The sequence below is a fragment of the Ammospiza nelsoni genome, chromosome 13, assembly GCF_027579445.1.
Source record: "Ammospiza nelsoni isolate bAmmNel1 chromosome 13, bAmmNel1.pri, whole genome shotgun sequence".
In the NCBI taxonomy this organism is placed as follows: Eukaryota; Metazoa; Chordata; class Aves; order Passeriformes; family Passerellidae; genus Ammospiza; species Ammospiza nelsoni.
Window position 1 is genome coordinate 19,082,930 of NC_080645.1, and position 71,031 is coordinate 19,153,960.

The following is a 71,031-nucleotide window of genomic DNA, read 5'->3' on the forward strand; positions in this document are numbered from 1 at the left end:
TCAAAAAGGGTTTGTTGGGGATAATACCAAAGCCAGAGGCTGTGAGTGAGGGTGGGACATGTCCTGTGTCACTAGAGGTCACTGGGGGATCCTACCTGTTGCTGCCAGAAGCATTTTCCCATTACTAAAGGAACAAGTGATCCCCATTTGCACCTCCAAACCATGGCAGGGAGCACTCCTAAAGGCAAGGTCTGGCCCATGCCCCTGGATTTGGGGTGTTTTCAGTCCAGATGTGGCTGATCACCCCTCAGTTTGGGATATTGTGGATCCAAGTGTGCCTGATCACCCTCGATTTGGGATATTGTGGGTCCAGATGTGGCTGATCACCCCTCAGTTTGGGATATTGTGGATCCAGATGTGGCTGATCACCCCTGGATTTGGGATGTTGTGGATCCAGACATGGCTGATCACCCCTGGATTTGGGATGTTGTGGATCCAGACATGGCTGATAACCCCTGGATTTGGGATGTTGTGAGTCCAGGTGTGGCTGATCACCCTGGATTTGGGATGTTGTGGATCCAGATGTGCCTGATCACCCTTGATTTGGGATGTTGTGGATCCAGATGTGGCTGATCACCCTCGATTTGGGATGTTGTGAGTCCAGGTGTGGCTGATCACCCTGGATTTGGGATGTTGTGGATCCAGATGTGGCTGATCACCCTGGATTTGGGATGTTGTGGATCCAGATGTGGCTGATCACCCTGGTTTTGGGATATTGTGGATCCAGATGTGGCTGATCACCCTGGATTTGGGATGTTGTGGATCCAGATGTGGCTGATCACCCTGGATTTGGGATGCTGTGGATCCAAGTGTGCCTGATCACCCTCGATTTGGGATATTGTGGGTCCAGGTGTGGCTGATCACCCTCGATTTGGGATGTTGTGGGTCCAGGTGTGGCTGATCACCCTCGATTTGGGATGTTGTGGATCCAGATGTGCCTGATGACCCCTGGATTTGGGATGCTGTGGATCCAGATGTGGCTGATCACCCCTCAGAAGTGTCAGCAGACATCACAGGGACCTTGGAGCTCACCCTCACTCCCCAGCACTGCTCAGCTTTGGGGAATTGGCGTGCTGGAATTCCTGAAAAATGAAAGAGAGAATTTGTGTGACACCAGTGGATTTCTGCTCTGGTTTTTGAGGTCTGAACATTCCTCTTGGTGAGGAATGAGGGTTGGCAGAGGAAAGGTGCATTCCCTTGCTTCAGCCTGGCTCCTGAACCTGCAGATCCCACTGCCTTCATCCCTAAGCTCTGTGAAGGGTTTCACTCTTGCCAGGAAGCACAGCTCTTTCTTCCTGCCCCAGGGAGAAATAACTACTGCTCTGCCTCATTTCTAAAAAGGCTTCCATTGCCAGATTCTGAGGAAAGCTCATTTTACCTGAAACAAAGCAGCTACCAGAACCCTCAGGTTTGCTCTTCCCACACATCCCTGCCTGCATGGTGGCACTGGCATGCCAAGGAGCTGCTGCTGGAACTCTGATGTTGGATAACAAATCCCTCGAGGTGCCCCGAGGAAAAATCCCAGCCTGGTGTGAGATGCAGTTGTTTTGAGGGCTTGAGAGAGAAGATGGCAATATTTTTGCTCTCAAGTTGATATTTTTAATTGATAAAAATGTGCTGGTGTCTTTGTGTGTAAGAATCTGACTGCTTTCAGGGGTTTCTTTCAAAAACTGCTGATTTTCTGGGCGCTGTTTAGGATTCTGGATTCTTGCGTGACAGCAAAAAAAGGGGTTGTGTGTCTAGGGAATGTAAAGAAATAATTTAACCTCCAGTGCTCTTTCTGAGAGCAATTTAACTTACAGAAAACAAGCCCAGATTTGAATTGTGATTCTTCCCTTGCTGGTATGTCTTAGCAAAGCTCTGACCAGTAAGACAAAAAAAAAAAAAAATCTGGCGTGACAGGCTTTAAATATTATTTTATTTCAGCTTTTGAGCTATTTCAGTTCTCATGAATGTAGTAATGAGAGAAGTGCTAATTATTCCTTCATGAACTTATGGCTCTGGGGTGTCTCAGGGATCAGGTCAGGGCAGATGGAGAGGTTCTGTCACCACTGTGAGAGTCAGAGCTCAGCTACTCACAGCTCAGCTACTCACAGCTTCCTCCTCCTTCCTGGTAACTCCACGCAGGAGGACACAGCACAGGCACGGGGTTGTTGGTGCTACACACAATTTTTAGTTCCTCCTGGAACCTGGAGTAGCTTTGGGAAAAAATATAACTTTGTTTTATGATGGGTTTGGTGACAGAACACGAGGGGAAGGTGAGATGGAGACTTGCTGGTTCTTTTGATGCTCCAGGACTGACAGAGATGATTGAATGAGAAGAGGGAACCTTGTATTTAAGATAAGGATGAATAAGTCACAATGAATTAGCCAGAAGTTCTGCATGGATAATTGAAACACTGAGTCAAGCATCCACATGATCTACTCAAGGCTTGTCCACACTTCAAATGTGTTTCTGCTTGACCTAGTCCATGCTTCAGCTTTTTACATCAGCAAATCTTTTTAGAAATGTCCAGAAAATTTAGGAATTCCCCCTTTTCAATGGAATTTGAAGTCAGGTTTGCATTAACCCATTTTTGGAATTAAATAGCTGCTGTTTGCCCATGTTACTTGTGTAAACTCTTCCACCTGCAGAACCATTCCTGCCCTTCTGCTCTCAGGTTCCCTTTGCCCACTCCCAGTGCCTGCTGCTGGCCTGGGACATTTAGGGCTCAGAAAGTTAAAAAAATATCACCAAGGTTGATAACTGTACAGACTCTGATGGTGACCTAGAGCTGGCTGGTTCTCTGCTGAAAACTTAAATATCCTGGTTTTAATCTGAGCCAACTGACCCTCCCTGAGATCCAGCCAGGGCTTGCAAATACTTCATGTAGGCAAAGCCCTTACTGGACCTAGAAACTGTTGGGATAAAGGTTCTGCATCTCTGGAGAAAAGGTCCTGGGAGCTCCTGAAGCTCTTGACACGAGGATGAAGCTCTACAAGGACAGCACCAAACCTCCTGAAGGGCTACAGCATTCCCTGTGTCTCTGAAAAGGGGGTGTGAGGGTCCTGAGGGCTTCAACTCCCCAAAAGTCACCTTCAGAAGCCGTGTGTACACATCTCCTGGCACTGTCACATGAGCACGGATCCCATGACCTTGTGAAGTCCCACGGAGTCCCCAGCACTTTGCATTTGCAGCAGGATAGGAGCAATTACAGCAGCACCTGGAGCCAGATACCCTGGGAGTGGTTTATCCAGCTCCTGGGCTGCTGGCAGACAATCCTTTATTTCCACAGCCAGGCACCTCGCTTGGTTTTGATAAATCCACATGCTGTCGGGAACATCGCTCCATGAATTTTAAGAATGTGCATATGCAGAAAGAAAAATACAACACTGGTTATTTTTTTTTAATTTGGAAAAGCAACTTGTTGATTTGGAGGGATAATTCACAGCCACTGGCATAAAGAATGTTGGAAAATACAACTGATTTGTGCAATGAAAGCAGTAATGAAATAACAGGCAAAAATTAATAGAATAGAACCGAGGTGGAAACTTTGAGGCAGGTAAGTTTCATAAAAAAAAAACTCCTTAGATTATTAGGGAATTTCATGGTAAAATGTTAACAGACTTTATAATTATGCTAAGATGGGATAAAATCGAACATGTTTAAAATGTTGCTGAATGAGACAGTGACATCCTTTCTTAGTTTTCACCCTCAGCTCTGGGTTTTAGCAGTTTTGGTATTTGAATTTCTGCTTTCCAGGCTGAGGACACTGTGCTCATTTGTATTTTGGAACAGTCAGTTTACTTAGGCAGCATTGTGGGCAGAAGGGAATTTTGCCTTCAACCAGACGAGCCACGTAAGGGTTTTCACTCCATTATTTACCTTGTAAATTAGACTCCCGAGGGGAGAGGGGCTTTCAGACGTTTGAAATGCTGTATGCAAAAAGCCTGAACATTTGTCTCCCTTTTTTGTTTCTCTCCTTTAATATTAACCAGCCATTTTCACTGCTGGTTCTCTGCCTCAGGACAGCACAGCAACACCGGGGAGAGACAAAAGCGAGGGAGCGGCAGCTGGGTGTGTCAGCTGGAAGGGTGAAGGCTGATAGAGAAAATCATTTACTGTCATTAGCACACGGGAAGTGTTGCTCTTCACAAAACAGGAGGGACGTGTCCTTGTCCTGGAGACGGGGAGGAATCTTCTCCCCACTTTCCCAAAGACACAGACTTCTTGTGTGCTCTTCCTTTTATTCTATTCAACTTTCTCACTGATATAAAGTTGTTCCATCACTTGCTCTGGATCCGGAGGCGAATTAGACTTTTGCAGGACTTGGTAGTTTGTTTCAGGGAAAAAAAATATGGAGTAAATTAGCGATTAATTTGATGGATTCTTGCCTGGGGGTTTCAGTATTGTTATGACTCAGTCCTCTCAAAATCATGAGATTGGCTTAGTCATTCCTATTTTTTTCCGAGATAAAGCCCTGAACCCTTTCCCACCCTGGTTATTTGGGACAGAGGTGGGACAGCTTCACTCTGGCATCACCTGGGCACACAGCCTTACCTGTCACCTACCAGAATGACAAATAAGGACATTTGTGCGTGTGCCCTTTTACAGATGAAAACTGGACATTAGGAGGAATTTTTTCACAGAAAGGGTGATTAAACATTGGAACGGGCTGTCCAGGGAGGTGGTGGAATCACCATCCCTGGAGGTGTCCAAGGAATTCCTGGATGTGGCACTCAGTGCTCTGGGCTGGCTGATCAGGTAGGGATTGGCCACAGGTTGGACTCAATGGATGGTCTTGGAAGGTTTTTTCCAATTTAATCAAGGAATCACAGAATTATTTGGGCTCAAAAGGATCTCTGGAGATCACCCAGCCCAACGACATTGCCGAGGTAGGGACGTGTGGAGCAGGAATGTGGCCAGGTGGGGTCGGAATGGCTCCCCTAGAAGAGACTCCACACCCTCCCTGGGCAGCTATTCCAGAGCTCAGCCACCCTTACACGGACAGAAATTCCTTCTCACACTGAGCTGAAACTTCTCGTGGTTTAGTTTATGGCCACCGCTGCTTGTCCTGTTGTTGAGCACCACAGAAAAAGGTCTGGCACTGGGCTGGCACAGGGTGCCCAGAGCAGCTGGGGCTGCCCTTGGATCCCTGGCAATGTCCCAGGCATGGAGCTGGCTGGGACAGTAGAAGGCGTCCCTGATCATGGCAGGGTGGAACTGGATGATCTTTAAGCTCCATCCATGATTCTTTCAGAACCCACCCTGGCGATATTTTACATGCATTAACCAGATCCCCTCTCAGCCTTCTCTCCCCTATGCTAAACCCTCTCCGCTCCCTCAGCCTCCCACAGGCGGGATGCCCGCCGGGCCGTTCCAGAGAAGCTCTCGGGGCTCCTCGCCCCCCTCAGGGAGGCGGAGTCGCCTCCCGCCCTTTTCCCTGGGCGCCCTCAGCTCCCGCCCCGTGCGCGCGCAGCGGGCGGGCGGGGACCGCGCATGCGCGGTGCGGCGCGCGCCCGCCCGCCCGGCCCGGCTGGTGCGTGCGAGGGAGAAGATGGCGGCGGCGGGGGCGGCGGCGTGAGGGGCCGGGACCGCCGAGCTCCCCGGGGACGCGGGGCGCCATGGCCCTGCACGGCGCGCAGGTACCGGCCGGGACCCCGGGCACCACTGCGGCACCGCGCCAGGACCCCGCCGGGCTCCCGGCGGCGGGCGGGCCGCGGGATGGGGGGGGAGCGTGGTGGCCGGGAGTAGGCCCAGGGTGATTGTGCACGTTCATTGAATGTGCTGAGGGCGGTGGGGCGGCCTCGCTGCCCGCGGGGACGGCGGATCCGGCGCTCCCGGGGCGGAATTCCCATCCCGGAGGGGTCCGGAGCGCGGGGGGTCGGCCCCACGCCGGTGTCGGTGTCCCCACGCCGGGGCCCGGGGCGGGGGGAGCCGGTGCTGAGCCCCCGGCCGAGCGTGCCTCGGACAGAGCCCATCGCTCCGGCCGCTCTTTTGAAATTTTTTTTGGACGGGGAGGAGAGGCAGAAACGATTCTATAACGAGAAGGGAATAAGGAGATTTGTAAACTAATCCTCCCCCCTCCCCCCCGCCCAAACACTCGCTAAAGCCCGGCGCATCGGGGTGCAAAGGGCTGAGTGTTGCAAGATCGCCGTGCCCGGGGATGCGTGTGCGGATTCCCCGGATCCCACTGGCTGAACCAGCCCCGGAGATTTGTGCACCGAGTGGAAAAAAAACTGCAGTCGTGGTGGTTTTGCGCTGGAAGTTTACAGCTCGGTTCCTGGGCTAATCCGGTGTGTGCTTAGAGCGAATGATTGAATGGGTTCGCTTCGCTGTTTCTTTCCCTTAAGGTTTTTCTCCCAAAGAGTTTGAAAGCAGGAGTGTCAGGAGAAGCGTGTGGAACTCTGGAGTGTTTTATTTGTAAGACTTAGAGCAGCTTTGTTGTTTAGAGAATAATAAAGTTTAGAAAAGTGTGGTAGCGTTAAAAGTAATTTTGTTAAGGATCTGTGTCTTCTGTCATAGAAAGCACGTTTCATACAAAGTCATTTTGGACAGGATGATGCTTTACTATAAGTTCTATAGATTTTGTCTTTTTTTCTTCTCAATGAACTTAAGTTACACATCAAATGAAGACGTGCACTAGTGGCACTGTTATTTCCATTTTTAAAGTTCGTAATTGGTGAAAACTATACCGACATTTCTTGTCCAGCTTGATTTATTTATGTCTGAGAGACAAACGTGAGAGCTTTTGTTAATGTGGGTGTTCCTAAGGCAGCTGCGGTGTCTGGAGTTTGTTTCAAATTTACGACTCATTTAAAAATTTTGTGTCCTTCAAGTTTTATTTCAAAGTGAAGGAAACTGACTCACTGACCTTTTTTTTTATTGTCCCACTGAATGATTTTTGGAATGCAGATACATCAGAAGGATTCAGCGTCCAGCTCAAGCCTTGTTTCACTGCCTGCTTTCTCCCCCCTCAGCCGTACATGTGGTCAGTTTAACGAGTTTGGTGTTTAAAATGCGACTTTTTAAATGATTTAGAGGAGTTAAGGATTTGGTTTGGTCTGTACATAATTGTGTTGGTGTACTTTAAAACAAAAAAATAAGTTATGCTGATGATTTAGTTTATGGTGAAGTGTTCCATTGCTGAAATTAAAACTGGGCTGTAAATTCATCTTTAGTAGCAATTTGAGCACAGACTACTTTAAATCATCCCCCTCTGTAGGTAAAGGTGGATTTTAGGTCTTGTGAAGTTGCTGCTGAAGTTGTAATATATTATTTGTATTAGATAGTTTGCATATAATGTGGAACATATATATTTTGGAAGCACATTTATAAAATATTGTTTAGCTAATGCTTTGTTCATGTTACTAAACACAACCTGTTTCTGGGTTTTTTTCAAATGTAACCAGTTTATTGAGATGCTGTGTGGGATTTATGTGAGCACATCTTCCAGAGCAGTGCTGAGATGCCGAATTAAAGTAACAATGTCTTGGAGCCTGTGGGATGAAATCCTGAAGATCAGCTCAGGGATGCAGTTTTACATGTGTAAGGTGTTTCCTTTTTGGTTTAGGATGATAGTGTTGCAGATCAGCAGAAAAAATAAGAAAGTTTTGATAAAAGTTGCCTGTTCTGAGTAGAAGATAAATAAGATTATTGAGTTATTATGTTCATGTCATGATGCAGAAGTAGACAGAAGTGTGTTCTTCTTCCATATCTCCAATTTGGCTGTACCATCACTGAGGCATTTTTTGTCACACAGGGGAAAAAACATCTTCAGGAAAATGCTGCTGCTCCTCCAGCCAAAACGCAGAGTCAGATTTCTGCCATGGGTGGATTCATGGAATAGTGGGCAGAAATATTTCATCAGTCAGTTTGCACATGGTGACAAATGACTCCTGAAACCCCATCATATCCATATTCCCATCGATTTTGGGTGCCAGCTCAGCCCAGCCAGCACAGAGGTGTTTGGTAGCGCAGTTCAGCTCTTGCTGCTGTTTGTACCTCTGTGTTCCATGTCACAATTTCATAACCATCTCGTGAGAGGTTTCAGGGTTGTGTGGGTCTGCTGGGTGTGTGCTGACTGCATTCACAATCTGTCCTCTTTCTGAGGTGAGCTACAAGTGAACCTGCTCTATTGCTCCATGACACTAAAGATGTTAAGCTGATCTAGTTAAACCCACTTGTCATCAAGGGCATCTAAAAATCTCTTAAAAAAAAAAATAAAGACAGCTTAAAAACTATTTCCCTGTTTGGAAAGACTAAAACTCTGTAGGAACTGTATAAACGGTTGTTTTAGCCACTTTTTCTATTGTTTTTCATAGAAAGAATTAATACAGAGGCATCATTTGTAAATCCTGTGAAAACAAGTTAGCAGAAGAAAGGATACCATAGCAGAATGAATCATTTATGCTTGTTTTGTTCTTCCTCCATTACTGTGGTGTCAGATGAACTCGGTGCCATTTTAAACGTACCACGTTGGCCCCAAACCCAGCTGAAGTGAAAACCAGGCAGGTTTGAGCTGAGAAAAAAAAGCTGAACAAGCTCCTAAGCTGCTCATCCTCACCCAGGTTGTGTCTGGCCTGGCAACCAGAAGAACTGGAACTCGAACATGGCATGCAACCTGACTCCTGCAACACTGCACTGCAAACTGCCTCTTTTATGGCCTGCTCCCTGCCAGGCTGCAGCTTGATGTTTCCTTAAGCCAGGACTCTTTCTAGAAGACAAGAAAAAAAAAAAAAAGGCAGCAGCCTGCAGGCATTTGTGCTGTGCTGCCTTTGCAGTGTCTTGCCTGATGTTTGTGGTGATTAGGAAATCGATGTCTCAAAAATAATGTCCAAAAAATGGTTGTTATGCAGCTGGATGAGTTTCTTGTGCATATATGTGTAATGTTGGAGTGTCCTCGTGGGCAGAAAGAAACGTTTGGGGATGGGGCAGTTGGATTCTGTCAGGGTTGTGAAATTCACTGAAGACGTGGGGGACACCCTGAACACAAAATAAAAGGTGGTGTGGGAAAGGGCTGCTGGGGGTGGGATTGGGGGGAGGTGTGTGAGTGCCCCATCTCGCTGCTGCTGCTCAGTTGTGTCTGTGTTTAAAGGGCTGAAGAAGCTGCATTTGTCTCTCCCCACTTCTTTTTCATTGCTCAGAAGGGTCTGGGCTCATCTTTTGCCCGTGGAGTGAGCAGTTGTTCCTTCTTGGGAATTCTGTGATCTTGGGAATTCAGGCTGCAGCTGGAGCTGGGAGCTTGGGTAGCCAGAAGGGATCATTTGCCTTTCTAAAATGTGAATGGTGAATCCACACTGAGTGAAGTGGGTGAATGTGGGCTGGTTGACTTAAAAAAAGGAAGTCTGGGAAAACTGACATAGAACTTAAATTTGGAACTATATGGCAGCATGCAAATAGGCTGAAACCCACAGGTTTTGTGAATCACTGCTATTTATTCTGTGCATTCTAGACTATAGCACTGATCTGGAGCCTTCTCAGAATGCATCCAGCCATTTACCTATTAATAAATCCAGTTTCTGTAGGCAGTTGCTCAGACGTACTGGTCTTTGCATTGGTGGAGCTGTTAAAATCCTTGGGAAGTGAAGTGGGGTTTTGTTTGTAGGTGAACTGAGCAGTCTCATTTCACACAACATGCTGTGTCCTACAAAACTGCCAGATCTGTTAGAATAGAACTTGCTGGCCTTGGGCCATTGGATTACAGTCATTTGTCACTCTAATGCCATTTCAGCAATGTAGATGTTCATTTCCAAAGAATTAAACGTGCTGGAACTGCGGTTTTGCTTTTTGATGGAAGTGTTTTATGTGTGATCATTAAACACACAACTGGGGATTAGGGAACAAAGGGTTGTGCTTTGTGGTGAAAAAGTGTGTGTGTGTACATGTGTGTGTTTGTATATTCAGACATTCCATAAGAGAATAGTCTGAGATTTTAAAATTGGGGTTCTGAACCCTGTTTTTGTTTGATGAAATTGTGCCATAGGTATTTAAGACTGTGTTTTAAGTATTTCCAATAATGGGGCTGTGTTGGTTATTTTTGAAACACTTTGAAGGATTCTGTTTTGTTAATGCTCATGTTAATATATTCATTAGTGCTTTAATAGAGTAAAGCTTTGAAGTACATTAGTCTTTTCATTTTGCATTTGACTCTCTAATACCTAATTTATTTCCAGATATTCCTGATATTTTAAATATGTTTAAGAACTTTTCCTCCTTTTTTGACAGCATACAATCTATTGATCTTCAGTGTGTGCTACAAGCTCTGTTTTTCTTCACCTGTAGTTAGGCAGGAGGAAGATTAAATCACAGTAACCCTAACAAAGTGTTTGTGCAGGGCTTCTTTGAATCATACACCTTGTGGGAAAAAATCTGTTCTTCAAATCAAGAAAAGCTTGTTGAGATTCTGTGGTAGCCACCAGTGTCAGTGCTGTAGGAAAGAAATGTGCAGGAGCACTTGGGGGAATTTGCTGTTGGTAGCATTGTGTGTGAATTCAGATCTTGGATGGGAGCTTTAAGGGAAGCACTCTGTGTTGTTTGCATTGGAGTTATGGTAGGAAAAAAAGGAATATAGATGGGCTGCCATCGAGGGTAATGGTAACAAACTGGAAAACCACTTAAGGGATCTGAAATTATTTTACTTTGTTAAAAAAGTAAATACCCCAAGTGGGGCTCAGCTTTGAGGTGGAAGAGAAAAACGCACGATCTGTAAAAGCTGTAAAGAAGAGGATGTCTCTAAAGGTTGTGTGAAAAGATGCATTTTAAAAAAACATGCAGGAAAGTAGGTTTTCTTCAAAGAACTCTGTGTATGAAAGACTTCTTATTTTGTTTGAACTCCACTGAGCAGACCAGCAGAAATAGCTGAGGTATTCCCCCAGTGCACTGGGCATGTTTTTTTATACAACATTAGAACCCTCTTTAGTGATTTACAGATTTCCTGCCTCATTTTTCCCCATGAATGTTGCAGGCTGGCAGTGGATTTGCCACTGTAACTCAAAATACAAAAGTGGTGTATCATTCATACAGAGTAGTGAAGGCTTCTGCTCTGAAAATGTTTTGTCTTGCTGGAGTGGGATGTCTTTGTAGGTACTGTAGCAACCTGTTAAAACAGGTAAAATACTGATAATGCCTTGAATTCTTGATGCAAGCTTTAGGCTGGATGGAGAGGGAAGTGGGAAAGGTTCAGTTAATTTGTTAATGGTAGAGGCAGGCAATTAGATTAGCTGTATTAAAACAATGGATTTGGACCATGTTACTTGGGGAGGGTATTCAGTTCCAAGGGAGGCTGGCACATAGTGTGGGGTGGCCGTGTCATTTTAAATGAGAGTAGATAGGGTAAAAAGGAGAGGGAAGTCAAGCAGAAAGGAAAAGAGTCATTGTCAGCACAGGTAACAGCTGAATTGCAAAAAGAATCAAGTTCACTGGAGCTCCAGTGTACTCAGTCTATCCATTAAATCTTAGGGGTTCTAATAATAGCTAGCTGACCAAAGAAAGTAAGAAATAGCACTCTGGTGTCCTTACAGCATGGAAAACCTCACTTTCTGTTCTGCTGCTGCCTTTGGGATACAAAACCAAAACCACAACTGTTAGAAAATGTCTGTGGAGCGCTGTGTTTAATTGATACAAAGTTGGAAAAAAGTCAGAGACAACTTACTGAGGTAATTTCCACTTGCTTAGGCAGTACTCACTTCTCAGTTAAGGCCTGTGACCATAGACCATTGCCCCTAACAAGAAGTTTGGGCTTCCACGTTTCATCACACAGAGTGAAAACTCTCTAACAGAACTTGAAACAACAAAAATGAAAAAGAGTTTATGCAGTTAGTGTGCTTTCAGAGCAGGCAAGAATGAGATACATAAAATTGTCATCGTGGCATTGCAAGCCACAGAAAATGTAAGTGCAGCAGAGTGAGAGGTGTGAAAGAGGAGCAGTCAGCTTTCAGAGCAGAAGAAATAAAGCTTTGAATTTGTTTCTGTCAACAGGCTCATGGTCTCAGTCTCTTGAACTTCACTGTAGTCCGGACATAGTGCTGAGTTGTGCTGGTCCCTGGGTTGTTGGGGTCAGTGAATTGTGCTGGTCCCTGGGTTGTGCTGGTCACTCTTGTTGCTCAGTGCAGGTGGCAGATGCTGCCGTGGTGTTCCAGGTGTTGCCACAGCTCTGAGTTTCCTGAATTTGAGAGAATAAATGCAGTGGATGTGTGTTACACTTGGCACTAATGATTGTCACATTAAGGCTGATATGATTTTCTGGTTTGATGTGATCACATCCTAGGAATAGAGATGTCCCAAGCTCTGATCAGTGCTGAGCCTGCAGTGCTGTGGGAGGGCAGCTGTGCTCATTTTCCCCCTGGCTTTGTGCTGCTGGCACTGGTGGGTGCCAGGGGCTCTGAGGGTCCCTCCCGCCCAGCTGTGATCCAGTGGGGCTGAGCTGTGCAGTCTGTGTGGCTTCATAATTGATCAAATTTCTCATGGATTTTTTATAGTTAGGAAAGAGATAAACTAAGAGCTGAGGTGGTTTTTAGCTGTTTGGTATGGAAACCAATTTTAAGCATGTGTGCTCTAAATTTATTTCTTTTGTGACAGCTTGAAATAAAAAACCACTTAAAATTAGTGAACAACTGCTTATTGGCAGGTCTGAGTGTCCAGCACATGCAGTGTGTTTGCTGAGTAGCCAGCAGTATTTGATAATGGAGACATCACTAATGTGAAATTTAAATCAGTTTATATGTTCTAGTTCAGTTTCTGTTTTCTGCCTTATTTGCAAAACAACCATTCTGAACAATTGTGTGAGTAATTCATTGCTTTACTGAATGTCATTATGATTTGCAAGATCTCTTAATTAGATTTGGGACCAAAGGAGGCAATGAACAGACCCATGAGAAACATGTTCTTCCAAAAACTGCCTGAATTGGTGTTGTTTGAAAGTGGAAAGTCTCACAGGTTCAGAGTGTGCAGAAGTGTGAGGGTTCTGGGTGTGATTTCATCATCATTTCTCAACCTTGTCTGCACTGTGGGCCTGATGACAATCGGGTGGCACTTCTGTGGGGTCTTCAGACCATGGATGGATGAAGGACAGGAGAGCAGGAGGTGCTGGAGCTGTGCTGAGAGCAGGGACACTGACACAGCTCTGCTGCCTCTGTCCCTGCTCTGAGCAGAGCCGCCTGTGCTCCCGCTGCCGTGGATGTTCCTGTTCTGAGCAGCCAGGGCAGTGGTGCCTCAGCTGCTGCTGCATGAGGGTACCCAGGGAGCTGGGGGTGTGTTACAGCGACCTGTGTGAGTCGCTGCTGGTGATAGAGACGGTGAATCTTGTATCTTGATCAGAAGGCTTGATTTATTAATATATGATATAATACATTATAATTATACTAAATAGAATATAGAGAGAGGTTTGCAGAGCTGCTAGCTAAGCTAAGAAAAGATAGAAAAGAATCCACAACAAAGTTGTGGCTAAGGACTCAGTCCCCTGGCTTGAACTGGTGATTGGCTCTTAATTATAAACATAGAAAATGAGCCAATCAAGGTGAATCCTATTGCATTCCACAGCAGCTGATAATAATTGTTTACCTTCTCTTCTGAGGCCTCTGGCCTCCCGAAGACGCAGAAATCTGAAAGAAAGGATTTCTGTGGAGAAATGTCTGCGACAGGGGTGTGCTCTGCTCTGAGCATCGGGCCTTTATCAGCTTGTCAGCATATTCTGGTTTAACTGCTTTTTTACATCCAGAAAGCAAAAGAATTTCAGTGTCTTCGAGACTAAATGTGTTGGGAAATAGCTGGAGTGTTGTTTTGTGCATTGTGTTCGTTCATATGTGCAGAATAATTCTGAATGCTGACAGAAGATGTTGTACAAGGAAAGACATAAAGTAGCAGCATTGTCAGTGCTGGTCCTTTGAAATGAGCTACTTTGACCATTTAAGACTTGTTTTTTTCTTGCAGTATACCTACTGCCATACTCATACCCAATTTTTAATGCTGTCACTTAAAAATATGAATTTTTAGTGTATTTACTGCTTGGGGTTTGGTGGCAGCAGTGTATTAATCTGTGCATTTCTTTTAACAGCTATGTTGCATCTACATAAAATTGTTTTGCAGATACTTAAGCTCTAAAACTGTCTGGGGAGGCGGTGGCATATGTGTGGTGTCCCAATTTTCATTTTAACTTGCAAACCCCTTGAAAATACAAAGTTGCTGTCACAGGCTTTGCCAGCTCCTTGCAGGTTTCCACCTGCCACGTGTTGGGCTGAGAATGTGCTGGGAATCAGAACATGGGCTGGTGTCCTGATGGGACATCCCACATCCATGTGTGTCACCTGCTGGAGTCCTGGAGGGGCTGCAGTTCCTGCAGAAAACATGGCAAGAACCTCTGCAGAACTGGTACTGAAACCTCAGCTGATAAAGAACATGAACTATTGGAGCCTTTATTCTGTGGTGGTGGTTGTGTTTCATTTCTGTGATCCCCATGAGTCATTTACCAACCATTGTGTTTTTCACGTATTCTCTGGTTTATTTTTGGCTGTTTCTCTATGAGATAACCCATTGTTGGCAGGTCACAACCCACAGAGGGGAAAGTCTCATTCCTCCTTGTTCCTGGCCATTTGTATATTCTGCTTGACACTGGTTCCTCAGTTCCTTAACACTCCTTCCACCAGTGGAAAAAATAAATAAAAAATCATCATTTTTGGATCACTTTTCCTCAGTTTGACAGTAATCACCTTGTTGATCATTCAGCCTGTGGAGAAGAGATAAGATTGTCAATTCAGCAAAATGTTCGAAGCATTCAGCTTTCCAAAAATTTAGGGTTGAGAAGTGAAGTTAGGCCATCAAAAGAGGCACATGAGTCCTGGGCAGGTGGGCTTAGCTGCTTTCCAAAAGTGCTAATCTGTGTTCCTTGTCACGATGGAGTCCTGATAGGTAATTTTTGCCTCACCTAATCTTAGCCACCCTAAATCCTGCCCTGAGTAATTGCTTGTGAAAAGCATTGTGTGGCTGACTCGTTTGCTGAGGTGCTGTTACAGAGATTTTAGTTTTCCACGGTGTTTAGCTGCAGTAATTCAGAGGCTGTACATTCTTTTCCCACTTTCCTTTATATTCCACTGTATTTTCCAGCTTGCTAGACAAATAGGAACAGCAGTCTCCCACTGCCCAGGGTGGAATGGTTCTCTTGGATGGGTCTGTGTGGATACTTTGAGGGATTTGTCCTCTGTGAAGATGAGATTAGTGGAAATAAGCATACACAAACTAGTGGGAATCTAATGAAGATACAAGCAGTCTGAATTTTGCAGCTTTGCTTTTGATTGCTGTGTTTTAAAAGCATAATTTTGAGTGTAATTTCCATATTTAAAATAATAAAGTGCCATCCTGAATAGTGGCTGCTGTATGTGCAAGGGTGGCACCTTCACCTGCATGGAGAGGGCACATGGAGCAGCTCACAGGAGAGGCAGTGTGAGATACAAACTGCTGGAACTGAGTTAGAGATTCCTCACAGCAGTAGAAGGATTTCCTGACTCCACAATCTTGGGTGATAATTCAGCTTTTGGAAAGGAGAGTGGTCTGGGAGGCACAGAACCCATTCTCAATTTCTTTTTTTCTCCTTTGCTTTCTTTACCAATAACTTCAGATCCTCTGTCAGCTCTTCATCTAACTCTTGTTCCTCATCTTTGGCCTCATCAAGCCAATTGTAATATTTTTGAACTACTAACAACCCATATTTAATCTGTGCCCATATTTAATCTGTTTCATTTCTTAAAACTCAGATTCTTGCATGTTTTACTCCTAGAGCTCTACTTCTGATTTTTTCTTTTTAATAACCTCCTCCAAGTCTATATCTGTTGGTTTTACTTTTTAAACCGTGGATTTGGAGGATAAAAGCAGCCTGTGAGGTAAATTCAGACACAGCAAGAGAAGAAGAAAGGCTTTGCAGTGGCAGGGCAGTGCCAGGCTGCAGTTTGTGAGCTGGAAGCCGTTCCAGGAGAGCCAGGCTTTGTTCCTGCCTGGCCAGGGCAGGAATGTGCTGCCTCCTGGAGCTGCAGGGAAGATGCTGGTGCTGCTTTTCCACCTTGAGGAACTGAGGGAGGCTTGTGGAAAACAATCCTTCAGGATCTTAGCTGCCAAATAAAGATTTTGTAAACTACAGAAAAAGGTGAATTTCTGGAACGTGCCTGGAGCTTGGGTGGACACTGTGAGGTGTTCCAAGGCATTTTGCTATTTAATGTGGCCCAAGCTGTGTTCTGCACATGCAGAACTGATTTTACCATTGTGTTCTAAGAACTTCATCCCACTGAAGGCTGCAGCTCTAATGATTTTAGCTTGGCAGAGAAAAGGAAAAAAAGAAAAAAGGGCCAGCACTAAGGGTTTTCTGCTGGGAAGTATTAGATAAAATGACTGAGGGATTGTTTTGCCTGCTCCACCTGTAATAGAGTAGTTAAACTGGCTGTGTTCTTGAGGAACTTCATGTTCCAGCTTCTCTCTCCTCAAAGCTTATCATGCAGTGGTAAATCAGAATAATGCAAGTCTTAATTATTTTTGTTCTTCATTATAGGGAGGGTTTCCAGTTTGCACATAGACTCAATAGCTAGTTCAGTGCAAGAGGAGCCTGCAGAGCTTGAATAAATAAATGTGTGTGCTGAGTTATGAGCAGCCAGCCTGGAGCTGGTGTTTCCAAACTTTTAGAGGCTGTGAGGAGACAGAGCCTTGGCCAGAGGGGTTTTACCAACCACTGTGCTTGAGTGCAGAACTGAGGAAGGACCAGTCTCCCTGTTTGGGAAGGATTTCTGTTTCATTTGATATTTGTGAGGACTGCCAGCAGGGAGAATATGATAGGAAAGTATTTTTGTTTGGCTTGTATTTAGTTTTAACATAGCAAGAAAACAGATAGGAAAATGTTACTATTTCTCATTATCACAGGCAGATGTTCTGTGGGTTTGTAGTGGTGGTGGAAAGGTGTCAGAAATTCCTTCTTTTGCTCTCCACAGAGCCAAGAGTTGATGTAATCACCTCTCACAATTCAGTTCCCTCCCTCTCCCTGTTGCCTGGAATGCACTTTGCAGGTATTGCTGCTGTAGTCCCCAAATGCCTGCACTTCATGTGTGTTCCTGCCCTGGCTGCCAGGGAAGGTGCAGGGAAGGAGTTTTCTCATCAAGAACACAGTGTTGTGCCACAGAATACAAATTAAAAGTAGTTTATAAAATGTGGGTACAGTTCTCCTGTCAGGGGCCATTGCTTTATGATCCTGTACAAGTGCTGCAGTTGCACTGCCCTCCTTATGCTGTGATTATTTACAAAATAAAATTGTCCCTGTTCTGGTGGGCTTTCTCTTTGTTGTTTTGTGGAACAGAAAATACAAGCTGGGGCAAATCTGAAATGAGAAGCAGCAGAGTTTTCTGCTGGTGCAGTCCTGACATGGGAGGATAAGGAGTCTGTGGAACAGCTCACTCAGAAATGCAGTGGTGTCTGTGTGACACGGGTTGGTTTTTATTCTTGCACTCCCTTTTTCTCCCCCCTGCTCACTGCACTGACCATTTTATACAAAACTTCCTTGGGCTGGATGCACTTTGTGGCAGCTGCTGTTTGAAATAGAGGAGTGCCAACAGGCACCTCATTATTTGAAATAGAATGTGGAGCATACATAAACAGAACTTGTTTGGGTGTAAGAAATTGGCTTGTCTTTTGGCAGGATTTTCTGTGGTTGTTCAGTTTGTTGCTTTGATTTGAAGTACGTTATGTAATTGATAAAAAAAAAAGTACAACCTGCTTTGCTTTTGTATTCGAGTTACAATATTCAGGATAAACTGCTGAGATCCACAATGTGCTCCCTTAATTACATCAGGCTGGAAGGGGTAATTTGGTCATGAAACTTGTCCTGCCAGTAATGTGACAGTCACAACTGTGCTTCCCTGCTAGCCAGAGATCTGCCTTTCCTCTGACCAGAAAATGACTTTTTGAGGATGAGAATTCTTTTTTTTTAAATGAAGGAATAAAGTCTGTCAGATTAATTGATGTGAAACATGTAGAAAATATGTAACTTTCTTCAGCTGTAATTCTATAAAAACATCCAAAAAACTCCTGAATTGGGAAGGAAAAAAAGGAAAGGTTTGATCATCACTATATTTTTGAGCCTTTGAAAGCTTAAATGGTGGGCAGGAGGAGTTGCACTGACTCATGGGCTTAGGTGACCTACATTTACCTAGCTCTGATCTCCAGGCACTGGAGATGTGTTCATGTTCTAGTTTGGAGCTGCAGGCTAATGATGAAGGACTGGCAGCTTCTCTGAGAGTTTGCTTGTCATTTGTTACATTTTCAGCTGTTAAAAGTTTTTATATGCAACTGCTCCACCTTCAAGTGTGGCTTCATTTGCATGTGTTTGTGTTTAGAAAAGTCAACTTTATTTTTTTGTAAAGAGATATTTTGACATATGCTTTGCCTGAAATGCTGTTTAGGCTGTGGTACAGCTGTGAATTCATGGCCAGTGGTTTTCATAGCTCCTGGTTATGGGATGCTGGGTGCAAATTCAAAATGTATAAAAAGCCCAAACAGCAAACCTGTTTCTCAGTTTCACAATTTTGTCTGTGCTTTTTAAACATTTCAGTAAAAAGTTTCTTGAGATTTGTTAGTTTGTAGAACCTTGTGTCCAGTTAAGTAATCATCTGAATTTCAGCTCAGAGGAAAGGACAACCTGTGGGAAGGCTGCTTTTTCCTACTTTTTCCATAAAATTGAGAAATTGGGAGAGAAGTAAAGGGTGAGGAAGCAATGCCTTGTTTGCTGCAGGATGAGTAATGGGAGAGTGTTTTCTCTGCTAATAAACCCAAGTGCAGTCATATCCATGTGCCTTTTTTTCCTTGCCAGAAATCACACTTCTGGCTGAATGCTTCCTTTTCCTGCTCTGCTGCAGCCTTTCCCAGAGCTGGGAGAGTAAATCCACTTTGCAGGAGTAACTTGGTGGCCAAGATTATATATATAATATATATCTAAGTATAGCTGAGGGTATACAGCAGCTATTTCATCATTTCACTTCAAATGTGAACTAGTTTGACTTGTTTGGCCTTCTGCTGAGACATTCAGTGGTGGCAAGGAATAATCCAGCTGTAAAAGCTGTATTTTTAACTCCTTTACGGAAAAGCACTTGAAGTGGGAGTATTTGCAGCTTAAACTGATTTGACTGAAGATCTGAAGCTGTTGGCTGGTAGATGAAAGCCACGTTAATGCTTTGTGAAAGCCAAAGTTGACACTTCATTTTCCTGTAGCTTTTTGCAGCCCAGGTGATCCCAGGATGATGATGCAGCAGCAGTGCTATTTCTACCCATTTTTCTAGGACAGGCAGCTGTGGAGCACAGACTCAGCCTCCTTTTGTTCCTGCAGGACAGCCTTGGTGCTGCTGGGCAGGAACAGCAGTGCAGATTTCATGCCAGGCACTGGTAACATTTGCATTCCTTTCTCAAGTGCTTGGGGGACCACAGCACAAACCAGTCAGCATGGGCAGAGCTTGCAGGTCAGGTATTTTAACCCTTTGGGGTCTTTTCCCCCCTCCTTGGAATTAGTTTGGCTGCTGCTGCTTTTATCTGCATAGTTAAATGTTGCCTGTGATCAGAGTTATTACACAAATATAGAAATACTTTTACTTTCATTCCTTAGTGATAGAGAACAAATCTTCCTGGATAGATTTGTTTGGTTAATGCATTTTATGTAATTTGTGTTAAAATCTAGCTGCAGCTAATATCTTGAAGATGTGAAGGGGATGTTACTGATGAAATGATCTGTTCCAAGTGCTGCAGAATCTCCTGGAGTGCAGCTGGATGTTCCACTGCTGTAATCACATTGGGGAGATTAGGTTAGAAACTGATTCCAGTTTTGTTGTGGCTGGAAACACCAGGGGCTGACAATCAGCAGGATTTGGGATTTGCTCTAAGGAAGGTGTTTAACATGAGTATTTTTCTGAAGAGAATTAATGTTGGGAGGCAGGGATTCAATACAGGGAACTTGATTCCTTGCAGCATGTCAGACTGAACATGGAAATTGCTGCCAGAGGCTCAGGAGTGAGCTGGAAACTCCAGCTTTAATAGTCTCATCCACTCAATGTTCCTAACTTGTATTATAGAAAAAATATATTTCAAAAATGCTACACTTTTAAGGATATTCTCATCTACAGAGTATTTGTATAATATTCTAGTCTTAAAATTTTAACTTTGAGTATTCTAGTCTTAAAATTTTAACTTGGAGTATTCTAGTCTTAAAATTTGAACTTGGGGAAGAGAGTCAAGATGCAGCTCTTCTTTTATTCTCTTTTCAGTCACACAGGAAGCATTTCAGAGCTGCAGTTGTAACTGATTCCTTGGTTATTTTTAAGAATTTAGTTGTGTGGGTTTTTTGTTTTTTAATAGTCCCAAGAGTATGACAATATTTTGCATTCAATGCCCAAACTTTATTGCAAAATCTTGATAGGTGCAAATAAGGCAAAGAAATGAAATATGAAGTACTAGAACACCCATTCACCAGCAGCTTCATGAGAAAAGATGTCATTTTAGAATTGCATAAAGTATGTTTAATTTTGCAGTTTTTTCTTTAATTAGTGTGCTGGTTGTTGTCAGTGCATCTGAAGGGAAAGATTTTTGTATATCCTGTCTAAAATGATCTCATTTTCAGGTTTATTCAGGCATTGCTAGTTTTACTTTCATCCTTGCTCTCATACATGTGACATCTGCAAGAAGACATTCACATTTGAAAATTCCCAGAAGTTCAGAACTTGTGTGATTGGTTATGGAACCTCAGTATGGAAGATACTGGATGGAAAATATAGAAATACTTGGTTGTGCAGTGTAAGCAAAGCATTTCATTAAGTTGGTGCATGTTTGCTCACATGAGTTAAATCATGGGAGTTTAGTGTGGTTTTTAACACTGTAAATGGTCAGGTTGTGTAAGTTTTCTCAGCTGTTCAGGTGGCTTGGAAAGGCCCAGGGATGGCCTTGAAGAGCCGGCGCTTCAAAGGACGAGGAGAGACTTCTGATCTTGTCTCGGTCTCGGTGTTTATTAATTGTTTATCTAAAAGATTTTCTTTCAGCCCGACAGAGGTCTGCACAGCAGCCAGCCATGAGCACACTGCGAGCCCCCGGGCGGTCACTTATCTTTATACCCGAAGTTACGTGTACAATATTTATCATTTTTCCCCAATACCTTTTACCCTTATTAACCGGTGCACTTCTAGTAATAACCAATCCCAAAGTGCCACCATCACCACAGAAGATGGAGGCCAAGAAGAAGAAGAAGAAGGACAGGACACGCCCCAATTCCTCCATCTTACTTCTTTAGACCCCCCTGTACCAAAATCCTAAACTCTGTGTTTTACACTCTAATTAACTTATCCCTTCACCATTTACCCAGTGAAATCCTCCCAGTCCTCATACAGGTGTTGTCTCCTGTGTCGGATCAAAGTGCAGCCACCAGACACTTCTGGCAACGTTCCAGGACTCCCGAGCCCCCCAAGGGTGGTCTCGGCCACTCTGCACCTCCATCCTGAGGTGCTGAGATCCCACAAGGTTGGGTTACTGCTGAGAATGGAATGGATCCATCAGAGTGTTTGGGTTTGGGGGTGTTCATCCATCCCAGAGGAGGAGTTTGGTGGCCTTGGTGAGGAATTGGAAAGGCAGCAGAGGCAGAGCTGCCCTGTGTCTCATCCCCTCTCTGCAGGGATTCGCAGAGCCCCGTTGTTCCCACCCAGCCCTGCCTCCCCCCACAGGAGGTTTCATTGCCCTGCTGCTTTTTATACAGTTGCCAGTGCAAGGTCACTGGGGCGTGTTTGCTGCTGTTCTGATCTGCTTTGAACCTGTGACAGACATGAACCTCCCTGGGCTGGGGTGTCCTCAGGGACCTTGGGCACCCTCAGTGCAGGGTCAGTGAAATTCCTGCTCCAAGCCCACCAGAGATGCCTTCCCAGCAGCCAGGACAGACAGACAGCTCTGGGAGAGGCTGTGGAGAGGGTTTGACAGGAGAGGGAGGGCAGATGGGACTGAATTAAGCCTCTTAGGGATTAGGTATCTGTAAAAGTAAGTCTGGGGATATCATTACAGTTGGAAATTTTCAGAACTTTCTCCCGATGTTCTCTCTAGATTTTCATCCACATTCAGTCTTGGTGTGAGACTGGATCTCTGAGCTTTATCCATGTGAGTGAGCACCGACACCATTGACTGCTGTGTAATGGGATTTTCAAGCAGCTACATTTTTTAATGAGGCTATAAATCAAAATCAGTTTTTGAAGAAATACATATACATATACATATACATATACATATACATATACATATACATATACACATACATATACATATACATATACATATTTTGTCTGAAAATTTGTGCAGAGCTATTAATGAAACCTCAGGATTTCACAGGTAATATTCATTAATATTTTGGGTTTGTGTGTTGCCAGATTTGTGTTACTGTTGGGAATTTGTTGCTGCTGGGCCAGGTGAGCTCTGTGCTCACGTCAGTGCCCGACCTTCCCTCGGGGCCGTGCAGTTGTTGGTGCAGGTGAGAGGCTGTGGCTGCCTTGGCCCAGCAGTGATGGAGCAGCACAAGCAGCTTATCCCCAGCACTGCACAACCTCTCACCTGCTCCAGGGCTGACCCTGAGCTGGCTGTGTCTGACTCCCACTGGCCTGGAGCTTCTGCAGTCTGTCTGTTATCCCTGTTGGAACCCTGAGGTGCTGTGACACGCAGGACCAGACTGGGACAGCGTGGGGCATTAAAGGCATCAGTCTGATGCACTTGTAATGGCTGTGTGTTTCTTACACACTTGAAAATACTAAAAATTGGAATTGAAATCATCAGAAATGAGTTTGGCCAAGCTTTTAACACATACTGATGTATCTCTGGCATGTGTTAAAGTGTTATTTATAGAGTGGGGGAGAAGTTAATGCTGACTGTGAGTAGCTCGTGTAAGTAATTTAATTAAATGTTTAATGTGCCAAGCATTAATTTGTCAGTTTGGAAAGAAGGCAACTTTGAGAATTTTGAGATTAGTTGGAGTAATTTTGAGGGTGCAAACAAGGTAGGAACCCAAAACTCATGCCGATAATAAGGATATTCTTGTAAGGGTGTGCTACTCTTTATTAGATCTTAGTCTGTTCTTGCTTAAAATTTCTTATTACTTGGGCATTTAAGATGATTTAAAACCTTCAAAATTTGAATTAATGGTACAAGGTAAGTTCTGCAGCAATGCTGATGCTGCTTTAGAACTAAACAAGTATTTTCTTACACAGGTAGCTCACAGAGTGCCAGGTACACTGATTCCTTGGGATGGATGGATGGACAGCAGGCAGGGAGTTACAGTATCTTTCAAATTGCTTAAAATACATTTTTTCCCTCTGAATCCTGTCTTTTTCTGCTAGGGGTTGTTATACTTGCCAAGGGATGTGATATCACAGTTCTCTTTCACTCGAGTGCACAGTTGTGTCTCGAAAAGGGTAGAAAATTCTGTCCAGCTTGCAGAAGTTATTTCTGGGGAGATGAGGATGACTGCAGGCAGAGGAGGTTGCTTAAACTGGGCAGGTTTAATGTCATCACTCCTTAAGTTTAAGGACTGATATCATCATCATGGCCTTAAGTTTATTTTGAAACATCATTTCTCTCAGTTATCATGCAGGGATCTTACAGCTGGTGACTTAATGCTGGTGTAAATATGCATTGGTAAATAAAAACAAATCAGATCAAATTCTGTTCATTTCAAGGCTGAGTGGGATGGGGATTTTTAAGCTTTAGTCTGGCTAGGATGAGATGTTGGTAAATATTTAAAATACTATTTTAAATTCCACAGGAAGAGTTGCATAGACACAAATTTCTCTATATGAATACACCATCAAAACAATTAATTAATACAATATTAATGATCACTTTGTTCAATTTTTGTCCTGTGTTTCCTCATTAAAAAAGAAGCTCGGAAAGACATACCAGGCCTGTGATACTTTGCTTAAAATGCTGGTTAATGAAATGACTGTATCATATTATTAGATGGAGAAATTAGGGTTGGATTTATATCACTTTTAATAGACTACACTTGAGATGATTGTGTGACAGCATCAAAAATACCTCATAAAACATAAATTTAGTGATGAGTCAGCAAGTGATTTTCTTCAGTTTGTTTTTGGACTGTGATAAATTCTAGTTCATACGTTCTGAATAAAAATGCCTTGGTTATACTGAAAGTATAAACCATCCTGGGTGCTGTGCCAGGAGCTGTGCATTGGGTACAATTTAGGGATTTGTTGGGTTTGGGTGTTGGATTCTCCCTTGGTGGGCAGCACTTGGCTGAGGGAGGAGTTTTTGAAGCATTAAATGTTTAACTGTGTTTCACTCTTTGAATCTCAGATGTTCCAGCTTGTTTTGACTGTTTGAGTTGTTTGTAGTCTAAACCAGATTACATTTCTAGTTTTTTTTTTTAAACCTGAAGGCCACTGAAATGGGCACACGTCAAAGTGGTGTGTGTATAAATCACTTTTTGTGTAAGAAAAGGGTGGTTTGGAATTGCTGGGGAATTTGGCTTTCAGTTAAGCTGTGAGATTTCTGAATGTGGATGGCTGTGAGTCATGTAAACAGCAAATTCCATTGGAATAAACCACCTCAAGTCTGGAAAAACCCTGGGATTGGGTTGTTGTGTGTGGCAGCAGGCTGCACTTCAGAAGGGATGATTTCCCAGATTTTGGGAATTCTTTTCTGTGGCTCAGCTCCCACTCTGGTTTGTTGTGTCTCAATAGAACCAAGCTAAAGATTTACCACGAGCAAGAGTCAAAACTGCTGAAAAAGCTTTGCTGGTGGGAGGAGAGCAGGGAATGGTCCAGAATGGCCCTGGGAGAGCAGGGAGATAAATAAATGGGAGTGGGGGCTGTGCTGTGCTGGCCAGGCTGACCTGCTGCATGCCAAGAGTGGTTTTCATCCTCTTTGTCTGTTTTGTCACTTTATTCAGCTCCTTGTTTAACTTCTTTCTGTCCTCAGTGTTTTGTGTTACTCAATTACAGCTGGAGTGGAAGTTTATGGAATCTTCCAGGTGCTGTGAAATGCCAGCAGCTCAGGCCTTTTTATTGGCAATCTTTTGTTTTCTGTAAATTAAATTTCTCATTTTAGTGTTAATTTTCTTTGTGGTCTTGTTAGGTACTTTTTTCAGAGTATCTAGATGAAAACTATCTGAAAAGCTGCAGGAAGATAATGTTGGGCAAAGATGTTTTATTTTAGGTCTGTTATGGAGAGTTTCAGGCACAGGAATAACAGAATTGATGATTTTTGTGTGTTTTCCTACACCTGAGCAGTTTCAGTTCTTTGTGCCCTCAGGTGCACTTAGTCACGTGTAACTGCTCATTTAGCACAACTCTGGAGAAATAATTCTTGGTTTTTTCTCATTTGGTGAGGGGTGGGTTTGGAAGGCAAAGCAGCCTTTGCCTGTGGCTTGTATGAACTGATGCAGCTGCACCCAAACATGGTTTTAAACTGGTCACAGGGTGAGGAGCAGTTTGTGATCACCTCCAATAGGAATCTGAAGGAAAATGCTTTGCTCACACTTTCAGAGCCTAAAGTTCCTTGCTAAAGATGTAGGAAGGAGCCAAGAAGGAATTGGGTTGCAAAGTAGAGTTCCTGACTCCCAGCACATGGGTCTTTTTGAATTCTAGTATCCTAATGGATTTTATGATTTTGTTGATTGTATTGAATATAAATAGCTCTTTAACAAACATCCTTCTCTTTTATTTTTAGTATATTTTTGGGGAGTTCAGCCCTGATGAATTTAATCAGTTCTTTGTGACTCCACGATGCTCTGTTGAGGTAAGATCTACTTTAAACTTGTTCTAGAAATAACATTTGAAAGCTCCATCTCTTTGTGTGAATTTGAAATACAGCAATACAAATATTTGTCATGCACTTGGCTTGCTAATTGACAAACTGAAAATTTTGTTCAGTAGTCTTCTTTCCATGTATGTGGATATTAAGTCAATTTTTAGACATAAATTGATTCCACTTTCTGCTTGTCATCTTTCAGAGCTGGACTAGCTGACAGTAGTGGGATGTTGATGAATTTTCCAGCCCTGTACCTCAGTTTTGATGTTTGTTTTTAAGGGGATGCTGAGAACTTTCCCAGCAGAGCTCTTGGTTGTAAGGTGGGCTTCTAAGCCTTGGGAGCCTTTTGAAGCACAAGGATTGTTCATATTTCTGGCCAGGTGGAGCACTGCTGGCCCTCAGAGCTGTGCTCGCAGAGAAGGCTGTGTGTGAGGTCTGGGAAATGCATTAATAATGAACTAATTAGTGACAGAGAGAGGCACAGAGTGGGAACAGTTGTCTTTGTGTGTTGGAGTTCATTACACACAGAGCATTGCAGCCTCTTATTCTCTGCAGTTCTTGGTAGACAATCATGAACCATTTTCCTTTCTAGGGAGGAGTTTTATCCCATTGTCCTCGTCTCCAGACTTGAAAAATAATTTTCCTCTGGGTCCATTTCCATGCATTTCCTCCAGACATTTCCATTCAGACATTTCAGTCATGCTTCCATCCTGCCCTCTCAGCATAAAGGAAACAAACACTCGAGCTGTGGATGGGGAAATCCTTTTGTCACAGTTTACAAACCATTGTTACTGTGACTTACTTTCCTGTAGCTTAATTTTCCAAGGCTAATTAGTGTAATAAACTGCTGAACAAAGGAAGGGCACGAAGGGAACGGGGTGGGGTGAGGAGTGAGGGAAATTCAGAAAGGAAAAAGCAGTTATTTCTGGGGGGAGAGCTGTGTAGCAGAGGAGATCTTTGGGTAATTCCTGTTAGCTGTGGTGACCCTGCTGTTGTCCCACCATAACTGCAGTCACAGCAGTGGGACATTGTCATCCTGTGTAGTGTCACCTGAAGTGCCCCCATCAGCTTTTTCAACACTTACTTAGGGGATGATGAAAATGTCATATCTTGATTTATGCAAAGCTGTTCTCAAAGCATGAACCTGCAGCACCAGCACCAGTTGGGCTTCATTTTCTCAGTGTGCCACTTACTGGTTAGCTTCAATATAAAGAGCTGTTGAACAATGTTCCTTAAGTTTGCCCTTGATCTGGTTCACTTCAATGTTTTAATTACCTGGATGATGAAATAAAAATGATGCTTATTAGTTTTGCACTAATTGGTGTAAAAAATTGGCCTGCAAAAGGCAGGGTGAGACTCAAGAAGGACGAGGCAGAGCTGATAATGCTGCAGTGATGTTTGACACACATCCTGCTGGGGACAGTCCCAATGTGCTGCTGTCCCCCTGAGGTCCCTTAACCTCACACCCAAGGGGGACTGGCAAGGGAGTAGTTAAAGCTAAAGGGAAATACAGGTTGGATATTAGAGAAAAAAATTTTAATGAAAAAGTGATAAAGTTCTGGAATGTTCTGCCTGTGGAGGTGGTGCAGTCCCCATCCCTGGGTGTGTTTAACAAAGCCTGGGTGTGGCACTGGGTGCCAGGGTTTAGTTGAGCTGTTGGGACTGGATTGGACTCAATAATCTTGAAGGTCTCTTCCAACCCAGTGATTCTGTTGTCTAAAATGTCCCTTTTACATGTGACATTTTTGGCACATGTTCTGTGTCATACCTTTAGGCTGGGATGGTTCACAGTTCTGTGGAACAAGGCAGCTTTGCAAGGGTGCTGTTGATTAATCTGATATGTTGGGGACCAAGAAGCTGACTACTTTTTAAAAATCTTCTTATTCTCTGAAGGTCTTTGCTTTGGATAAAAACAAAAATTGCAAGGAGTACCATAAACTTACAGACATTTAAAGTAATTTTTTAGCTCTAAGTAAAATTATATTGAACCTGTGCTCAAAATTAAGATGGAGCTTGACCCATTGATTCTCATTTTTGGCTTGAAAAGATGATATATTAAGATGTATTGAGGTTCATAAATGGGTTTACAGCTTGTGGTTTTTTAAAATACTTTTGCAGTGGGATTTCAGGAATATTTTTCTTGCTGTTTCTGATGCACTGGTGCCAGCAGTGCATTAAAAAGGTGATATGTGAGTATGTGTAGCTTAGGGAATTGAAAACTCAATAAAGAAATCTTTTATTTGTTACAGCATTGAGTTAGTGTTTAGAGCAGCATTGTGAAGCTGCTGTGTGCCCTCAGTGCTGTTTCTTCCACTGCAGAAGCAGTTCCACGTTCTCCAGGAGCTGCTGAGTGCAGTGTGGCAGTGGCTGCTGGTTCTGCAGGGGCTTTGAGCTGCTCAGGAGCTTTAGGGGCAGGTGAGGGGGGTCAGGAACTGCCCCCCGTGGGGTTCTGCCAGCCCTGAGCCCATGAAGTGATGGCAGTGTTTATGTAAAGTTATCCACACTCTGTGCTCTGGGTGCTTCCTGCTGATCAACGTGTTCAGGAATCCACCTGAGCTGGAACATTCCAAGGGCCACCCTGCAGCAGGTTAGAGTCAGAAGGTTTAGGTGTGATTGTTCCTTGCAAAGGTTTGTTTCGTCCTTTCCCAGTTTGGTCTGTCTTTGGCTTTTGTCTAAAAAGAGGATATGCTTCTATCCTAAAATAAATTGATGAAGAAAGATGCTGGGAGGTGAATTGAGAGCTTGGTGAGCCTGTGGTGTGTAACCAAGATAATCTTTATCTCTCAGTACTTGTGGTAATCTGCAAGGACACCTGAAGCTGCAGTGTGGGATTTGATAAATATAGAAGCGTGAGTTCAAGGCATCCTCTCCAAAAATCAAATCTCAATTATGATGTTATTTTTTAAAGGATTTGGATGTTTCATATGAAACTGATATGGAATGTTCATAGATTTGCTTTGCCTTTAAATAAGTTTCATTTCTTTTTTGTACAGCTCCCCCCATACAATGAAACAGTTTCATGTGGTATTAAATCCACAGGTAAGTTTCATGATGGTAAGAAATCAAGATTTTTTTTTTTTTAAACTTCAAGGTTGTGACACTTTCCTGAGATTTACTGTAACTTCTCTTTGAATACAGTTGTTACAACTTGCTCAGCACCTACACAGACATAATTAGGTTGGATTTTTAAACTTTACTGAATGATACCTGTGAGAGGTTTGGAAAATCCTGCATTGAACTTCAGCTGATTACAGTGGGCATCTTACTCCTCCTTCACTGTGCTGCCACAGTCAGAGCCCTGTGGAAGCACTGCAGGATGTGGCTGTGAAGATGAGGGGGCTGAAGAGCCATAGCATGAGTGTTTTCTAACAGTTCCAGCAAGGCTGCTCTGCAGGCAGTGCTCTGCTCTGTGCTCCCTTTCACTCCTGTTTCTGCCTGGCTTGGGGCTGTTTTCTGGAGAATCCTGGTTTATTTTTTTTTAATCTCTTGATGAAGGTGTGACTTGATTTAAAACTAAATTACAGAGTTCCCCTTTTAAAGCTGTAACAATCACAGGTCTCCTCTACCTCCACCCCAAAACCTGCCCTTACTTCAGGGTTGTAAGAAGTGGACAGGTAGGTGGGAGCTGCCCTGGCATCCTCACTCTGAATAGTTTTAACCAAACTTCCACAGAATTTTAAGCATCAGGTAAAATCAGGTTTTGATTTATTCCCTGAACCAGAGAGCAAGGAAGCTGAGACCTAGACAGTGAAAATGACTCCAGGTCTCTTTGGGAAATCATGGAAATATTTGACTGAACATTTCTCATAAGTGCTCAGAAGAGGACCAAGCTACACCCCAGTCATTGTCCTTAGAGACTTTGGCCTTCCTTTTAAAGATAAACAAGATAGGCAATCAGAAAGAAGGACCACAGGTCTCATTTGAGAGGAGATTAGCAGCTTTTTGACAATTCAGAAATTTTATTTAGTACCAGTTTTAGGACCCTGAGTAGCTCTAAATAGGAGTTGGAAAGGTTCTTTAAAAAGGCCACATGGTGTGAATTGTCTGTTGGTGACAGGGGCATCCAGTCATTTATTTCTTTGTCTAACTAGATTTAAGTTTTGTTCTTTCAGACTGAGATTTTAATGCTCACAAGCCATACAGAAAGATGGTTTGTACAAATGTCTTTCAGATCATTCCTAGACCTTGAGAGAACCCCTCCCAGCCCTGAGATTAGGTAATGACAGCAAATTAGGTTTTGCTTGAAAAATGTCTTTAACAATCTTGCACTGTACTGTGCATGCACATTATCACTGTGGTGGCTGCATAGGAATCTGTGCAAACTAAACTGGAATGCTTGGTCATGCAGAATATTTGTATTTTTATATGATGACACACACTTACCATGTTACCATTCCCCATAGTCTTCATTTTTTCTGTACTTCAGTGTTTAACTTTATTACAGAATCAGAAGATCTGTTAACACTTCCTAGGAGTAATCAAATCATGGCTTAAACTCTAATGTGCAGAACTCTGTTCACACTAATTAGTGCTGTGCATTCACAGATTTTGGGGTTGTACACAGACTGTCCTTGGAGCATCTGCTGGTGCTTGTTTCAATATGTGTGCCATGTTGTTCATGGCACAGAGATCTGTCTCAGTCCATTCAGAAATAGAGCTGTGAACTAGATTGAAACAAAGATGCCCTGAAGCAAAGTGGAAAGTCAAAACAAATAAGAAAAAAATATTACCTCCTATTTTTCTCAAATAAACTTGACACAATCTTACAGCAAATGAGCTTCTGGCAGTCATTGCACAGACTAACTGTACAGTAGCTGCTGGTATTTGTTACTCTAATCCTGCTGGAAGGTACAAAGATTAATTGCTCAGATGTAACTTCCTAATTTGTTTGTTAAATGCTACAACATCAGTTCTGCTCTTGGCAAGGTTTCAGCCTATGATGTTGTGTAAGGGATGTGTTCTGTTTTCTGCTCCCCACTAGCCCTGAGTGTAAAATAAACTGATAAATTCACCAAAACTAGAAAAAAAGCTCCCTTAGATGATATTTTTTGCCAGGTTAGTTCTGGGTCCCACAAGTGCTGGGAGCTTGCTGGGGACAGAGGAGCAGGACGGGGGTCCAGAGGTGACAGCTTTCACCTTGGCCTCTGATGGACTTGACTCACCCACGGAGGGAAACCACAGTCTTTGTTCTGAAGCAATTGCTATTTTCTTGAACTTGGATTTTAGAAAAGAAGTAGTCATGAATTATTTGTGGTAGGGATTTGAAATGTGCCCAGAAATTCATTTTTGTCAAAGTTGGAGGAATATCGGGTGTTAGCAATTATTACCTGTGCTTTGTGCTGTTGTAACAAAGGGTAGAAAGAACCATAAACAGATGAGCTAATGAGGAATGGTTTTGTTGTGGATTTGTATCCCTTAAAGCCCCCAGAACTTTGCATTTGCCCTCAGATGGAGCTGTGTGGGCACTGCCAGCCCCGGGCACCCAATGCCCACCAGGCACAGCTCCCCCTCCCTGGCTCCAGGCTGCTGCTGTTTTACAAAGGAGCTTCAGCCCTCTCTTCTGGGTGCTGATGGCTCCTCAGTGACTGCAGAGTGGTTGGTGAATGGCAGACAGGGTGTTAAAATGTTTTCTCACAGGGAGAGGGGAGGGGAAAAATTAGAAATCTAGAAATTAGAAATTTGAAATTCACTCTCTTCCTAAGATGATTTAGAGAAACCAGATGTGTGTGGAATTTTTACCCTTTTTTATTCTTAAAAAGTCTCCTTTAGTCTGACAGGCAGCAAGATTGAAGTTGATATGTGACCTGTTTTCTTCTCATATAGTCAGATTAATAGATCAATGCAGAAAAGCAATTAGCATCTTTTTAATTTTTCATTAAATCATAATGTGTTGGTATTGCATGGATAAGTCAGACATCAACACACATTGTATGTTTGTTACTCTTCATCTGATATTAAAAAATGCAGATTCTTGTTCCCTTCACATTTTTAAAGCTAAAATATTTGTTAGCAGATTTTTCTAGAGAACATCCAGAACTGCAAAACTTTTATATTGACAGTCATATATCAAAATATTCCCTGCTAGATTGTTTTCCCAGAGGATTTTTTTCCTTAGGTGTGTGAATAACTTCTTTTCTGGGAACTGTTGGTTGCTTTTTGTTGTGTTTAAAAAACAATCCACCTCATTTTTAGTGAGTCTGTACTTGCAAATACGTATTTGTTGTTGTCATGCATAATGTAAGTGGCACAAAATGTGAAAAGTTTAGTGCTGTATCCACATAATTCCTTTGGAATTAATATCTAGTGTTGTTTGGTTCTGTAGTAAGTCTTAAAATTGGAAATGTGTTTGAGCCCCCATGGTTGAGGAAACACAAAATATTAAAATGTAATGTCCTTGGAACAGTAGCCTACATATCATAAAGGCCTGCAGAGCTTTAGAATGTCAGCTTACCTTCAAAATTCCTGAAACTGTTTCATTAATTTTATATCTTTACTCAGTAGTTACTGAAATAGTTGTAGGTGAAGTATTCAGTGTTACCACTTAGCACACATACATTATAACAAGAAATAAATTCCAGGAAATTGCAGAAATGGTGGCTGAAAATATTTTGTGATACTGAAGCCTGCCATGAGAGTATTTAGTTCCAGGGCAAATAAATAAATCAATAAAACGAAAAACCCTTTTCATAACTTTTCAGTACAACTCCTGTGTACGAGTTGAATGCAGATTTATGTTGAGGTATGTGTTGTATTTTGTCATAAAATCCTGGATTCATGTATATCATTACTCTCACATGGTAATACATTTAATTGTGAAAAAATTATTGAAGTTAGAAATGAGCTTGGAGGCTCAAAAGCTTTAATTGCAGTGTGCCATGCAATTAATAAATTATATTTTTCAGTTATGTTTGGTTGTGGTAAATCCTGCCAGAAGAACCAAACCCAGCCCCTCAAAAAGCAAACCTCACATATGGAAATGTTAAAAAGGAAAAGGCTTGGATTTTGTAGTTGTCAGTTGAACAGACTGGCTTGAAAAAAGCATGGAATTAAGTGTTACACCGTATTTCACAGGCAATTATCCAGTAATTATTTAATACAGATTATTCCTATAGACCTTGGATTTTAATAGATTTCTTATGAGGGGAATTTAATTGGGATTATATGCAGGATTCTACAGTGATTTGGAAATTACATAACTCTGGTTAAGGAAACCTGAATCATGCTCTGCTATCTTTAAGAAAATGATCTTTTGAAAATTGTCATGGTTGAGAATGAGAATTCCTTTTGTTTGGGGAGTGTACTTTGTTTTCTCAGTTACAGCAAAGTAGAAGAGTGTTTTTCTTGCTTTTGTAGCTTTTAGATTCAATGCGATTCTCTGACTGAGATCTGCTTTCTCTTGTCCAGGGGAAGAGTATCAGAGAATAGAATTTGGTGTTAATGAAGTTATCGAGACTCAGTCATCTGTCCTGAACAACACCGACTACAGCATTTCGAGTACTCTGAACCCTCAGGCTCCAGAATTCATTCTCAGCTGTGCCCCCGCTCAGAAAAGCCCAGATGATGCTCTCAGCGACGCCAACTACAACTCCATTGACTGCCAGTTCAGTGACCCCACCCTGGCTCTGGACAGCGGCTCCAACGCCGAAAACGACGCCTTGGCTGGGGGCCTGGGGCAGAGGGAGCGCAAGAAGAAGAAGAAAAGACCCCCTGGGTACTACAGTTACCTGGAAGATGTCCCTGACGGCGTGGCCGCCCCCGAGGCGCTGGTGAACGGCCACGCCTCGGCCGCGGGACTCGGCGGCGCCGAGGACACGGAGCTGCCCGGGGACCTCCCCTCGCTGGCCACGCCGAGGACTTGCAGCAGCCCCGGCAGCTCCGTGGATTTCCTGGCCGGAGCTGCGTGTGCCGAGGCCGGCCCCGGGGGCAGGACTGGCGGGCAGGCCGAGCTTTGCCGCCTGGCTCACTCGGAACAGTTCTGCCTCCCCCCGGAGGCCGTCAGAGAGAGCCCCCTAAGGACAGCTGTTGTACAGGCCTATGCTGGTACTGATACTACTGAAACTCTGGGCGTTACTAATGGACAAACACTTGAATCCTCCTCTGGTGAGGACACGGCTGCCAATGGGGTAGAATTGCACACTGTGGAAAGCTCTGACTCAGACCAAGCTAAGCCTGAGGAAGCTTCACCTACTACTGAGGCGACGGTCCCGCTTGCAGGGTCTGTCCCTGTTAATCAGCCTGCAAAGTCGTGGGCTAGTCTTTTTCACAATTCCAAGCCCTCTGCTTCCACATCTGTGGTCTATGTTGAGACTAAGTATACCCCTCCTGCCACATCTCCTCTGGTCCCTGAAAAACAGGTTGAAGTCAAAGAGGGACCTGTTCCAGTTTCAGAGGATCCCGTAGCCATAAAGATTGCAGGTATAGTTACACACACGAGTGGATGTTACACTGCAAGGGTGTTAGCTCTGGAGTGTGCAGAATTGATAGAGGACGTTGCTCTGGTAATGAGCTGGCTGTTCAAACACTGCATTTGAATTAGCCAGTTTGTATCCCCCTGAGTAAACATTCCAAGCAGGCATTGCCATGTCATTATCCCAGGTACAGGGAAAATATTGCTGCTTGTCAAACAACTTGTCAAACAGTCTGTGGAAGTGATCTGTGGTTTCAAATGGGCTGTGTGCTGTTACAAAAATGAGAGTATGTTAGGTTTGTATGAAAATGGTGTGTTACATTATCCAATATTTACAATTTTGTAGTATTCCATTGCAAGAAGAGTATTACTGTATTTATACCAAAGTAGCTGAAATTCCTGGGCACTAAACAGCAGTTGAAATGTAATGGCTACATAGGTCTTTCTTCAGAAATTTCAATTCAGAAAATAACTATATTTACTAAAATGCTTCTTGAGGGGTCTCTCCTTCCAGTTTAACCATTACAAACAGTATTGCTTTATCCATAACCAATACGTGCTGTTCCCAGTTCAGGAATAACCCTCAGGAGTTGTCCAGAGGGGACATCAGGACAGGGAATGAGTGATACAAAAGCTTTGACACTTGGTCTTGTCATATTTGTGCTCTTAATGGGAAATGCTAGAAGCTGCAGGAGGCTGGTTGTGCAGATTCAGCCAGAAATGGTGAAGTTCTCCCAGCTTGGGTGCATTTTGTGTCACTGACTCAACAGTGTTGGAACCAAAGTAATTATTTTAAATCTGTGAAGTGGTCACTGTGTGAGATGGCTTTGTGCAGAGTCCTGCTGTTTATACTACAAGCTAATTTACAGGTGCAATGCTGCTTTGAAAGTGACAGCTTCAAGTCAGGTTTGCACTCTGAGCAGAAGCTGACCTGAGCTGATGTCCAGAGTGCCCATAGCTGTGTGCTGCCTCTCCTCCCCCTTACTCTGCAATGGTTTCAGTACTGAGATTTGTCTGTTGTGAGCTGTCAGAATAATTTATATTTCAGTGTATTTTCCACTGAGATATCACAAACACTGTATTACAACAATATATATATATAGAAAAGCAGGTGATTACAGTCTGTATGAACCCATATGGGGAAGGTTGTCTTAAAATCTGAAGCTATCATTTGGTAATGATTTTTAATTTAAAACTCTTTTGTGACCATCATAAAGCTAGGATTGCTTGCCATGAATGGAAAAAGTTTTTTTCTCTTGTCCATGTTGTTCCAGCAGTAAGTTAACTTTCTAGACTTTCACTGCTTCTGTACTGTTTTTTGCCACCAGGTGGGAGCAGAGCTTTTTATTCTGTCTTCACTGTAGTAAAACACAAATGTAACTTTTACCCAGTTTTCTTCTACACCGTCACTATTTGCTTGCTCTTTGGGCAGAGGAATAATCTGAGTGTAGATAAAAGGAATTCATCAGCTCATTGTAGCTGATTTAGGTAGGAATTATTGCTGCAATTCCTGTAATTCAGATGCTGCTGGTTTTGGTGTAAAATGTTTACTTGAAGACCTGAATGCCATGTGATCAGTGCTCTGCTCTGTGGAAAAAGGTGTTTTTCTTTATTTTCTTTATATGTACTCGAAAAACAGGTACCTGAGTGCTTTTTTCATCCTCCCACACTCAAAAAATGTGCTACGAGAACTTCAGTTCATGCTTTCCAGACAGATCATTGCTGTGTTCTGTAGATAATTAATTTCAAATCTCCTGCCTCAGTCATCATCACTGTGAGAGGCTCTGTGTGTTTGTCAGGTGTGTTCCTTGCTTTCCCTGTGGCTGAGTTGAGATCCCCCTGTTGGGTTTGTTGGGAATTCAGCAACTTCAGCTCATTCCAATGGGAATGAAATTTTTACCACAAGTTTTATGGGGTGCTGGACACAGGTAATAAACTCTACACCTGAATTAGCAGGCAAAATTAACAAATCAAATTAACAAACAACCCAGTGCTGGAGTGCCAAGGTCCTTCTGCACAGTTTTTATTTAGAACACAAGAAGAGGAGTTGTTTTTCCAGGGACAAATTGTTGGTTTGTACTTCAATTTCAGCAGTTATTACAAGGGAGGTTAATGATTCACAGGCACCCTGAAGATCATTTAATGCTGCTTAATTCAGCCTGCAGAGATCTGTGGTTCCTTTAGTCTCAAAGACAGAAGCTACACAAGGTAAGGAGATGATCAGGACTAGAAAATAAATAGAACAGACAAATTTCATGTTAATCTTGATGAGAAACAAAGGCAGGAGAGGTAATTTTAGCAAGTGCCCAAGATGCATCTGCTGTGCAGGTACAGAAAGAGACAAGTGCAGTAATTATGCACCACAGCCTAATTTAGATGCTAGGACAAACATTTTAATAATTAATATCTATGGGATAGTAAGGTCATAAATTATATTGGTGAAAAATACGACTCTTCAGGGCTTTACTTGCCACATTTCACAGCTGATCCCCTACAATTATAACCTGATAATTAATAATGCCTTACATAGTGTAGGAAATAAGTGATTGGGAAAATATCAATTCTCTGAGTAGCCTTTTAACTATTCTTGGTGATCTTTGGTTTAGATTCTCTTACTGCAATTTTTCCTATTTTCTGAATCATGTTTTCTTGCAGTGTTTTTATTGTGGGTCATGGAGGTAACAGTGCCCATAAAATCTGTTTACAACAGGCAGGATTTCAGGTGAATCAAAGAACAGAAACTTTTAAGATCTGACTAAATCTGGAATGATTTTAAATTAGAAGGAAGGGAATCCAATAAATACAAGTGTGGGAGACACCAGAACACCAAACCAAATGAGAGTACAATGTGAAGAACTAATGGTGGACATATTAGACAAAAAGATCTGGAAGTTCTAGGGAATTGATGAGTGTCTTTAGTACACCTGAAGAAAACAAAGGTTTTTTTCCCTGTGTGTGTTAATACCAATTTACATGGAAAACATGGAAAATAACAAATTCTGCTGTGGAGGACTTGATGCAATGGGCTTTCCTTCTGAAGGAAAATTTCATGGTGCAGCAGCAAAAATGGAAATAAGATTTAAAAACCATGTAGGCAAACATGAAATATTCAGAGTTAATTTGTGTCGGATGATATTGTTGGCATGACCGTGGTTGTAAATCCAAATTTACAAAACAAATTCATCAAGAAGATGGTGATTCATAAAGTGAAGAAGATCACTTCTGCCAAGGCTAGTGATAAAATTAAATTAATTCAGATTGAAAGAAAGGTGTTCCAATATATAGTAGAAGATTTCTTTCTCATTGTAAAGGTAGGTAGATGCTAGAGCAAGGAGTTGTGGAGACATCCAGGATCTGGGGGTTTTATAATCTTCAGAAATGCAGCCTTTTGTACATTCAGACTTGTTTCTTACAGGAAATGTTTTTGTTTAGGGACATCCAGCAATGTTGTCCTGGGATTTTTTAGGCCTTATCCAGATTTGAGGAAAGATCAGTGGCAGAGACAATATTCTCTAAATCAGGGCCTTAAGCCAAGAGTTCAGTTCCTGACTTGTAAGCACCTTTATCTCTTCAGCATGGACACCACATCCACGGGGCTCCTCTTGCCTTAAACTCTGGATTTGCTTTGTTAGGAGATCACCTTGCTAAAGAAAAATGTGAGAGGTAATTGTAATAACGAAACCCAATGGATGAACTTCAGCTAAATGCTTTCTGTTTACCAACAGAAATATCTGAACATTTCACAAATCAGTACCCTCCAAAAGAAATAAGTTTTCTGGGTGATGGCATGAGCTTTCCAACAGGTTTTGAAATGTTAAGATTTTCTCCCAGTCGTCTGTTTTTCTTCTGATACATTTGTAAAAGTTCTTTAGTTACTGTGTGTTAATGTGAGCTGGAAATGTGCTGTTGGATGTAATTGCTGTAGACAAACCCAGGTCTTTGTTAAAAGAAACAAAACTCCAGCAATGGCACTGGAGCCTGTTCCCAGAGCAGCTTTGTGACCACAAGAGGATGCTAAAGGTCCTCTTAATGCCTTTATTGAGCATGATGCAAAAACGGGGAAGAAAAGAGTTAATGTAAAAAGTTATTGATAGACACAAAAAATAGAACTTTTCCTGTTACTTTTATCCTTATTTTCAACAATGATGAATTATGTTAACAGAAATATTGTGTGTGAACACAGTTCAAATGTTGCTGCTCTGACAATACATTCTGAAGCACTTGAGCAGTAATTTAATAACATATTTTAGCCTTCACTAGAAAAGAATCTTACTCTGCATCTGTGCTACCTCATCTTCCACTTTACATTTCTTTGCTGTCTGCTCTTTCAGGTGGCACGTTCTTTATGTAATGGACAAGGGAATGAAACTTTATTTTTTTGTCAATTTTGTTTGCTTAGAACTGATGTTATCTGCAGGAAATATCATCTTATAGATAGATAGGGAGATAGCTTGGCAGCAGAAGGATGTGGATTTTGCTTGCAGTTCTGCCATCTCCTCTGCTTGCTTTCAGCTTTGTACCTCTACTTTTGTACCTACATCATGTTATTTTATCTTTTTAGTCCTGTAGTGAACAGCTCAAATTCTTTCAGGTTATAGCATGTAAAACCTTTAGAGCTCCTCACATTTATTATAAAAAAACTCACCCCTCTGGTACACAATTGCTGTATTTACTTACAGTTCGTATTTTGTCTTGTATACACCTAATTTTGCACGTTTAAAGTTTATGAGCTCCAATATTTTCTTTGAACAGTTCTTATTTAGGTTTCTAAATAACAGGTCAGGATTCCTGGAAAAGCTCCTTTTGTTTTTCTTGGTTTCATAACTGGGACAGACTAATGTGCAGTGGTTTCTAAGTTTTCAGCTTGGGTTTTGAAAGCAGGAAAGAGCAGGAATTACATTATGTAAGGCTGTTATCTCATAGATTTTGGAAGTGTTAAATAAAACTGTGTGTTCTGAAGAGCAGAGCACACCAGTCTGTGTCTTTGCACTGAGATGATTTTGTTGTGAGCTTGGTGAAACTTCTGAACTGAGACTGCTGCACTGACTTCACCCCTCTTCAAAGCAGGAAAATGTGGGAAATACTTCATAAAGCTGGTGACAAATGATTCCAGCTGATTGCATTTTATATCTGTGTATGTATCTATGTAGCAATATAAATAAATTATCTGGATTTAGGGAAACAAACACCCAAATCAATAGATCTTGCTTTGGAATGATCAGTTTTGTGTCAGCATCTCCTGATCTGAATCCCAGGATCTTCAGTGGAAGAAAATCGTCTGGTTTGGAGTGTGAGCAGTGGGTAAATGGAGTGGAAATCATCTGCTGGAGCTTCTGGGAATCTTCCTCATTGGTTTGAATTTCTGTGTAATGCTGCAGCAGATATTTGTGTGATGTTGATGCTCAATTTACTGTTTCTCATTCTGCAGAAATACTGGAAAATGTAAGACTAATACATAAACCAGTGTCTTTGCAACCCCGAGGGCTGATCAACAAAGGAAACTGGTGCTACATCAATGCTGTATCCTTCTCTGGGAAAAATTAATGCTCTTAATTGATATTTTTATATTATATCTGTCAGAGTTGTTTTGGATTGTTCTGGTGAGTATTTTATAAAGGTGTTCTGTTTTCCCAGGTCCTGCTGCTGTGGTTAAAATGTTGAAGTGTAGCAGCCAGAAATGCAGGGGGATTTTGGATCATTGAGCCTGGTGTGCAGGGTTCCCCTGCAATCCTGTTTGCAGTTTGTTACCTGTGTCAAAATATTTCAGAAGGGTAACTTCTGACTGAAACCCTGGTGATTTCCAGCAGTGTTTCCCCTTGATTCTGTGCATCCATTTAAATGGTTATTTCTCTTTTGCACTTGGGCTTTGTTTTGCAGTTTTAAGTGGATCATTTGGGTTGGTGCTAAGCAGGTTGTCACTGTTGTCTCATCTGTGTCAATCAGCATTTAATCTAAATTAATCCTACTACAATCTTCCATATGGAAGATGAGTTTGCTCTTAATGAATTGGAGTTGTATTCCCCTGTGAAAATAACTTTTACCCTGAGGAACAGAAAGCACCTTCCCTCTATGGTATATTATGATATTGATAAAAAACTATTAATAATTAAGAAAAATTGTCTCCCATGTCAGCAAGGTGACACTTGGGATACTTCCAGTGCTGGTACTGCTAGTGAAAAATGTTAACACCAATTTCAAGACTGATCATGGCAGATCCTAATGAACCATTTCTAGGCCAACAACTGTGCCTTAAATAAAGCTTTTATCTTACATAATCAGTTCTGCACATTTGGTTATATACACTATATATATTAGTTCCCAGTTTTTCAGCCTTGAGATTTTACATTGGTTTTTGCACATTGTAGGGGATCAAATTAATCTCTCTTCAGCTGTTGAGAGCAATGCCTTATTTTGTCATTTCCCTTTCCCTCCAGTTTTAGTGCATTTCTTCTGTTCACTGCTCTCACCAAATTATGATCTTTTTAGATTATTATTCTTCCAGCATATCTGGAGTTTTCCAGGTTGCTCCTGACCCTTTGCAGTGCAGAATGTCTCACATCTCAGCAGGTTTTGCTTTGGTTGCAGGGGTGAATCAGCACCTTTAAGTTTCAGCTGATTTCTTCCATTCTTCTCAGAAAATGTGTTCCAGGTTATCTCCTGCCAGTTTTCTAATGGTTAATTCTCTAAAGTCCTTCCTATGAAAGTTCTTTTCCTCTCCTCCTCCTGGATTAAGTTTCCTTTGCCATGAATTCAAGTTTTTGCCATGATTAAAATATCAGTGAAATCACTGCATGTTCCACGATGCTGGGGTTTTTTTAAATACAATTTCTGTATGTTGGTTAATGTTGTGATAAAGCTTCATCCTCTTTTCCAGTTAAATTCTTGGATTGATCTACTTCATAGGGAAAACAGAGCTGCATTTTTACTGTTTTGCATCTAATTGAATATTTGGTTGGTACACAGATGCCATTTCCTGCATATTTCCTTAATGCCACTGCATAGACCCTGCAAGCCTTGGTTGCTTGCCCTCCAATGTATCATTTAATGAAGTCCATTCCAATGTATTCCAAATCGCAGAGGCCGTGCACCTCCACACCAATGCTAGACAGTTTGTAAGTAGCTTGGGAAAAAGGAATCAAACTCTGGGATGTGGCTGAACTCCTTCAGAAATACCTAACAATGGCTGTTGATAGAAGCTGATCTGTGGCCAGAAGTTTTTCATGTGTTTTTGGGTGACACTTTTATAAAGAACTTGGTGTTTTACAAGTGCTTGGATTGTCAAGGAAGAGAATTCCTGTTGCATTGGGAGTATCAGTTTTGTGAAATGTTTAATGTGCAAAATTGAACTGTGGGAGGTGCAAGGACCAGGCCAACACCTGGGTTTCACTGCAATGATCAGGTGGATTTTTATGTCTGAGCTTCACCCAGATTTCTGTGATACTCTTGGATTTTGTTTTGTTTTGGCAGTCAGAGTGGCAATGTTCTAATTTTATTATTTGTTCTTCTAAGTGTTAAATTGCTGCTCATGTCCAGTTGCTTCCCTTCTGTTTCAGTGTTCGTTTAATGAATGAGTTCACTAATATGCCTGTGCCTCCTAAAGCAAAGCAAGGTGAGTGGGAGCAGGGGCACAAAGCAGAAAATGATGGGGAGAAGCCTTTGGGGTAAAGATCTGCATGAGGGGGGTGTTGCACCTTGGATTTTTTCCTTCTCTTTGGTGGACCCAAGTGTAGAAGTGCAATAGGAACAGTTTTTGTTGAAGGTTCACTTAATTTAAAGATGCCTTCTAAGAAAATGCCCTTTCTAAGAAAATCACTTGATACTCCCTGCATTTTCCTTCCTTCCTTCCATAGTGCCAGCTGTTTGTTTATCAGATTGCTCAGTTCTGCTCCCTAAATCCTGAACAATCACTGATTTGGAACAAAATGTGCCCAGAACAGGTCCCTTAAGCACTTGGAGATTGCCTGCAGAAATATTATCCTGGCTTCTGATTCCAGTGGGAAAACTTCAGACAGATCTGATTTCTCCTAATACATATTTATTTATACATATTTAGGCTCAGTGCTGATTATGAAGTGAGGAATAGCATATTTTTTGATGCAAATAAATGATCTTAAAGGTTTCAGTTGTTTAATCTTCATTTTAAGCCAAGTCTGTTGTATTGCAAACTTGTAGAAACAAGCACATTCCTGAAACTATTCTTTATGTAACATGATAAGGAAATATCAGGAGGAGCTGGTTGTTCCAGTGATTTCCAAACAGATCAGACATTTCTGTGGTTTCTTTCTGTGAAACAAATCTTACTGGCTTATGCAACTTATTTTACTTGTAGGTCATTTTCTTGTGTAGTTTTCAAGTACAGTTCTGAGGCCTTGTATTGCCATTAGTGGAACATTTTGTCAGGCTGTTCTTGGGGTTTTTATTCTGCAGTGAGCAAAAGGGATCTGTTAGAAATGCAGATACACAGAAGGTTTAAGGATGTGTTCTTCAAAAGAAATGCAAAAATGCAAATAGCACTAAAAGTGTTCTTTTATGATGGCTGTTGATATTCTTGTTAATCTCAGAACTTTTCCTATCTGTGAGTTTATGCAGGGTGATATGTTTTAAAGCAGTGAAGGTTGTGTCTTGTAACTTCTGACCTCAAAACTCCAAATTAAACCATTAGTAAAAAAGTGCTGGACTCCAAAACTAGTGATGTGTGAAGAGACTATTAAGCTATAATGTAAAAAATCCCTTTTATTTATTATTACTTACATGATTTCTCTTTCACCTTGCAGCTTTAGGTGATAAAATAGTGAGAGACATCCGACCAGGAGCTGCCTTTGAACCAACCTACATTTACAGGCTCTTGACAGTTATAAAGTCAAGTCTGTCAGAAAAGGTGAGACTTCAAATCCTTGACTGGTGCCACTGCATTGCAGGGCAGTCCCAGTCCTTAAAACTCTGCAAAAAACCTCAGATTCTGCTCAAATGCCACTAAAACCAGCTCATTGAGAGCTCATTAATGAGGCTCAACTGTCTTGGGACCTGAATTACAGGAAAATCTTAATTACAGGTCTGGCAGTTTGATATGTCAGAATAATAGAAAAATTACTGTTGGAATAGAATATCTCTTTTTATAATGGAGTTACCAATTGATTTACATTTAAGAAATGAGCAGTTGTTCATTTTTATGGGGAATTCAGCTAAGACTGAAGGTCAGGTTTAACTTCAATAGAAAGAAAAGATAATTATTCAAACCATTCTTTGATTTGGCCTTGGCTTGACAGCAACTTTTAAGAGTGGCTGTAAAAGAAATGGAGAGAAAAAAATTCCAGCTCACACAGTAAATGGAATTTGTATGGAGAAAAATGCAGAATTCTTGAAGCCATTGTAGAACTGATGTGTGTATTTACTGCTTAACTGGGTAAAAAAAGAGTTTGTCTTATAATAAAATTTAAACTTTATTTGACATAACTTTAGACTGAGTAGTTGCTAAATTAGTAGGACAATGCTGGATTTGTTCAGTGTCATGAACCTTCTGTTAAAAGGAAACCATGAAAATATCATAGAATTAATTGAAAAAAAAATTTTTGTTCAGGGCAGGCAAGAGGATGCTGAAGAATACTTGGGATTTATCCTCAATGGACTACATGAAGAAATGCTGACCCTCAAGAAACTTCTCTCTCCACATAATGAAAGTTAGTGGATTTTTTTTCTTTAATAGCAAACAATTAATTTCAAATGTTGGTGTTTTGGGTGATTCCATAATAGAGTAGTGCTTGGAGTAGAGGTTGAGATAGGGATAGAATATCATGTTTTAGAGGATTTGGACATAAGCAAATAATATTTTGGTAAAATCTGGATACAGAGAGTCCATTCTGCCCAGTTTATGAATGATCTGAGCAGTTACTGGGTTTCTGGAAAGGCATCATGGCTCTGTCAGTACTCTGAATTGTAAATCACATCCCTTTCTCCTAAACAACAAAACTCAATATTACACATTTTCCTGAGCCCAGCTGAGCATTATTTGGGGCTAACTCCAGGATCAGTGCTATCATTTATAACTCATGCAGTGTCAGTGATTTTTGACTCCATGGGAGTTCAGAAGTACATCAGTGTCTTTTACACTGATCTATAAACCAACTGTTAAGATTTTTTTTTCTACTAATACAAACCAACATAGTAAATTATATGGAAATTCCTACTGACAAAGTTGGAGAATTTGCTTTGAAAGAATTACTAAAATTTATATGCTGAGTAAAATGTCATTTTAGTTTATTTATAGAGGCTTTAGCTTGAACCCCCTTTACAAATAAAATCCTGCAAGCCATAGCCAAGTAAGAATTCAGATCACCAATTCACAGTCACCCATTTTATCTTTAGCAGGGTAAATTTTTGAGGATATAAAATCATGCCATATTTTGTTCCTTAGCTCTGTGCAGTTCATAACCTGAATTTGGCACAGGCTGAAAAAATATTTGCTGAGCCTTGGCTTCCCTGTAAAATACCTGTGCAGAAAAGGAGTTGGATTTAATAATGGCATAATTCTGCTGCCAGAATAACACTTGGCTTTCTAATTTTCTACCACTTAAGTTTACTACTAAAAATATATCAAATTTGTTATTTACATACAGTCATCAGTGAGCTGCCTTCTGTTAACACATGGGTGTGTCATGCAGGGAGCAAAGCTGGAATATGCTTGTTCTTTTTTAAATTAAAAAAAAAATAATTAAAACGATTATGCAATTTTGGGGGTTTTCTATGTGATTTACTGAGAATTATTTAGGGATTTTTTTAGGGATTTATTTGGATTTTTTTGAAAGTTTTAAGGGATCTTTTGGGGATTTTTTAGTGAATTTTAGCAATTTCTGGGAGAATTTTTGGTGATTAAAAAAATTTTGGGGGATTTTTAATGGGATTTATTGAGATTTTTGTGGGATTTTTTAGGATTTTTAAGGGATTTTTTGGTGATTTTTTAGTGAATTTTAAACAATTTTGGGAGATTTTTTTGTAATTAAAAAAAACTTTTAGGGAACTTTTTAGGGATTTTTAATGGGATTTATTAAGATTTTTATGGGATTTATTGGGAGTTTTTTGGGAATTTTTAAGGGATTTTTGGGGACTTTCTGGGATTTTTGAGTGAATTTTTAAGAATTTTTGGGAGATTTTTTGGTAATTAAAAAAACTTTTAGGGGATTTTTTTAGGGATTCTTTAGAGGCTTTGGGGCATTTTGGGGGGAATTTATAGGGATTTATTGGGATTTTTTGGGTGAATTTTAGGGGACTTCTTGGGATTTTTTTGGTGAATTTTTAGCAATTTTTGGGAATATTTTGGTAATTAAAAAAATTTGGGAGATTTTTTTAGGGCTTTTTTGGGATTTTAAATGGGATCTATTGAGATTTTTTATGGGATTTATTAGGAGTTTTTTGGGAATTTTTAAGGGATTTTTGGGGACTTTTGGGGATTATTTTTTAGTGAATTTGTAGCAATTTTTGGGAGATTTTTTAGTAATTAAAAAAAAATTAGGGGATTTTTTTAGGGCTTCTTTAGGCATTTTTGGGGGAATTTTTAGGGATTTATTGGGAGTTTTTAGGGGACTTCTTGGGATTTTTTAGTGAATTTTTAGCAATTTTTGGGAGATTTTTTAGTAATTTTAAAAAATTTTAGGGGATTCTTTTACGGATTCTTTAGGGATTTTGGGACATTTTTTGGGGAATTTTTAGGGATTTATTGGCGTTTTTTGGGAATTTTTAAGGGACTTTTTGGGATTTTTTTGGTGAATTTTTAGCAATTTTGGAGGATTTTTGGCTATTTTTTGGGGGAATTTTTAGAGATTTATTGGGAGTTTTCTGGGGACTTCTTGGGATTTTTTAGTGAATTTTTAGCAATTTTTGGGAGATTTTTTAGTAATTAAAAAACTTTTAGGGGATTTTTTTAGGGATTCTTCAGAGGTTTTGGGGCATTTTTTGGGCGAATTTTTAGGGATTTATTGGGATTTTTCTGGTAAATTTTTAGGGGACGTGGGATTTTTTTTGTGAATTTTTAGCAATTTTTGGGAGATTTTTTAGTAATTTAAAAAAATTTTAGGAGACTTTTTAGGGATTTTTAATGGGATTTATTAAGATTTTTATGGGATTTATTGGGGATTTTTGGGGACTTATTGGGAGTTTTTTTGGGAATTTTTAGTTGATTTTTGGAGACTTTTTGGACTTAATGAATTTTAACAATTTTTGGGAGACCTTTTAGAAATTTTAGAAAAAATTTTAGGGGATTTTGAATAGGATTTAGTAGGATTTTTCATGGTGTTTTTAGGGGGTTTTAATAGAATTTTTGGGGAATTTTGGGGGGATTTTTGAAGGCGCGTTATCCTCAATTATTTCTATTGGGTTTTCTGTTGTTTTTATTGAGTTTTTTACTTTTCAAATCCCTTATCTGCCTGGCTCTCTATCTGTCGGTGTGTCTGACCCTGTGTTTGCCCTGCTCGCTGCAGAGGTGTCGGTGTCCAACGGCCCCGAGGCCCAGAGCGTCCCCAGGGAGGAGGAGCAGGAGGAGCCGGGCGAGGGCAGCGACGACGAGTGGGAGCAGGTGGGACCCCGCAACAAATCCTCCGTCACTCGCCAGGCTGACTTTGTGCAGACCCCAATCACTGACATTTTTGGGGGTCACATAAGGTACAGTGCTTATTCCTACAAGTTCTTGACTTGAAGTGGTTGAAACTTTGAAAATGTCTTAAATGAAAAGTCTGTTGTGAGATCCCGAGCCTTGAATTGCATGGAATTCAGCAAAGGAAAAGGACTTCCCTAATTTTAGGAGTCTTTCCCTAAAAGACTTTCCCTAATTTTAGGAGTTTTTGCCTATTTTTATGGCCTTTGAGGAATCTCATGTTATAACTAAGGATACTGAGAGAGAATGAGATTCACATTGTTTAAGATTTAAGACATCTTTGAAAATGTCTTAAATGAAAAGTCTGTTGTGAGATCCCAAGCCCTGAGTTGCATGTGGAAAAAGACTTTCCCTAATTTCAGGAGTTTTTGCCTATTTTTATGACCTTTGAGGAATCTCATGTTATAACTAAGGATACTGAGAGAGAATGAGATTCACATTGTTTAAGACATCTTTGAAAATGTCTTAAATGAAAAGTCTGTTGTGAGATCCCGAGCCTTGAATTGCATGGAATTCAGCAAAGGAAAAGGACTTCCCTAATTTTAGGAGTTTTTGCCTATTTTTATGGCCTTTGAGGAATCTCATCTCATGTTATAACTAAGGATACTGAGAGAGAATGAGGTTCACATTGTTTAAGACATCTTTGAAAATGTCTTAAGTGAAAAATCTGTTGTGAGATCCCAAGCCCTGAATTGTGTGGAATTCAGAAAAGGAAAAGGACTTCAATTTCAAGAGTTTTTGCCTATTTTTATGACCTTTGAGGAATGTCATGTTATAACTAAGGATACTGAAAGAGACTGAGATTCACATTGTTTTATCTTGACAGTAAAACAATGAATTCAAACATAAAACTTGTGAATTTTAGGTTTTTCAGACCCTTCATGTGTCCCAGAGAAAGCTGTGGTTAATAGTAAAGAAATGTTAAAGGCAAAAGAAGTCTGGAAAAATGTAAATTGTTACAAGATGTTACTGGAATGAAAAGAATGGGCATATCACTTCTGTGCAGGTCTGATACCTGACAAAGGCAGAAAGGAGAATCTGAATGTTTTTTGGAAAGGAAGCCTCCTGACTTGTTTGGAGAAATGTATAATTTAAAATGAAAGCAAAGTAAACACTTGCTAAAAACACACAGCAAAACAAAACTGCTAGACTAGAAGAATTATTTTTAAATTGGAGACAGACACTTAATTGCTGGTGTTTGACTCTCTGTGTTGCCAGATATTGAGTCTAGAAGTGTGAATAATGTGGGCTAGTGCCTTCTGCCTTGGAAATGCTCTGAAATTATTTATTCTTCTGGGTTTTGAGCCAGACAGCTGGTAAATAAAATGATATTTTCCATAGAATTTGGCAGACAGATGTTTGTAGGTATTGATGGAATCCTGCATCAATGGTTCACATACCCAAGGTGCTGTTAATACCCCAGGTGTATTTACCAGAATTTATCACTATTGTTTAGATATCTACATAATTCCATCGGTTTTTATATTAAAAATACAGAGATGATGGCAGTTTTCTGTACAAGTCCATAAAAATGAAATAAAACAAAGGTAATACTGGAAAAAGGGAAAACATTGCACTGAGCAGCTGAAGCACAGGATCCAATCCAACATCTGCTGGCACCACATCCACTTTATTTATCCTTCACACCACAGGAACAGCATCCCCTGGGATGTGGGAAAGCTTCATCCTCAGGGGTGGAGATAGGAAGGGCTGAATATAAAACTGCCAGTAGAATTCCACTAAATGGAAGCTTCAGGAACTGGAAAAATCCAATGGGAAAAGCAGTGAGGAAAAGATGATTTCAATTGGCATCTTCTGTCTGGGGAAACTTCAGGCTTGGGAGTTTTTAGGCTGTCCTTGAGAGGCTTGAGTCTATTAAATGTCTTTTTAGGCTTAATTACTTCAAAACCCCAGCCTATAAAGCCTTTCTTAGCAACATGAGGCTTAAGTGGGGAAGTACAAAGTTTTCCTGGGAATTCTTGCAATGCTTGAGTAATTTTTCATTGAAAATGATTCATTTTCCCACATCCAGCTGAGATTTGTAATTATTCTTATTAGGGGCATGGTTACAGAGAAATCATAGCCCAGTGAAGGTTTTGCTAGCAAATCAATTTCTGCATATCTTGTGAAGAAAATATCCTGAAGAGGTGTTAAAATGTAATTTCTGTTTTTTAAAAACAAAGGTGCTGCTGTTCATGCATTCTCTCCCTCTAAAGGATATATATTTGCCAATATTAAGCTGCATTGGCTTTGTGTTGGTGCTTCAGGGCTTTGCCTGAGTAAAAAGGGCTCTTTTGATTACCCTGAACATTAAAATTAACCTGAATATTAACATTTCCTTCCTGACCTGGAAATATTCCAGCATGGCCAAATGGGTCAGAGCTGTGTTAATTATAATTCTGCTTTCAGTATATAACAACATAATAATTTATATACATGGACAAAATCTTGGTACAGAAAATGATGGGAAGAAAATGAACTGCCAATCCTCAGTGGAGCATAGTTTATATTTTCTATGGCAAGATTTAAGCAAACACTATAAAATCAGTATAAAATTGGTTTTAGAGAAGTGACTGAAAAAATGGTGTAATTTTATTGGAGAATCTGGAATCAGCTGTGATTTTTACAGCACAACACAGATAAGCACTGGCACTTTGCACTTGTGAAGAGCTGTTGGAAAACTAAACTAACAAAAAGAGCCAGGAGGTGAATTTTTTAAAAATGCTTATCAAAATTTTCAGTCTTTTTCTTTAAACTTTGCATAAATAAAACAGTTCAGTTACATTCAGAATACTTTTAGTAGATGAAAATAATTTAAATTGGGATAAGTTGTTAAAACTTGATGTTAAATATAAATTGAGTTACTTAAGTAACTCATTCTTCCTTGAAGGTTCTATCTGGTTGAAAACCACTCTTTATTTCATTTTGATTCCTTTTTTTCTCCACAGATCTGTAGTTTACCAGCAGAGTTCCAAGGAATCTGCCACACTGCAGCTTTTCTTCACCCTGCAGCTGGACATCCAGTCGGACAAGATCCGCACGGTGCAGGATGCCTTGGAAAGCCTGGTGGCCAGGGAGTCTGTGCAGGGCTACACCACAAAAACCAAGCAGGAGGTGAGTTCTGCTCAGCCCTCCCTCACAGCCAGCTGCTAAACTTTGGATTTAAAAGGGTTTTCTTAGAGCTCTGGCTTTACAGAGAGTTGTTGGAGCATGCTGTAACAAAATAGGCACAAACCTTTTCAGTGTCCTGGAGCAGTGAGGTGTCAGCTCTAAAACAAAGCCAGGCCTGTAAATAGGTGGGGTTTGTATTAATGTAATAATTTATTGGGGATTTTAATGGAGAATTATAGTAATATTATTACTATTAATAATATAAACATTAATAGGCTGAACTATGGTAAAGATGCATAATATTATCTTCAATATCATTACTTACTGATTCCTGGGGATTGCCAGATGCTGTTAGTAAAGGAGCAGCTCTTCAGAGTAAATACTTTATATTTTACATATAATACATGACAGTAATAACTGCAATAGAAAAGTACTTACAAGAGAGAAAAGCATGCCTTTGGTTTGGCACTTTGGAGGATAATAATTAAACTTCCCTCACTAAGACCTTGCCTTGTTTCCTGTGTTGGATGATAATAAAGACATCTCTGGTGTGCAGGGATTGTCACCTGGGAATTCTGTGTGCACTGTTGGTAACTCTGGAATTGTAGGTGTTCCTCTGACTTTCATGTCTGTAAGTTTTCAAAATCCTCCAAGTGAGAACAGGATTAGATAAAGAAAGGTTCATTTCCCTTGGAAAGCTAAAGATGAATAGCAGAAATTTGTTTACCTTGAATATTCAGAACACATATTTCTCCAATTGTTTTCCATGTGAAGAAAACATTTGCAAGCTGATTATGATTTACCACAAATATCTTGCTTTGCTTGCCATTCATTTTTTCTTTTTTTACTGCAAATAGTTTAGAGTTTTTGACTGGACAACCCAGTGCTGGGTTGGAAGAAATTAGTTAGGTACTTCGTGATATTTCAGAGTTTGGATGGAAATACAGGCACCCACAGTGTCTTCCAGATCTTTTTTTCAAAAGAAATTCAAATTGAAATAGTTGCTTTTGTGTTAAAATTGTAGTAAAAACACTGAACATATTGTCTGTAGAACCTTGGAGAGAGATAATACTTTTCTCCCATGAGTTTCTATTCAACACATAGGTTCTAGCAGAATGAAGCCATGTATTGAAAAATAATATGATCATGGTTACCAATAAAGAGATTTTTCTCAAAAAATGAAGAAAAACCTTAAATAGTTATTTTGAGAAATATTTTCATGTCTTCATTTCTAGGAAGGGAAAACATTTTTGTTCTACAGTTCTGAGCTCAGCTCCTGGTTTCTAGGCAGAAATTTTGTGGATTGTTTGGTTATAATTATATAAAAATCACTATTTAGTAGAGAAAAGTTTGGTCTTAACTCATATTTTTCCCTTTGAATATATTGAGTTCTCCTTTGAAACAGTGATAGGATTGAAGATCCAGTGGGCTTTAAGTCACAAAGAAGCGTTTATCATAAATTAATACTGCAATAATAACAAATCTGGAAGATTTGCTGCTAGTGTATTTAAAATTAAATACTTAAATTTAAAATTACATTAATTTTAATACTTAAAATGAAATGCTCTCAGGTGGAGATCAGTCGAAGACTCACCTTAGAAAAGCTGCCCCCTGTTCTCGTTTTACACCTCAAACGCTTTGTGTATGAGAAGACTGGAGGATGCCAGAAGCTGATCAAGAATATTGAATATACTGTTGATCTGGAAATCAGCAAAGGTAAGAGATTTAGGAACAGAATTCCCCTCTCCTCATGGGGAACAGAATGTTGTACTTCCTATAGTGTCTGTGTTTTAATTTGCTCCGACACAAGATTTTGTTCTCATTGTTGTATGAAAATTTGGTCATTTTGTTGAATATTTTGTGGGGGTTATTTATGCTCAAAGATCTTAGGAAGATCTAGGAAGTCCCAAAGGTTTTGGGTTGGCCAAATGAGAATTTCTTGTGAGTTTATAGAGTAAAGATATAGGCTGCTGAGGACAAATATGGGAAGTGATCCTCTTGGATCTGTGTCCCTGTCTGTACAAGACTGTTGCCAATATTGGATATTTTTATCACAAATTTAATTCAGAGAAGTCTCAAATTATTTAATTAATGAGTGGCAGTTGGAAGGAAACTGGTGTTTTATTGAAAATGCAGCCTGAAGGCAGACAATCTATAGTGCAGAGGTTAAACAAGGATCCTTTGTTTAACAAGTATCCTAGGAGATACTGACTTTAAATAATGAGATTGGAAATTGTCCAGCATCTGAACCTGCCAAAATAATGCCTTTTGTTTTGAGCTGACAAATGGACTATTAGCCAGCCAGTAGCTCAAATAGGAATAAATAAAATCAATGTATGCTCATATCTCAGCTGAGATCTGGACCTTGTCAGGCAGTGCCCTTTTGTTTTACTTAATATTTTATTGTGCAATTTTCTTTTAGGAATGTAAGCCTGACTTGGAATCTGGAATTGATTCTGTCATTCATTGACAGATTCAGAATGACAATTGATTCTGTCAAGGATCAAATCCTTCTAGGAGTGAAAGGGGGGAAATAGAATAATCTGATTTTTTACTATGTCTCTTTTCCCTTCATTTTGGGTGGTATTTTTTAACCTTTCATAAACCACAGTATTGCAAACCTGCAAATTCACTCCCTTGATTACCAGTTATCAGAACCATGACCATACTTTAAAGGCTGCAGAAGAAATTTCAATCAAATGTTCTCCTTTGTGACAGTGTTGATTTCTCTGAAAAATAATTGATCCTCTTGATATGGAAATTCTAATGTGTGGCTGTTTTTCCTCCCCTAGAGCTACTATCTCCTGGTGTGAAAAGTAAAATTTCCAAAGGCCAAAGAACCTACCGGCTCTTTGCAGGTATTTTATCTGTGTATTTATTTATTTATTGTTTTATTTATCTGGGTGGTTTTATGGATGTATTTTACCTCTATTGCAAGTGCAGATTCTGCATATGGAATTATAGAAACACTGGGTTACATTAAGTGTTTTCTTTTAAATTTTGGGTGTAAAATTCTTGTTTATCTCTGGTGAAGCTTTAAGGTGATGGTGGAGGAAGGAGTTGGTTCTGATGGAGTGTTTGGATCCAGAACTTTATTCCTGGCACACAGGGCTCTGAATGCAGCACCAGCTCCAACAGAACAAAGGAGCTGCATGGTTGCTGTTCCTTCTAACCCCAGGGAGAGGGGAAGGGAAGGGGTAGGGAGCCACCAACCAGGTACAGGAGGGGAGGTCTCAAGGGACAAAGGACACGTGTGTGAAAAATGCCAGTCACTTGTTTTTAAAGTTTTAAAAGTTTAATAGTAATAAAATGATCATAAAAATAGTAATACAATTAGAGTAATAATAATTTGGACAATTAGGATTAGGACAATATGAGACAATAAAAACAAAGAGTTATGGACGTCCGGGTACCTTTCTCTGAGCAGCATAGGCACAAAAAAGGACCCACATTAACAGAGGATTAACCCTTAAAAACACAAACCTGTTGCACATTCATACACCTCATACATGATGCATAAATTCCATTCAAACACAGGATTCTGTCTGGGCAGTGTCAGCTTCTTCCTCTGAATCCTGATGGCATCGTCCTGCCCAAGCGAGGCAGGAAGAAGTTCATTTCTCCTGATAATGGAGCAATAAATTCTCTTTCTCTGAAAGATTCAGGTGTCCTGTGGCTGCTATCTCAGTGCAAATCCTTTGTTTAGGAAAAAAGTGTCCTACATAGCATAGTTTGTATTTTAACCTAAAATAGAAACTAAAATAATTTTGTTGTAACCTAAAACTATATTTAACACACTGCTTAAGAGAATTAATACAGCATTACCTTCTAACACAACACATATATTAATTTCAATATTTGTGAAAGGCCAGTCATAAAATACACATTTTTCACACATAGATGGTCCAATGCCCTTCTGGAATTCCAGAAGAGACAGACAGCGCTCGGCAGGGGTCAGGGAAGGGAAAGGAGAGGTTGAGGGCATGATCAGGTATTGAAATTAAATCCCAGTATTGCTGGATAGAATGTGCCTGGGCTGGTCTGGCTCTTGCTGCTTGACCAAGGGTGGCAGCTGTGGTGGTTTCACCTCAGAGACCCCTTTGGCTGGCTGGATGTTGCAGCTGGGTGCTTGGGACAGCTCCAGGCATGCAGGAGCTCAGGTTTACCTGTGGTGGGAAGGCTTTAGGCGAGGTGAAGGACAAAGGAGTCGGTTCTGCTGGAGGATTGCAATCCAGAACTTTATTCCTGGCACACAGGGCTCTGAATGCAGCAACAGCTCCAACAGAACAAGGGAACCGTGTGGTTGCTGTTCCTTTTAACCCCAGGGAGAGGGGGAGGAAAGGGGTAGGGAGCCACCAACCAGGTAAGGGTGGGGAAATCTCAGGGGACAAATGACACCTGGATAGCCCAATGTCCCCAGGGCTGAGAGGCATCTTTAGAAGTCTGCCAATCACACGATGCCCTTGCTGGGCAAGCAAGGGGGCAAGGGGAAGGCGAAGGGAGAGATTGTTGGCACAGCCGTGGGAGGAGCTGGGATAGCTGAAACAGGCCATTACATGGCACTGCAACAGTCAGGGGAGGGACCTGAGCTTCTGAGGTAAACGCCAGCACAGCACCTCCCCCTGTGTGTCCCCACAGTTGTGTACCACCACGGCAACAGCGCCACGGGCGGGCACTACACCACGGACGTGTTCCAGATCGGCCTCAACGGGTGGCTGCGCATCGACGACCAGGCCGTGAGGGTCATCCACCACTCGCAGGTGGTCAAGGCGGCCCTGGAGCGCACGGCCTACCTCCTGTACTACCGCCAGGTGGACCTGCTGTGACCCCACCTCCCCGCCCCGTAGAACGCCAACATCACTAACTTTTTCTCCTGTAAATGCTCTTTTGAGTGAAATTTTTTTTGGTTTTGTTTTTTTTTTTTTCCTGTTTTTTCCCCCCCTTTTTATTCTTTTTTTTTTTTTTTTTGGTCCCCTTGCAGCTATGGGATAGAGTGCTAAAGGAAGCTGCCGTTTGTGCACAACATGGTTTGTGTTGACTTTTTTGACTTTGCAGAATGAAGTCGCTCGGTTGGAAGCCTCGTGAATCACAAAAAATATGAAAAAAAAAGAAATAAAGTTCATCCGAGTTAATGCTGAATCCTAAGATAATAAAAAAAAGGGGATTTGCATTGAATTCCCACTTTCTAATTGCGTAGTAGAAGAAAACCCTGCACCAGCAACAGAACTTGTAGATTTCTGTGAAAATGTTTTATCTTTACTTCAGTAAAAAAAGAAAAAAAAAATTAAAAAAAAAAATAAAAAGCTCTCTCTGCTTCCCCAATAGTTTTTTGATAAGTGGTAAAATATGAGCCGATGTGTATGAGATGGAAATGGTCCTTTGTGCTTCAAAACATGTACAAACTGCAGAGTTGCTGGTTCCTGATAGGAAGACACATTTTAATAATTGTGCGATGAGAAACTGCTTAAGTACACATTGCAGATCAAATATTTGGAGTTAAGATGTTAGTCTATATAGATGGGTGATTGTAACTTTATTGCTATTAAGAAATTTCAAACTGCATTTATGCTTCTGTGTACATGAAATTAAGAAAATGGGCAAAATAATTAAGATTGATATTTCTTTAAGTCTGCTTTGTTTAATTTTGCTGTCTGCTCTCCTATAATGTTGAGTTCCTAATTGTACACAGTTTAGTGATACCTAGAAGTATAAAGTTGTCGCCCATCAATAAAAGTCACAAAGTTGGTTTAAGGTGTGTGTGTGTGTGGGTTTTGTTTTTCCTCAGGTGTGAATCCTGCCCTTGGAAACTCCAAAGGTTTCTGTGTAGCACTTCTCAAGGTGTAGGGAGCCTTCTCCAAATGAAGTGGAGATGATTTTTCTTTGCTTTTACAGCTTTTTGAAACTTCAGAAATGTTCCTGTTTTGCATTCAGGTGGAACTGAACTTGGAGGGGAGAGGGAAAGGGATGTGGTGGTCCCAGGGCTGAGCACTGAGCAGCCAGGAGGGGATGGAATTCCTTCTGTGTCCTCCTGGAACCCCTACACTGTTATTTCTGAAGCAGATGATGTTTTGTTTGTCTCTTTGTCAGCCAGCTGACATTGCCCTGGAGAACTTGTGGTAAAAATATTTCCTTGATCAGCTTTCTGATTTCTTTAAAATCTCCTATACATTATTTAATTCTCTGATGACCGTGGTGTTTTATCCTTATTTCATCATGGGATGGTGGAGGCTCCCTGGCTTGTCCTGACCCTTCTGCCCAGAGCTCTGGCTGCAGGAAGGAGCATCCTCCCAACCCCAAGGCTCTTTGGGCTGCTCCTGCTCTGCTGAATTACTTTAATGATGCTCTGGCATTGTTTTGGATGTCCAAATGTATTGTTATGGTTTTGCTGCTCATGCTATACTAGGTTTTTCTTATTTACAGGTGGTGACTGCTCGTGTTTTGGTGACATTCCACCAATTTCAAAACAATTTTCTGTGTAAAGCTCACTTGGATTTTGGCTGTTTGCAGGGAAAACCTCAGCTCCTGGAGCTGAGCCTGCTGGAGGATTGGTGCTCCCATCTCTGTGATGGGGAATTGCCCCAGAGCCTCACTGGTGAGAAATGGAAATCTTGGGGGATTGGGAGGTTGTTCCAAAAAAGAAAGAAACCAGGTTTTGAACTTATTGTTCTGTGCTGGTTATTATTCACATCCTGTTTCTGGAACCTGGTTAAAGTGGTTTTCTTTCAGCAGAAATCCTGGTTTTAATTAGTCCTGTACCTCTGTTGGGTATGTAATTAGCTCTATCCCCAGTGCATTGTGAAAAAGTGCATTTCTGATAGTGCAGCTTAACCTGAACAGTGCAGAGAAAACTGATCACTAATTAATATATTACTTAATAGAGATTACATATATTACCATTTTAAGAAATGACAATGAGTCATTGCCAGTTTAAAAATCAAGTGTTGAAATTGTCTCAGTATGAATTGACGTTGTCTCAGTGTCACTTAAAAGTGATTTTTTGCATTTTTTACTGAGGATATTACAAATGTATTTGTCACTAAAGTCATTCTTCTGCAGTGTATTAAAAAGGAAATAAAAGTATGTGGCAACAGTGATGTAGACACACAGCCACAAATTTTATTTTCTGTAGTAACTCCCTCCATTGTTGCAAAACAAGAGCTTGCAGCTTTTGATCATTTGCTCTGGGTGTGATTATGTAAAACAAAAACCCCAACAGCCTCTGATACACTAAATCCAGTGGTTGTTTGCTGAAGTTCAGACCAGATTTTGAGAAATGTTTGGGATTTTTTTTCTTAATGCACAACAAGTCCTGAAATTTCCAAAATGAGAAACTGGATGTGCAGCTCCAAAGGGCTGTGGGGAAAACCTTGTGCCATGAGGGAGATGTGCAGGGGAAGGCAAGGATGGGCTGGGGGAGGAGAGTTAATAAAGCCATGAGGTGTTTGGGGTGGGGGAAGGTGTTTTAAGTAGAAAACTGCTGTTTTCCACAATATCCTCTGGAGATGGTGTCCCTCAGGGCTGGGCTGGGCCAGGGCTGCTGCCAGGATGGGTCCTGAGCTGTCAGCAGAGTTTATCTTTATAAATGTGCTCTGAATCTGCTGCTTTTCACTAGGAATGAAGAGGGAGCCTTGGGATGTGTAGGGGATGTTCCCAACATGCTGGAGATTTGTGCAGCTGGGGTTGATTTCAGGCTGTCTTAATGACCCAGAGGATTTTTTGGAAATCATTTCTATTGGTGAATAACCAGATGTGGTGGCTGCAGAGCTTGTGGTAGCAGTTCAGCTTCTGCTCTGGGGTGACATCTCCAAAGGTGGGTGCTGGGTTCAGGGTCCTGAACTGTTCCAGTCTGCAGATGTGACCAGGGAACCTGTGGGAACAAGGTGAGTGTTTTTCATGGAATCCCAGACTGATTTGGGTTGGAAAGGACCTTAAAACTCATCTTGTCCCAGCCCCTGCCATGGGCAGGGCCACCTTCCACCAGGCCAGTTTGCTCCAAGCCCTGTCCAACCTTGCCCTAAACCCCTCCAGGGCTGGGGCAGCCACAGCTGTTCTGGACAGCCTGTACCTCACCACCTTCATAGAAAAGGATTTTGTGCATTTCAGTTCATATTTTACTTGTACTTTGTGCAGTCAGCGGTGCCCCCTAAATTTTCTTAAATTGCTGCAGCTCTCGTTCTTACTTCATTGTTTTACATGGACAGATTTATGGGGAGTTGTTTTCTTGCTCGTCATCAGCTGCTGAAGCATTTGGGGGAATATTCTTGAGTATGAGAAGGTGGAGAAGCTGCAGATGGACCCGGGTGGTCAGTCCAGGCTACCCCAAAACAGGAGAGCAGCAAGAAAGAACAAACAGGGGGCTCACAGTGCCAAGTAATAATTATGTATGGAAATAAATCCATCAATGCCTGGATTTCCCTCCTGTGATTTGGATCCCCACACTGTTAATTCATCTGCTGGAGTAGCATGGTCAAGAGAGGGGCGTCTCCACCCTGCTGGGGTGGTGGATGTGGCACGGATTTCTTGGCTCCCTCAGGTAAGGACAGCCCAGGCAGGAGGGGGATGTGAGCAGGCAGCAAATGGGGGGTGGGTGATTCCCCCAAACCTGAGCCTGGTGCCCAGCCCAGGGGGTGAATGCTCCAAACCTGAGCCTGGTGCCCAGCCCAGGGGGTGAATCCTCCAAACCTGAGCCTGGTGCCCAGCCCAGGGGCTGCTGCTTCCCCTGTGCTGTCACAAGCTCCTGCCCATCCCTGCTGCCACCTCACCCTGTTCATCCCCTGTGCTCTGGAGGAGTCCAACCAGGGGATCCCCTGCAGCTCTGTGCCTCTCACCCTGCCCTGCTTTGGGGCCATTCCTGCTGAGCTGTGTTTGAGTGGGAAATAAAGGAGCATTAATTCCAGTGGAGATCAAGACTCTCTGTCTGCCTGGTCAATTAGGAGGGCATAGGGAAATCTGTGTCTCTTCCCATTCATTGGCTATTACATTAAAACTCTCTCTGCTAATATATACTTATATATGCAGCCTGCTTTATGTGGCTTTTACCACATATGAAATGGAGACGTTATAATCAAGGCAGTAATAAGGAGGAATGATTAAAAGTAACTTCTGATTGTTTTGGCTTTGGTGGAACATATGACCCCAAGCTGCTGACTCAAGACAAAATGAGGTGGGTAAAAAATTCTTGTTCCAGGCTGTGCTCATCCATGAGCACAACCAGGCCCTGTGTGTGTCTTGTACAGTGAAACCATCCTGGTGTATATTAAAAAAATAAATTAAAAAATCAAATCTTTGTAAAGCAGCCAGGTTGATGGAGCAATCAGACAGCCCTAACCATCCTACAGGGATTCATTTCCCATAGGGATGTTTGTGGAGATTACAAAATACCAGATTCCTCTGAGGTCTGGAAATTATTTGTCCGTCGGTATGTGAGATATAAAATGAGTTAATTCAGCTTTATGGTAATTGGAGTGAGCGGCACCTTCTGAGGGCTGTGAGTCAGGGCTGGGAGCTGCCTGGTTTCGGGGTGGCAGCCTGTGTGGGGGCACCAGGGTTCACTATGTTGGGGTGAAACTCACTGTGTTTTGGGGAAATTAGGAACTGGGGGGGCATCTTGCAGCATCTTTCAGCTAATTAAATCAGTCTAGAGCAAACTCACTGATCCAGAGGGAATCAGAAGGGTTCATTCACTGTGTTGGGGTGAAATTCACTGTGTTTTGGGGAAATTAGGAACTGGGGGGGCTGCAGCACCTTTTAGATAATTAAATAATCCTACAGCAAACTCACTGATCCAGAGGGAATCAAAAGAGCAAGGGGAAAAAAAGAAAAAATAAGAGTATACAGTGATTTTACAGTAAAGCAGTGCAGAACCTTCTGTCAGCCCAGTCCTGGGTGGTCTTTGAGTTGCCTGTGTTGGTGTCAAAATCTGAGCTTTTTTTGGGAGCAAACTGCACTGAACAGCTCCTGGCAGGGCAGAAGTGCCAGGTCCAGCTGCTGGACCACGTGTTGCTGGTTCCCATACACAGTTTGTTTGGAGGTAAATAGAAACTCTTTGTAAATACAGCTGGGATGGGAGGGTGTGGGCAGGGGAAGAGCAGCCAGAGGGGCTGGTGTGGCTGCACCAGGCTGTGGGACTGGGGCTGGCTGGTGAGGACTGGCTGCCCAGCTCAGCTTGGAACGGTCTGGAAGATGCAACCCCAGTGGTGACAATCTGTTCCTGCTTGAAAAATCCTCAGGGAAATGGTGTCAGAGATGGAATCAGCCTCAGTGCTGACTTCAGAGGGTTCTTTCTTTGCTCAGAGCAGTGCTGCTCTCCCAGCTGCCAATATTTGCTGCTCTGCTCCTGCTCTGCTGAACGAGTTTGATAAATGTCCCTCTGCTTTCTGAGCGCTGCTGGGTTTGAACAAACCTCTGGGAATATCTTGTAAACTCCCTCCTAGTAAACAGTAAATAAAAGTGCTTGGTGTTTTGCCTGAAGGAAGAAATAAATATTGACTGCTTAGAAGAATAGAAGGACTTTTTTTTTTTTTCCCCAAAAGAACTTTGGAAAGAGGACAAGGCAGCGCGTTTGGGAAAATCAGAGCTGCTTTTCTTGGATGTGGCAGCTCCCAGGAGACGGGTGCTCCCCTGGCTCTGTGCTGGGTGTGGCTGGTGTCCCTCCTCAGGGGACATCCCGGGTTTGTGCTGATCCTGCTGGGATGCGGATCCCACGGGAATGCCGGGGATGCTGCTGCTGCTGCCGCGACGCGCTCGCCTTGTTACTCACGACAGCGCTTTGGGTTTTCCCTGTTTGTTTACTTCGAGAAAAAGGAAGGAACTTTTAGCGTGTCTTTTGCTCAATCGCTTCCTTTCACGGTGGGTAAAACCACGGAGCTGGATGCCAAGGCTGGAGCTGCTGGGCCATCGGCAGGGCGGTGAGTGCTGCCTGCGTGTCTCACCCACTTTGTGCGTTCCCTATTCCCTGCGCTCCCGCTCCCGTACCGGAGCAATGTCAGCTCCGGGAGAGCCCTGGCAGCAAACCAGAGTGCGATTAATCTGTTCCCAGCAGCAATCCGGCTCTGGAAATAAAGGGGGATGCCATGGGGTTTTACTGGAGGGGATGCAGCTGGGTGGGATTTCCCTGCGCGGAGCAGGCAGAGGGGACAGAGCGCTGCCTCCGGTCCCTTCCAGAGAAAATTCCTGTCTGGAATTCCCCTCCCTGGTCACCACAGCCCTCAGGGCAGTGTCGCGGTCCCCCCTGTGCCGGGAGGATTCCCCGTGCCCTGGAATTCCTGGCTGCGAGTCCCAGAGCTGGCACGGCACAGCACAGGCAGCGCTTTTATAGAGCAGGGCTGCCTCCTCCTCCTCCTCCTCCTCCTCCTCCGAGCCCCAGTGACCGCCCCTGAGCTCCTGCCTTCCCAGCCCCTCTCCCTGTGGCTTTCCCCCCCCTTTTCCCCTCCCTCTGCTCCTCGTTATTGCTCCACGCCCGTTGTCACTGGGATGATCCCGGGTTCCCCCCTCTGCCTGCAGAGCATAAATACCACCGGGCAGCCCTGGGAGGCTGCACTGCTCCGAGTCTGAGCACAGACCTTGCACATCTCGCACCTCCTCAGGCTTATTCCGTCCTTTTTCCCCCCTTTCCTCCTCGTTTAAATATTTCAAACACGTTAATTTATTTCCCACAAGCAGGCTTGGAGGAGCTGCAGTTACCTGGAGACTTGGAAGTACTCAGCAAGGTAAGTGTAAAGTTCAGTCCTGGCTGCTGAAATTTTGGCTTTAAGGGTGGTGGGAGTGCAAGAAATGACTCTGAAGAAGGCACAGTTTTAGTAACTTCTCAAAAAAGTTGCCTGGATGGTATAAAACAACTCAATACTGTCTGAGCTTCCCTCGCGTGTGCCCTGCAGAATTTAATGCAAGATTAAGAAGCGTTAATCTGGAATGAATGGGAGGAGTTTGCAAGTACAGGAGTGGATTTCTATGCAAATAGAGAATATCCAAGGGATGCTGCTGCAGTCCCCAGAGCTGATCCCTGTGGGCACATCTGTGTGCTCCAGGCTGCCTGTGTTTGTGCTGCTCTGCTCTCAGGTCCTGTAGGAAAGGAACTTCAGCATCACCACATGTGTCTGTCACCAGTGGCTTCTCCATGTGGCTTTCCATAGAAATTCACCCACTTGGGTTCTGTGGGAGAAATGGGAGATCCAGATGTGTTAACCCATGGCCTTGAAGATACTGAAACTGTGTGTGCCCAGTGCAATGCGTTACTGCTGTCCTGTGTCTAGGAACTTGTCATCCTCCTTGTCCTTGGAAGGCAGCACAATTCTGCACAGCTTGGGGTGTGTGCATCCCAGGGAAAGAGATGGCCTGGGGTTTCCTGCATCCTCTTGTGGCTTTATCCCTGGATTTCTTTGCATAGGTTAAAGTTGATCCCATGCTAACTCAGGTTAGAAGCTGATCCCAGGCTCACTTTAGAAGCTGACCCCAGGCTGACTCCCTTCTGCTTCCCTGTTTTAAACGCTCTTCTGACATCCTAAGCCAACTTTTCATTTTCCATCCTCGCCAGCTGGTGCCATGTGTAACTCCACAGGCCCTGGGATGTTTTAGCTGCAAATGTCACCCACAACCCAGGAGCAGGAGCCCACTCGTGTGCTTCACCAGGGGGGCAGTCAAAGCTCAGTGTCCCCAAGGAAAAAGGTGACCTGGGGACATGAATGCAGGATCAGCCTGCATGTGGCTTTAGCAGTGCCTCTGCCAGGCTTCAGATGGGAGCAGCTCTCCTGCTTTCCGTGCACAGCAGACACCATCCATTAGCTGGGGAAATAGCTTTCTAAAAATAACCTTTCCCTAAGTCCAGTGCTGCTCTTTAACTCCCTCAGACCCCAGAAGAAGGCCTCCCATTTCTCCCCACTTTGGACAGGCTTTCCAGCATATCCAGGAGTCCTTTTCTGCTGACTCAGTCGTTTCTGATGGCTCCCAGATGTTCACCTGGCACCAGTGTCAAGGGCCTGATGTGTTTAAAGGGAGCTCGTGCTCCTCTTGAACCCTCGAAATCAACAGCAGAGGCTTCCTCAGCTGACTGTCAGCTGATGATTTCCTGTGAATAATGTCAAACCCCAGCTCAAAGGCAGTGTGATTCTGTGATTTCAGCCTCCCTGGGTGATGCATTGCTGCAGCACACATGTCCCAGTGTTCATTTGCACCTGGGCACGGGGATACTGAGAGGCAGATGGATGGACATCTGAAATCTGTGACAGCTTTCTGAAACGTGAGCATCTTCCAGCTGCTTTCAATTAATCTGGCCAGGGAACTCTCTGCTCTCTGACCCCTTTGTCCTTCCTTGGGATGCTCAAGCTGAAGCAGAGGACAGGACTTGCACACCCCGAGTGAAATAGATTAAGCCAAAATTACCTAATTTTTAAGAGGTGCTGGTATCCTTTTGCTGGCAAGTGGGAGCCAGGGAAGCACATCCAGAGGAATAAAGCACATCCCCAGGAATAAAGTACATCCCGAGGAATAAAGCACCATCTGTTGGGAGGTTTTGGCTGCCTGGCCGCGCCAGACGCGCTGCGGAGCGCTGAGCGGGGCAGCTCCTCTGGCTCTCAGATGCTACAGCTGATTTTTTTCAATCTGCTCTCTCTGAAAGTTCAGTGTTTGCCTTAGATGGGAGGCGGATTTGGGCTCCCGTTCAGCCGAGGGCAGGCGGCCAAGCGAGGGGTGCAACGGGCGCCTCTGAGCGCCGGCTGTTCCTGCAGGGAGGGCTAAATGGCCACATTGTCAATGGCCCTGGCAATGCAGCTATTTTTAACCTCTCAGGGAAGTGCCTCAAAGTAGGAATTGTTCCCTGAATTTGGGTCAGACAGTCCACAAAAGCAGTTTGCTCCTTCTCCCCTACTCTGTTCAGCCAGGTTACAAAGTCGGGCTCCGGCCTGGGGGGAAGCGAATGCCGCAGGTGGGGCTGAGCAGGATGAGGTTAAAGGAGTGTCTGTCTGTCTGTCTGTCTGTCCCCGTGCCACCGACTGTCCTGCCCGCCAGGTGTGCCTGCAGCTGGGGACAAGGCGTGAGTGTTCGGTTTGCTCTGCAGAGCAGGAAATGATGGGGATTTGTTACCCAAACTGAGCAATGACACCCTGCATTGTTGTAGCCAGGCAAAGGCTGCCTGGAGAGAGGCTGTGAGGGCAGCTGGTTTTCATCTGCCTCGATGTTCAGGCCAAGAAAGAAGCCTCAAGCAGGGACTCTGTGTCTTTTGTGCAGTCAGCCAACAAGTTTTCGGGGGTTCTCAGAGGTTTTTTTGGGTTCCTGCCTGTGCTTGCTGCTGTTCTCCTCAGATGCTGCTCTAGTGGGTTAGGGAAACAGAGATTTGAGATTTTGTGCTCAAGTGCAGCTTTTAGCTGGGAGTTAGATGGCTGTTCCCTGCTCTGGTTGGCTTCCAGCTCCTCTGCTCTCAGTGTGTCCAAATCCCATTGGAGTCATTGGATGAAACTCCTCAAAAAATTCCTGTTAATCTGGGGGTTGTTTCCTGCCGCTGCAGAGGAATGCTTTCAGCGTGGCTTTCAACAGTGCTGTCAAAACCAGATCCTCACCTCATGCTGGGAAGCTTTCTCCCAGAAATTAACCCAAAGGAGGGAGATCCTGTGCTTGCTCTGTCTGTAGAGGTGCTTCTTGCCCCAGGTGGATTGATCCTGCTCCAGGGGCTCGGTGAGTGCTGCTCAGCCTCCTGTGAATGATCCAAACAAAACCAGCCAAGATGCTCAAGGATTGCTAAATTGGAGCACGGGAGGGGTGGAAGTGCTTGGGAATGACAGGAGGAGCAGGAGCTCTGTGGAGCAAGGGATTAAAGGAAGCTGCTCAAAGACCAGATGTCACTCTTGCACTGAGATGGACACAGGAGCAGGCGAGAGGCAGGGCTGTAGAAAAGAGAAAGAAAATTTAATTTAAAGGAACTGTGCGGGGTTTATAGAGTGATATGATGGGTTCTATTCGATTGGCTAACTAACAAAAACATCTTCTTCACACACTGTTCTTGAGAAGAACAGAAAGACGATGTAGAAAAACACCACTTGCAAATTGTTTATACTTAACAATTTATCACATCTTTCCAACTCTCTAAAATTCCTCGCAAGCCGCTGTGAGAAAAGCAGTTTTCTCTCTCTGTCCCACGGCATCCAAAGGCCCCTGTGCCGGTGCTGACGGCATCCGAGTGCCTGGGAACACCTAATCTGGCCGGGGGAGGGCGGCTGCTCCCGCTGCTCCATCACTCACATCCCGGGAGCGTCAGCGAGAGCCCCGGGTGCGTCAGTGCCAGCGGGGACCGCGCTGCTCCGTCCCGCGGTGACATTTCCCAAAACCAGCCGCTCTCATCCGGCCCTGCAGCCGCTCTGCTGCTGCCCCAGAGCGGCTCCTGGCCTGCCCGAGCTCCTCACCCACCTGGCCGGGGGTTTTGCTTTCCCTTTTGTTCATAAAATAGCGAATCTCGGCTTGGCTCTTTGGGGGATGGCTCCAAGCGTCGCCCTGCCTGTGGAGGGATGGAGATGGGGTTGCTCAGAGCTGATGGCATTGCGGGGTGGCAGCTCCACCAGGGATGCCAGGAGTGCAGAAAGCATCCTCCTGCATGCCTGGGAAGGGTTCACTCCCAAATCAGCATCAGTGGAACTCCCAGGTGGAATAAACTCTGAGTCCTCACCTGTTGTGGTGCTGTTTGGGTCTCCCTGCCTTTGGAGTGAGCAATAATTTCAAGCACCACTCTTTCCCAAGCTCAAATCCGGGCTGTGTGACCACATAAATGCTCTGGGATCTCCTGTGGCACTGCTCTGACTCTCTGTTTCTCCCCAGATTCCAGAGCTGCACTGAGCCAAGGGAGTCCCTGCAGGAAAACCCAGCATCATCCCCTTCACCTGTGCTTCTGCTGGCAGCATGGCTCCTGCCCTGCCCTGGGTCATTCCCCTTGGATGTGTGCTGCTGCTGACAAAGGCAGCTGAGAGCTTTATCCTGCCCAACTCGAGCCACCTGGAGAGCATCCTGAGCAAGTACCAGGATGGGGAAGCTCACTCCAGGTCCAAGAGAGCCATTTTGTTCTCGGACAGACAGGAGATCCTGATGCTCCACAATAAACTGAGAGGTCAGGTGTACCCAGTGGCCTCTAACATGGAATACATGGTGAGTCTAGAGCCTGATACATCACTTTATTTCCACTTTTTTTTTCTAACTGTATTTAAATTTTCCTTGTGGTGCGAGAGGTGTAGCAAATTTCCTCTGAAGTAAGTTTTTCTCAAGAGGTTTCCTGAAGCCTTTCATTCCAGAGTGAAGGATGCTTTAGATCTGTGGCCTGTTTTGCTTGGAAGGGGATGCTGCTGATGGGTCATCCAGTCCATCCTCTGCACAGTTCCAGAAGTGGTTCCATTATTCATAAAGGAGCATCTGGCCCAGCCCTGGATGCATCTCCGTTGATGGCAACTCCCCAGCCTGCCTCAGCAGGTTCTTCCATTACCTCCAGGTCATAAAAGCAGAAATTTCTCCCCAGTGTTTAACCCCTGCTCTCCCTATGAAAGCTTTCAGGCTGTTGTGGGGACACCTCAGTCTGCTCAGGTGATCTTCTGGTGGTTTTTGGGCTGCCAACCCAATGCTGGAGGTTCACCTGCCCTCAGTCACACAGTGATAACCTGATCTTATCAATGTGAGCCAAACCTCCACGATGCTCCTGGGAATCTGCACGGGACCACAGGGAAACGGGGCCTGAGGAATGTGGCTCCATCTGCAAAGGAATGGAAATAGCTGGAAAGGCTTTGGGAGTTCCTGGGTGCATGGGTCAGTGCTGTTGGGTTTTGTAGTTCAGGAAACCGAAATAAAAATCTGGTCAATGTATTCTCCTATTTTAGAGGCAGAACCTAAAATTTGGAGGAGTATGAAATATGCCTTTGCCATCAACAATTCACATGAATATTGTTTTTTTTTCACCTGATGCCAGAGACCCTACCTTGAGCTATTTTTGCCATGCCATCAAAATACTACAGGGCCACAAAACGATGTAGGCAAATAATTACTTTTTGTGTGCCTTTTCCCAGTGTGCAAATATAGTTCTGATCAAAACTGGCCTGACGTGCCCCTGCTGATGGATCAAATGATGGATGACTTGTTAAGGCCGTGTTTAAAAGGGTAAAAGAAGAGTAAACTTAAATGCAATATAAAATTGTCTGCCAGCTGTGCTGAAGTGAGGGCTGCAGATGGAAAATCCTGCCTTTTGTGGCTGCAGGGAGAAGGGGAAGAGGAGGGAGGGCAGGGGATGGTGAGGAAGGACAGCTGCCCCTCGCTCCGTCCCCACCAGCTGGGTTCTGCCAGAAATCCCGTGCCTTTCTAAGAACAAGGGATTGCATCCCTTTCTCAGCCTTATCCTGCAGGGAAGCACTGCCAGGAGAGGCCGCTTGAGGCATTTCCAGAGGGCAAACACGACGCAGGAGCTGCCCAGGGTGTTTTGGTTGGCCCTGTTTGGGCAGAGCCCCGGCCCCGCTGTTTGCACTCCTGTGTTTGCCTTTGCTCCGGGAGCTTTTCTAGTGGTTTTCATGGGTGATGCAGGGCCAGTGAAAGGGCCTTGTGTGCTCTGAAGAAAGGAGCTGAGTATGAGATGGTGCTGCTTGGAAGGGCTATAATCAGCCTTTCATGTGCTGGTGTTTACCCAGTAGGACTTGTAGATGCCATGTATATGCTGAACGGGGAATTTCTCTTTAATCCTTTGTCCTGCAGAGGACATTTCTCATTTGGACTCGTTTAAGAGGATGGTCTGTCTGTAGAGCCATGGATAAACTTTCCTCTTTCCCTTTGGTGCTGGAGTGGAGCTTCACTGGAGATGTGCTGGGATAATTTGTGGATGAGTGGGTAGAGCTTGTTCTTGCCCATCAACCTCCAACCACTCCCTTGTGAAAATCCTTTCTCCCAGCTCCATATCTGATGTATTTAAGTGGTCTAAAAGGGAAATGGGACCTAATATAATCTAGGAAGGGGACATATTTAACTGCTTGTGGATGAACTTCTGTATTGCACACTATTAATGAGAAAGCAAGAGCACAGTGAGTCTATTACTTATCTGGTGATCAAAAGAATTTTTATATACATGTGGGATAAAGGCAAAGTGGGCTGAGAAATGAAAAAAGAAACGGTTTAGCTGCTGGGTCTGTGTAATTAACTGAAAGCTAGCACAGGTATTCAGTGCTAATGGAAAATGAGTGAGCAGGGCACAACTTCCTGACAAAGCTGGGCCAGTTCAAAATTACCTTTACCCCTCTACCAGCTCCGTGATCGACACTTCCAGAGTGCATTTGGATGTTGAACAGAGGTGGGTGGGTGCCAAGGCCAAAACAAACTCCTTGTTAACAGTCCCAGAGTGAAAAGCACATAACGGACTCGGAGGAAAAATGACAAAATAGATCCTAAGGCACGGTGACCTTTTGGGATGGCTTAGTCAGATGCTTTCAGCAGTGATGAAAGGCAGGAATCTTTCCTCTTGCGGCGGCCCCAGAGACAGCTGGATAAAGAAAAATTGTTCTCAGTGCAGATTGCTGGAAGGAAAATAGTTTGTTTTCATGTATAAGGTATGCATCCTTCCTCTCAACTGTAAGGTGGCGGCTTGCCCTGTCAGGATGGGACAGTGCTTCTGTGGGGGTTAGCAATAGCATCTCCAGACCTCTGCCAGGACATGTCAGCCCTGGGGTTTGATGCCACTTTTAGAAGGAAGCTGTATTGCAGAAAGTCTGGGCTGGGGAGGAAAATGAGCGAGTAACCTGATCACTGCAATTCAGGTGTCTGGCTTTGGGTTTGCAGGCTCCTCAGGCTGAGGGAGCAGACTCCTTGTGGGATGCATTATTAAACCCGGGCCTACAAGTTGTGGTGGGATTTGTGTGTGTGCCATGCATATATTTTACATATACACCGTCCATTCCACTTTGAAAGGAGTAAAAAAAAAAAGAGAGTCCATGTGCTAACCCACTGGGAATCACACACACCCAAATAATTTTCAGCCTTTGCTTCTGAAGGAAGCTGAGCACAAGCTCATTGCCCCTCTGGCTTCAGTCATCTTCTTAGATACTGCTTTGAATATTGGCATAAAGAATTCTTGCAAATACAGCTGGGAAAGTCTGAAATCTCTTTTTTTTTTTTTTTTTTTTCTCCCCCTCTATGTTTATTGCTCTGAAATAATTCCAGCCTCCTGACCGCATTCGCGTCTGAGAAGCAAGAGGCAAATAACTGCTCTAATTTAGATGGGATGGCTTTGTAATCTGATGCCTGCAGAAAGGAGCTTCTCTCCTCATGCAGCAAAATCTGTGCAGAGATGGAGCTCTATTACCGCATCTGAGTAGGCGCAGCTGGTGAGAGAGAGACGGGGAATCTTGTTTCTTGAATCAGAAGGCTTGATTTATTAATATATGATATAATTCATTATAGTTATACTAAAAAGAATAAGGAGAGAGGTTTGCAGAGCTGCTAGCTAAGCTAAGAATAGATAGAAAAGAATCCACAACAAAGTTGTGTCCAGGGACTCAGTCCCCTAGCTTGCACTGGTGATTGGCCCTTAATTATAAACATAGAAAATGAGCCAATCAAGGTGTTCCTGTTGCATTCCACAGCATCTGATAATAATTGTTTACCTTCTCTTCTGAGGCCTCTGCCTTCCAGAAGACACAGAAATCTGAAAGAAAGGATTTCTGTGGAGAAATGTCTGCGACAGAGCTCCGTCCCAATTACCTGTTAAGTGTCTCTCGTCCGAGTTCATTTATTTTATCCGCAGGCATCAAAGGGAGACACAGCACGAACGCTCGCGTTAGTTCCCATCTAATAGCCCGTTGCTCAGGACAGCTCTGCATCAAATTAAGAAATTTGGAACATCTCCGCCTGCGGGGCTGCAGGGAATGGAGCTGGGTAGGAAGTCTGAGGAGCTGGGAGTGCAGAACAGCTTGGGAGAGTGTCTGTGGCTTTGGTGCTGGATGGGAGGGCAGCTGCGAGCCCACAGAGCGGGAAACCACAGAAAGCTGTGTCTGCTGCAAGAGGGCCGGGGATGTGTGGTGGGTCTGACCCCATCGCTCCCAAGGAGCTGAGAAGGAAAATGGTTTGGTCCCCCGTGTCAGAGCTGTGTCCACACGGGGTTGAATTTTCTTGGTCGCTGCTGAGTCCAAAGCCAAGCTGGTGAGACTGGGGCATCTCTGGGATGCTGAGAGTGCTTCACTCTTCTGTAAGCTCAGTGAGATGAGGTCATGTTGGTCTCTCTGAGACAGTGGAGACACACCAAGCTCCAGGAGACACTGCATTTTCCTGTTGCCTTACCAGGGATGCACAGTCCTTCCCCATCCCAGCTACAACTGCCTGAGAGTGTGCAGATATGCTCAGAGTGAACACTGGATGGTTTGTAAATGTGTTTGATGCCCTGCAGCCCTCCAGGTCCTTTGAAATGTTTGAGATCAGAAGTTGCTTTTCTTCTGGAGGAGACAGGACTTGGGAAGAGCAGCTGGTTGTGATGGTAAATGTCCAGAGAGGACAGTCTCGTGCTGGCATGTGGACGGGCTGGGTGCACATTGCAAGACCTCTCCTCTCTTTGGTTTCATTCGTAGGAATGTGTGGTAACATTTTAATCCCAACGAATTGTCCTCTAAGGGCTGCCATGAATAGAGCAGCTGTCAGTAATTACACAATGAATTCAGGGCACTGGCTGCTGGGCCCAGAGAGCCTGGCCTTTAGAGCAAATGCTCTCCTGGGCAGCAGAACCAGCAGAGGAGCTTTCCTGTTTGCCTTTGTGTCATGCTGCAGCTCTCCTTTGGATCACAACACTGATATTCGATGAGCAGTGATCTCACCCCAGCATCCTGCCCTCAGAAATGGGATTTGTCACTTCTAACGTGATGCCTGCTTCAGTGAGAGTGGAAAAAGCTTAAAAAACCCTGGGATGTTGCCACCTCTGATGTATTCCACTGGTGGACTCTCATTTATTCTGGAAGGAGAAGGGGAGCTGAGACTGAGAGCCTCAGACCCACAGTTCTTGATGAAGGGGTTGGATCAAGGATCTCCAGCTGTGTGGTGGTGGAGGTAGTGGAGCTCTCACCTGGTGGGAAAGCCTGGAGATATCCCAACAGTAAGGACAATGGA

The 71,031-nt window shown here is 42.9% G+C and overlaps 2 protein-coding genes across 4 annotated transcripts in view; both read left to right on the forward strand.

Moving 5' to 3' along the window:
* Window positions 1-5,517: 5,517 nt before the first annotated feature.
* USP10 (ubiquitin specific peptidase 10) lies at window positions 5,518-55,692 on the forward strand. The gene is made up of 14 exons (XM_059481448.1): window positions 5,518-5,625; window positions 25,700-25,768; window positions 28,774-28,819; window positions 33,185-34,195; window positions 39,616-39,707; window positions 41,190-41,299; window positions 41,741-41,796; window positions 42,962-43,065; window positions 43,765-43,864; window positions 46,658-46,838; window positions 49,779-49,944; window positions 51,513-51,657; window positions 52,734-52,799; window positions 54,580-55,692. The coding sequence occupies exons 1-14, from the start codon at window positions 5,605-5,607 to the stop codon at window positions 54,765-54,767; spliced, it is 2,355 nt and encodes a 784-aa protein (XP_059337431.1). The 5' UTR covers window positions 5,518-5,604; the 3' UTR covers window positions 54,768-55,692.
* Window positions 55,693-61,493: 5,801 nt separating this feature from the next.
* Window positions 61,494-71,031, forward strand: part of CRISPLD2 (cysteine rich secretory protein LCCL domain containing 2) — a 30,324-nt gene continuing 20,786 nt past the window's right edge. For all 3 annotated transcript variants that reach the window (XR_009419349.1, XR_009419350.1, XM_059481572.1), the window contains exons 1-2: window positions 61,494-61,649; window positions 65,740-66,063. Coding sequence is in view for 1 of the 3 variants with exons in the window: in XM_059481572.1 (XP_059337555.1) it covers window positions 65,821-66,063 (243 nt within the window). In the remaining 2 variants the exon portion in view is untranslated. The remainder of the gene's footprint in view (window positions 61,650-65,739; window positions 66,064-71,031) is intronic.

Excerpts from the sequence above, each read along its gene's own strand:
- USP10 (XM_059481448.1), top strand. The coding sequence starts at position 5,605 with ATGGCCCTGCACGGCGCGCAG. Across the intron at positions 49,945-51,512 it reads CCACAAAAACCAAGCAGGAG|GTGGAGATCAGTCGAAGACT; the intron begins GTGAGTTCTGCT and ends AAATGCTCTCAG. Across the intron at positions 51,658-52,733 it reads TGATCTGGAAATCAGCAAAG|AGCTACTATCTCCTGGTGTG; the intron begins GTAAGAGATTTA and ends TTCCTCCCCTAG.